General features: G+C 40.8%; 1 protein-coding gene across 4 annotated transcripts; it reads left to right on the top strand.

Annotated features, from left to right (window-relative positions):
- The first annotated feature begins 11,781 nt into the window (after positions 1 to 11,781).
- ACSM2B (acyl-CoA synthetase medium-chain family member 2B) lies at positions 11,782 to 60,608 on the top strand. Of its 4 annotated transcripts, none has more exons than XM_024984800.2 (14): positions 11,782 to 11,886; positions 13,302 to 13,486; positions 16,952 to 17,162; positions 19,791 to 19,998; positions 21,461 to 21,604; positions 24,284 to 24,440; positions 29,780 to 29,859; positions 30,074 to 30,197; positions 32,049 to 32,129; positions 33,289 to 33,390; positions 34,867 to 34,994; positions 35,117 to 35,216; positions 36,214 to 36,333; positions 59,567 to 60,608. In XM_024984800.2, exons 2-14 carry the CDS (start codon positions 13,310 to 13,312, stop codon positions 59,666 to 59,668), a joined length of 1,734 nt encoding a protein of 577 aa, XP_024840568.1. In that variant the 5' UTR covers positions 11,782 to 11,886; positions 13,302 to 13,309; the 3' UTR covers positions 59,669 to 60,608. The 4 variants fall into 4 exon arrangements, with proteins under 4 accessions (XP_024840568.1, XP_059737252.1, XP_059737253.1 ...); XM_059881269.1 differs by lacking the exon at positions 59,567 to 60,608 and adding an exon at positions 51,401 to 53,620; XM_059881270.1 differs by lacking the exons at positions 32,049 to 32,129; positions 59,567 to 60,608 and adding an exon at positions 51,401 to 53,620.
- Positions 60,609 to 70,796: the final 10,188 nt, after the last annotated feature.

The raw sequence follows: 70,796 nt of genomic DNA on the forward strand, positions 1-70,796 counted from the left end.
ATTCAAAAGCAGAGACATTACTTTGCCAACAAAGGTTCGTCTACTCAAGGCTATGGTTTTTCCTGTGGTCATGTATGGATGTGAGAGTTGGACTGTGAAGAAGGCTGAGTGCCAAAGAATTGATGCTTTTAAACTGTGGTGTTGGAGAAGACTCTTGAGAGTCCCTTGGACTGCAAGGAGATCCAACCAGTCCATTCTGAAGGAGATCAGCCCTGGGATTTCTTTAGAAGGAATGATGCTAAAGCTGAAACTCCAGTACTTTGGCCACCTCATGCGAAGAGTTGACTCATTGGAAAAGACTCTGAGGCTGGGAGGGATTGGGGGCAGGAGGAGAAAGGGACGACAGAGGATGAGATGGCTGGATGGCATCACTGACTCGATGGACATGAGTCTGAGTGAACTCTGGGAGTTGGTGATGGACAGGGAGGTCTGGCGTGCTGTGATTCATGGGGTCCTAAAGAGTCGGAGATGACTGAGCAGCTGAACTGAACTGATGCTTTAAAAACTCTAATCATTGCCCCTGAAAAAATTCAAACCTCTACACCTTACCATTACTTGGGGTTTGTTGTTAATAGGCAACGCATTACTTCCCAGCCAACTCAGATCTGTACTCAACCAGTCCTGTACAGGTTGTATTTATCAACTTTAAATGATTTTCAAAAGCTCTTAGGTGATATTAATTGGATTAGACCTTCTTTGCTGCTGCTGCTAAGTCGCTTCTGTCGTGTCCGACTCTGTCCGACGCCATAGACGGCAGCCCACCAGGCTCCCCTGTCCCTGAGATTCCAGGCAAGAACACTGGAGTGGGTTGCCATTTCCTTCTCCAATGCGTGAAAGTTAAAAGTGAAAGTGAAGTCGCTCAGTCGTGTCCAACTCCTAGCGACCCCATGGACTGCAGCGCAGCAGGCTCCTCTGTCCATGGAATTTTCCAGGCAAGAGTACTGGAGTGGGGTGCCATTGCCTTCTCCGAGACCTTCTTTAGGCATTGCTAATTATCAACTGAATAACCTATTTAATACTTTAAAAGGTGATCCTGATTTAAATAACCCTCGTTCACTTTCTCAAGAGGCACAAGAGGAACTCTCTTTGGTGCAAAATAAATTACAAAAACAATTTCTTACTCACATCAAACTAGATTTACCTCTAGAATTTTTTATACTCCCCTCTCCTCATTCTCCCACAGGACTTCTTGCCCAACAAAAACACCCAGTAGAATGGATCTATACCCATTTTAGGGAATTAAAGTCATTTACATCCTACCTTGATTTAATTGCTCTAATCATTATCAATAAAAGAAATAGGAATAAAACTCTAATTGGCTCTGATCCTCATAAAATTGTAATACCTATCAAAAAAATCTCAATTTGAGAATGCTTTACAAACTTCTCCTGATTTTCAAATAGCTTTTTTGAAATATTTTGGAAATTTTTCATTTCATTATCCAACTGGTAAGCTCTGAAATTTCTTCAAAAATACTGAATTTATTATTTCTCACATTATCAGCTCACAGCCTATACCACAGGCCAAGGATTTTTATATAGATGGGACTAAAAACACCAAAGCTTCATTCTGGTCTCTTAAAGAATATCAAGTCTTTTATACTAAATTTAATTCTGCTCAACAAAATAAATTATATGCTCTTATTCAAGTTATTTGCCTACATCCTTACCCCATTAATATAGTCTCTGACTCTATATATTCTGTTTTTGTATTAAAAAGTATAGACACCTCCACCATAAACTCCAATCAACCTATTATTCAACAACTCTTTTTCAAACTACAACCTGTTGTTAGCAACCGCAATTCTCCCATTTATATTACACATATTCGAGTACATTCTTGTCTTCCAGGCCCGATGGCTATGGTAATGAGCAAGCTGATAAACTGGTTTCCTTTGCTACTCCAGAGGAACAGCATGCTCTGTTGCATAACTATGCTGGCTCCCTACACCAGCTAGGGAAAATCCCATACCGCCAGGCTAAAGAAATTATTAGTAATTGCTCTACTTGTAGACCCCTACATCTTCAACCCATCGCACAAGGTATCAATCCTCACGGTTTACAACCTAATGAACGATGACAAATGGATGTAACTCATTGCCCTGAACTTTCTCCATTTTCTTTCCTACACATTTATATAGGCATAAATTCCTCTTTTATCTGGGCCACACCTCTTCCTGGTGAAGCCACACAACACGTTATACCCTGCCTATATTTCTAGACACTTTACACAAGACATAGTCAGACAAACACATCACACACTAAAGTTACAAATAAAAAGATTAAAAAAGGGGGAATACACAGGTACACTACTGTCTTTCTTATCTAAAGCAGACTTTACTAGATTCCAACGTATTTTCTAAACCTATAACTATTAATACAGCTTTATTTGTTTTAAATTTTTTAACCTCTTCTTAAGATTCAACCCAAGGGGGCCCCCAGCATTCAAAATGGAGATGAAACAAGAACCCCAGGAAGAAGAAATTCCAATACAGGCTATGTCTGCTCTAAAGATCTCCAGAAAGCACCGCCCTTGGCGGCATCACCCTGATGATCTCCCCACTTGGGGACAAATAAAAACCCTTACTAATCAAGCTGAAAATTTGGTCTCTCAACAGGGACCGCCTCCGAATCCTGAATACATTCTCCTGGCAATGCTCAGTCTTTTGGCCTGTACCTTCCCCCGCTCGAGCTCAGACTAATATCCAACCCCCTCTATTACAGGTGGTCGAATGGACAGAGAGAAGACCAATCGTTTCAACTAATGACTCTATACATATGCCTTCTCCCTAGTACACGAAAGGGCCCTCACACCCTGGGCAGGAAAGAAAACTAATTAACATTTCTTTAGGCTATGAAGTCCTTACCTTGTGCATGGGTCCAACAAAATTGTGTATAAACGTCAGCTGACAAACTTGGGCTTTCGTCCTGCCTCCAAAAGAAGACTTTCAGACATTGCTAGGATTATTTACTGCCCTTTCTTTGTCTGTAAACCATGTTTATACTACTGAGACTTTAGGGAAAGAGTTAGGGAAAGAACAAAAAAACATTATGCACAGGGTTTACTTATAAAAACTTTACTTATATTCCTGTTCGTTGGGACAAATGTCAAACCAAATCAAGAAAATCAATGTTTGTGGCTAATCATACAACTGTTGATTGGGGATCCCATGATATGTGGTTATCTGACTGCTCAGATGATATTAACAACACTGTGTGATATGGAAGGTAACTGACACTACGATGGAACATTACTATGACAAAGGACTTCTTGAGTGGCTTGATGGTGGGTTAGCCCCACCTCGTCCTGGGATCATCCTTGATAAACAGAGTGGGCCTGAACAATGGAACATTTGGAAGCTTGCTGCAAGCACCAGAGCACAGAAAATCTTGGGACTTGGACTGGACATTTCATAGGGACCAGTCGTGGTACCCCTCGTCCAAGGTAAGGAGCAGCAGCTGCACGTTGCTGGAGCAGCCGTGAAGAGATACCCCACGTCCAAGGTAAGAGAAACCCAAGTAAGATGGTAGGTGTTGCAAGAGGGCATCAGAGGGCAGACACACTGAAACCATACTCACAGAAAACTAGTCAATCTAATCACACTAGGACCACAGCCTTGTCTAACTCAATGAAACTAAACCATGCCTGTGGGGCAACCCAAGATGAGCGGGTCATGGTGGAGACATCTGACAGAATGTGGTCCAGTGGAGGAGGGAATGGCAAACCACTTCAGTATTCTTGCCTTGAGAAACCCATGAACACTATGAAAAGGCAAAATGATAGGATACTGAAATAGGAACTCCCCAGGTCAGTAAGTGCCCAATATGCTACTGGAGATCAGTGGAGAAATAACTCCAGAAAGAATGAAGGGATGGAGCCAAAGCAAAAACAATACCCAGCTGTGGATGTGACTGGTGATAGAAGCAAGATCCGATGCTGTAAGAGAAATATTGCATAGGAACCTGGAATGTCAGGTCCATGAATCAAGTCAAATTGGAAGTGGTCAAACAAGAGACGGCAAGAGTGAACATAGACATTCTAGGAATAAGCGAACTAAAATGGACGGGAATGGGTGAATTTAACTCAGATTACCATTATATCTATTACTGTGGGCAGGAATCCCTTAGAAGAAATGGAGTAGCCATCATGGTCAACAAAAGAGCCCAAAATGCAGTACTTGGATGCAATCTCAAAAACGACAGAATAATCTCTATTCGTTTCCAAGGCAAACCATTCAATATCACAGTAATCCAAGTCTATGCCCCAACCAGTAATGCTGAAAAAGCTGAAGTTGAACGGTTCTATGAAGACCTACAAGACCTTGTAGAACTAACACCCAAAAAAGATGTCCTTTTCATTATAGGGGACTGCAATGCAAAAGTAGGAAGTCAAGAAACACCTGGAGTAACAGGCAAATTTGGCCTTGGAATACGGAATGAAGCAGACAAAGACTAATAGAGTTTTGCCAAGAAAATGCACTGGTCATAGCAAACACCCTCTTCCAACAACACAAGAGAAGACTCTACACATGGACATCACCAGATGGTTAACACTGAAATCAGATTGATTATATTCCTTGCAGGCAAAGATGGAGAAGCTCTATACAGTCAGCAAAAACAAGACCAGGAGCTGACTGTGGCTCAGATCATGAACTCCTTACTGCCAAATACTTATATAAATACTCAGAAATATAATACTAGCCAGTATAAGTTTACAGTCAACCAGAACTAGGAGATATTCAACATTAAACTAATATCTGATGTTGAAGGTGGCTTAAGCTTACTGGTTTGGTTAATATGGATTCACTAATGTTAAGTTACTTCCACAGTACCTAGGTTTTCTAGAAGTCAAATAATACTTTATTATGTCCATTGAAAAACTGTTGGCAAGAAAAGTAATTTGAAATGAAAAAAATAAGCTCTTTAGAAAAGTGATGAAATTGGCATCTGAGTTCTTGTTTACAGAGCTGAAGAATAAACTTCACAAATACACAAACACTCATGGTAGCCAGCAAACAGAGTTTATTTCAGACAGAGAAATGTACAAAACTCTCAGCATAGACACTGAGAGAGGGTGAAGTGCCCCAAAAGGTGGGAGTTGCAGCAGTTTATATCCTTACTAGTAATGATTAGTATACTTTTGTTTTGTTCTTACTTTCAACATACGTCATTTGTAACCAATCAGCTTAAAAGTCACAGTATTTAACTAGACATTTTTACAGCTTCTTCTAATCCTTGGATTCTTAGTTTTCTTAGACATTAAGTGACCATCCCATGACCTTTTCTCATGACCGCCCCCCCGCTCCCCAGCCATTTTACAATGGACCAGATGTATGGGGTAAAGATTAAAGATCACTAGTTGTTTTTCCCTCAGGCGTATGGAACAGAGTTAATTACTACCCATTCCAGGATTTGAATGCTGTTGATTTATCAGATCATGGACACATTCCTCTGAGAGACAGAAAATTGGGACAAAGGGTATTGATTTTAGGTTAATGGAGTAGGATTTTTATTGAAACAGGCCGAGTTCCTACAGTAACTGCCTAATAAAGTCTACCTCAGTAAGATGTATGTTTTCAATAAATGAAGGTGGGAGGAATTCTAAAAAATACCAAAAAAAAAAAAAAGTTGTAAATGATCAGGATTTTCTAAGATTGGGTTAAATTTATTTGGGTAAAGGGATTTTGTTGGGACTGGGCTGAAATAAGACTAGATTTGCTTCCTTCCAGAGTTTTATTGAAAGATTGCTTTTAATAACAGATATGTATGGGAAATAAATGGGGAAACAGTGGAAACAGTGTCAGCCTTTATTTTTGGGGGCTCCAAAATCACTGCAGAGGGTGACTGCAGCCATGAAGTTAAAAGACGCTTACTCCTTGGAAGGAAAGTTATGACCAACCTAGATAGCATATTCAAAAGCAGAGACATTACTTTGCCAACAAAGGTCTAGTCAAGGATATGGTTTTCCCAGTGGTCATGTATGGATGTGAGAGTTGAACTATGAAGAAAGCTGAGTGCTGAAGAATTGATGCTTTTGAACTGTAGTGTTGGAGAAGACTCTTGAGAGTCCCTTGGACTGCAAGGAGATCCAACCAGTCCATTCTGAAGGAGATCAGCCCTGGGATTTCTTTGGAAGGAATGATGCTAAAGCTGAAACTCCAGTACTTTGGCCACCTCATGCAAAGAGTTGACCATTGGAAAAGACTCTGATGCTGGGAGGGATTGGGGGCAGGAGGAGAAGGGGACGACAGAGGATGAGATGGCTGGAATGCATCACTGACTCGATGGACATGAGTCTGAGTGAACTCTGGGAGTTGGTGATGGACAGGGAGGCCTTGCGTGCTGCAATTCATGGGATCATAGAGAGTCGGACATGATGGAGTGACTGAACTGAACTAGACTCAAGCTCAGTTGGAAGATCATGGGTTTTGGCTGGGTTCAAGACCAGCTACATGGGTTAGAGTCCCAAGCTGGATTTTGACCAGGTTTGCATCCTGGTACATGGGTTCAAGTACCAATCTGAGGTGAATGGTTTCATACCAACTATTCAGAAAGCTGGCTGACTGAGAAGATGGCAGACTAGTGTCTAAAAATAACCATTTCATTGGGGTCTGGATGTCAGTTTCTTTCATAGAATCAGAGAGGGAGAAGCAATGAGAAAATGGAAAGACCATTTATCTTGCAAAATATTTCATTGCTTAGTTAGCACTGGGAATGCGGATGTGTTAATTTCTTCTTTTCTGCATTCACAAGTGGGCAGGGTCAAATTGCCTCTTTGTGAGCTGAGCAAAAGCACTTTAGTTTAATCATCAGGCAGAGGGGGAGGGTTTCCTGATGGATGGTGTAGTAAATACTGACATGAATTTCTTCTGCATGAAATTGGAAATCACTGGCAAGTGCTGAGTAGACCTGTGGCTTATCTGACTTCTGACCTACCTTTAACACTATTTAAAATGAACCTAATCATTTTACATGTTGTTAGTTGTTTAACATCCACACTGGGAGGGATCTGTCTAGGTTACTCTGTGTCCATCTGAGAGCAGCAGTTAATAAATATTTGTTGATTAATTGACAGGGACAGATATTTCTGGGGAAGACAGGGTTTGAATGGCTTATCTTGGGTAATTTGGTTTCACAAATGTCTAAACCAAATGATCCTATAGGCCCTTTTGCCTCTATTTCTGGGAAGACAAATGACTTTTCTTACAGTTCCTGAGAAATCTGTATGCAGATCAAGAAGCAGCAGTTAGAACCAGGCATAGAACAATGGACTGATTCATAATAGGAAAAGGAGTACATCAAGGCTGTATATTATCACCCTGTTTATTTTAACTTGAGGCAGAGTACATCGTGTGAACTGCCAGGCTAGAGGAAGCTCAAGCTGGAATCAGGATTGCCAGCAGAAATATCAATAACATCAAACATGCCAATGATATCACTCTTATGGCAAAAAGTGAAGACGAAATAAAAAGCCTCTTGATGAAGGTGAAAGAAGAGAGTGAAAAAGCTGGCTTAAAACTCAACATTCAAAAAACTAAAATCATGGCATCCATTCCCATCATTTCATGGCAAATAAAAGGGGGAAAAGTGGAAATAGTGACAGATTTTATTTTCTTAGCCTCCAAAATCACTGCAGACTGTGACTACAGCCATGAAATTAAAAGAAGCTTGCTCCTTAGAAGAAAACCTATGACAAAACTAGACACCATATTAAAGAGCAGAGACATTACTTTACTGATAAAAGTTCATATAGTCAAAGCAATGGTTTTTCCAGTCGTCATGTACAGATATGAGAGTTGTACCATAAAAGAAGGCTGAGCATCAAAAAATTGATACTTTTGAACTGTGGTGCTGGAGAAGACTCTTGAGAGTCCCTTGGACTTCAGGGAGATCAAACCAGTCAATTCTAAAGGAGATCAACCCCAAATATACATTGGAAGGACTGGTGCTGAAGCTGAAGCTCCAATACTTTGGCCACCTGATGTGAAGAGCTGATTCATTGGAAAAGACCCTGATTATGGGAAAGATTGAAGGCAAGAAGAGAAGGGGATGACAGAGGACGAGATGGTTGGATGGCATCACCAATTCAATGGGCATGAGTTTGAACAAACTTTAGGAGATAGGGAAGGACAGAGAAGCCTGGCATGCTGCAATCCATGAGATCACAAAAAGGCAGATATGACTCAGGGACTGAACAAAAACAATCATTGTTCCCAGGATCACAACTCTCATTCTTCAATTGTGCTGCATCCATGTGTTCAGCAGGAAAGTTAAGGCACCCAGGTCCCCTGCCCAGGCTGCTGTGTGAATTTAAAGACCTCTTCAAATTACTCCCATTGTGATTTACTAAGTGCATACTATGTGCTATGCATTTGGTTCATTTTTTAGCTGTTGGAACATTTTAATAAAAACTCAAATTTGAATAATTTTTTTAAAGGCCCTCTTAGACCTGTTTCAAATCAGACTAGCTCTCCTCTCCAGAAGCAGCTCAGGCTAGCAGTTTCTGGTACTAGAAGTTTTGTAAACATGGTCATGTGCTAGGTGCTTGATGTGTATTATCAAGTTCAATCCTTAAAGGTACTTTAGCCTTATCCCCAGTTTTCAGATGAGAAGACTGAGTCTTGTGGTGAGGCAAGGGTAACATAACTTCTTCAAGAGCACACAGTTCAGGAATTGGGCCTAATCTAGACATACTTTAGGCCCCTGATCCCTAATCTTGAATCTTACTGTATAGTCATGAATGAAAAGATTACCAACCACTGGAGATAAAGAGCCAGAGAGTATTTGCACACAGAAGAAAGTTTGACTGGTACAGAAGAAAGCACGAATCTGGTCTCAGGAAGAGAGGAATTTAAGGCACTGAAAGCAGCAGTGAGCAGGAATGGACTGGGACTACAGTGAAGTCTGCCTCCCCTTCCCAATCCTTGGAAGTAAATGAGGCAGAGGTGAGAGGCCTCGATGTCTCTGATAGACACTTAAGACAGAGTGGGGAGCCTTTAAAAAGAGAGAAGACAACAGGAGAAATAGCTGATAATTTTGAGACTCTGGGTGGCTAGAGAGAGCCTGACATTCTCAGAAGACTTCCAGCACTGATGACAAGGTAATTTGTATGTCTTGCCATCAAATTCCTTCAGAAAGCCTTATCTCCCTTTCTAAGCAGATTCACTTATTGCTTTACAGAGCCTAAGCAGGGACAGCAACTCAGGTGTCTTACTCTGCAAGACCTAGGTCTCCACTCCAAGTATTTTCCTACTCTTTATAGCAAATAAGTCAAAATAAAGGGAGTGACTGGAAAGAAGGGAAGGACATGCACAGCTGTCCTCATAGTCTTGGTGCTGTGAAACTTCTCTGTTGGTAGGTAGTGAGAGGACACAGAACAGTGACAGTAAGAGGGATTTAGGGCATACAGTGATGAGAATTCCTGGAAGAGAACTGAGTCTCATGACTGTGATGCTGAGACATTCAGAAATACGTTTTGCAGGGTATTTAAGAAAGGGTTGACACTTTCAGGACTGGGTTTGGGGGCTAGGTGGTGCAATTCTATGAATTTTTCCAAAAAATGTATCTCTTCCCAGGACACAGCTGCTTCTCTACATTAGAAGGTTTTTCTATGTGAATTATTTCTAGGCTTTCCCAGAGAAAAGCAAAGTGCTTTGGGTATCCTCTCAAGGTATATCTCCTCTTCTCTCCCTGTTTTGCTAAAAGTTTTCACATTCATCATCACATTCATCACATTTCACATTCATAAAAAAATTTGTTAACAAAATAAGCCATTTGTTATAGACAAATAATACCAATATTTATTAGAGACTTATCTAGCTTACTTTCAATATTACTAGCATTAAAAGAAAAGAGAAACAGAAACAGCAGAGGACACATCACCAAATTGGGTTTTGACAACATTCAGACTCAAACAGCACCGGGAAATCCCGTGTCACAGCACATCTGGAATCCCAGTTGAGCAAAGGTCCTAGGCAGCGTGTCTGCTCCCTGGGTGAGATCTCAAAGATTGTAGTTCTGGCTTCCCACGTATAATCCCAGGATGCCAACTGGTATCATCATCAATCTGTGAGCAAATTGCAGCTCTATTTTCATGTTAATGTTGTTTGTTTTGTTCTGTAAATCTTGGAATGTTGCTAAATCCAAGGAATGGTTGTCCAGACCTCCAGCAGGAACTAAACAAATTGCATGATCCGCTTCCTATCTCTCTATTGTGCCTCTCTTCTGACACTCACAGCAGGTGTGGCTGACACCCACAGCAGTAGTCAGGGCCGTGGCCAGGTTAGTCAGAAGCAAGGTCAGAGGCCTGCTCTGCTGTTTTGCCTCTGAAGCCTGAATAAGACTACTTCAATTTGATTTCCTTAACACTCCCCTGGTGGCTCAGAGAGTAAAGAATCTGCCTTCAATGTGGGAGACCTGGGTTCGATCCCTATGTTGGGAAGATCCCCTGGAGGAGGGCATGACAACCCACTCCAGCATTCTTGCCTGGAGAATCCCCATGGACAGAGGAGCCTGGTGGGCTATAGTCTGTAAAGTGGTAAAGAGTTGGACATGACTAAGCAACTAAGCACAGCACACAAGGCTCCCCAGATCCTATACCCTAGCTTCAAGGGTATTTAAGCCCCTCTGGCTCCCCTAGTTGTCCCCTGATTTGGGTCTCTGTCACTTGTGCCCTCACCATTGCCAGGTAACTGGCACCCTAGTCTTGCCCCTGGCCTGTTAGCCTCCAACAGAGACATCTATGTTCAGGGAACTCCCATCCCTGCCTATCATGGGGCTCTTTTAGTAGATGGGTGGCGGGTGGCCAGCACATTGGAGAAATAACTCAGAGTGGGCATAGGATACAGGGGAGCAGATGAGAAAGCTCTGTGGCATCAGGGAAGATCCGAGAAGATACAGAAGCCAAGGTGGCTGGAGATATTTTCCTTCGGAGGGTATTCCTGGAAAACAGACTGTCTCAGCATCTCAGAGCCCCCCATTTTCCAGGTCTAATCTCGGGCCCTGAGGATTCACTGGGAGTCAGCAGCCTGGGTGTGTTTGAGTTTAGGGTTCTACCTGTGCCCGAGACTGATTTTCTGCATAGCTTTAAGCAAGTTACTGTTCCATTCCGAGTTTTTATATTATCTACTCAATGATGTGGAAAGGTCTTTGTTTTTCTGACCCTCTGACTCGAACACAGCTGCATAAGCACTAACATTCACTGAGATGGACAAGGTGGCAGGCAGAGTGGGATACTTCACTGAAACAGAGAAGATGAGGTGCTCAGCTCTGAACAAAGCATGTTTGACAGGCCTGTTAGACATCTGGGGAGAGAGGTCAAGCTGATTAGTGTGCAGGAGAGAGATCTAGGCTGGAGACACATGAATGGTCATCAGCGAGGCAATTGGGTTTCAAGCTATGATAGTGGATAGAATCATGCACCAAGTGTGAATAAAGGAGATGAGGAGGAATTATTAATAGACACCAAGAATAAGAGGAAAATCAGGTGAAGGAAAGGGCTGAAGGAAATGAGAGGACAGGATGTACATCAACTCTGTGTGAGTTCTGTTCCTGCCTTCCTGTCAGGAGCTCCTGTTCATGTTGGATGAACCTGCTGTCAGTCTTGTGCATAAATCTCCTTTTGATCTCCTGGATTGAAAGACTAGTTCCTGGCTGGATCCAAGGCTCTAGGACTGTGAAATCCATAAACATAACTAGGAGGACTGGTGTTATCCTGAGTTAGCCTCAGTTAATGATTAGCTGTGCCCTCTTTGAATGCTGTAGGGATTCTCGAGCTATCTGCCTGATTAGCTGTGCCATCCTCCAAGGCGACAGGGGTTCTGGTGCTGTCTGTTCAGGACGGAGACCAAGAGATCTCCAGAGAGACTTCCTTGAAAGGACTTGGCAGGTAAGCACGTTGTGAGGAATGAACAGATGGAGTCATGCTTCATGATGGCACTATCCAATCTTTAGAAGTCATGACTGGTGAGGAGAATGACAATCCACAGGGAAAAGTAGTCTGCAATCTCTAGGGACCAAGAAAGGTCTGCCAGGTCTTAGTGAGGAGGCAGCAGTGGGCAAAGGAAAAGGGAGTGTTTAGCACAGCAAAAGGGAAGGACTGGGGTGACTGAGAGAAAGGTGGTCAAATTGGGATGGAAGTTGGGTGGTAGTCAGGGAAGGAGGGCTCTAAGAGAAGGTGAGGCCAGAAGAATGAGAATGAGCCAGGTATGGAAAGAGAGAGGAATCAGCATGTAGAAAGGCAAAAGAATTTCCTGCCTGGGAGCTGGTAAGGAAATCTTCACTTTTTGTTCATTTAGAAAAGACAGGAAGGTCTTTAAGAGACCTTAAGCATTCTGACCGCTACTGCCCAAACAACAGGAAGTGGGAATCTGACCAGCTGGAGGAACTACTGGCTGGATTCCTTGCGTCAAAGGTCATTACACTTAAATTCTGCAATCCTCATCAAGGTGCACATGTTGGAAATCAGAGACCAGTAGATTTTGAACTACTTTGCCTGAAGCCAATGCAGAGACAGAAATGAAAATCCCAACAGTTATAATTTCTAAAGTAATGCTATTTGTCAGGTCCTGTGTGCTGAATACATAGTACTCAAGATATCTCAGTCAAGTATCAGTTAAAGAAAACAAATGCTGCTTGTATTAGTCAGTTTTTGCCATGATAGCAATCATCCTGAACATCTCAGATGCTTATATCCAAAAATATTTTCCTGTGAGTCTGGAAATTATCTGTGGCTCTACTAGGCTCAGCTCAAGTCAACATGCGTTCTGGGACCCAGGCTGGAGGTCGGCTCACTTGGGATATGCTGTTCTCACGGCATTGGCAGGAGGATTCTTTACCATCTGAGCCACCAGGGAGGCCATTTTCATGGCAGAGGGCATAAATGCAAGAGTCTCTGACCAAGTACACAAGCACATCCACTCATATCTCATTCTCCAAAGCATGTCCTATGGACAAGCCAAAGTCAACGAGAGGTGCATACACACTCTTCTCCAGAATGCACACGGAGTTTTTGGTAATCACAATTCAATCTACCACACTACTGTGTTTTAAGCACAAAAGGATTTATTGTGTGGAATTGGGTGTTCACAAAACTGTCAGAGGTGCTGGAAAAATAGGATTTAGAGCAGGTGCTGTGTTTTCAGAGAATGGTACATCAGAAGGTGACTAAGATAGATGCTGACTTCCAGTTCACTCATAATCACAGCAAATTAATTTCTGGAAGAATCCTGTAAGGTTGGAATGGGGCTCCTTAAGCAACTGCTGACTCTACAGACTCACCTCTGTCTTTTCTTTCCTTCATAGGTTTGAACATGCATTGGGGGCGGCAACTCCAGGCACTTTGCATCCTATGGAGGTCTCAGATGTCCAATCACACTATCCGCATTCATACTAGGCAACTGGCATCGCTGCAGTGGGGACACCAGGAAGTTCCTGCCAAATTTAACTTTGCTACTGATGTGATAGATCACTGGGCTGGCATGGAGAAGGTAATGGGGTGGAAAAGAGGCACACAGTTGGAAAATTTGGCTGAGTTCACTAGTTCATCCATTCATTCAATAAGTATTTGTTGAGTACTTATTATGTGTCAGGCACTATAATGAGCTGTGAACAAGATGTCCATCTTCCATTAAGGTGCATAGGGTAGGAACAAGAGAACATGAGCTTGGCTGAAAGAAGGGTTCAGGAAACTGATGCAGGGTGGAGCAATCTGGGAACTGCCACACCTCAGACAGCTGAAACGCACAGCTGACCTGAACATACTCCTCCACATTCTCTCTTGTGACCTCCCAGGGTGAAACAAGGACTAGCGAGTTGGAGTCATAGAGGAAGTAAATTTGTATTTAATAAAAGAAAAATCAGCATTCTCTTGTTAAACCAGCATCAACGAAAGACTGAGTCAGTTTTCTCAGAAAGCTATGTGTCCTTGTCATTAGGGATACACAAGTAGAATGATTTTTAGGCAGGGAGTGTCAAAAGGATTCCAACATGAGGCATCAGAGAAGAGAGTGATACAAAAATTCCTAAATTTTCTTTCCTAGCCTGGACTTCCAGAATTCTGCTCCATTCATTGCTGACACAATGATTGACTTTACCTGAGTTCAGTGGACCTTTATGGAAGATGAAAGGATTCATTCTGGCTAGGGTAGCAGAAGAGGTGGTTCTATTAGCATGGGCTTAAAAGAATGATGATCAGAAGGAATCATAGTTGTGATGTCTCAACACCATGACATAACTTTAGTACAGAAATGGCAAATGCCAGGCCTCTAGGCTAAACATAGCCCATGGTGCAGGGCTCTCTAAAAAAAAAAAAAAAAAATTGGTAAACATTTTAAAGTTGAAACTTTTCAAATAAAAATTTAGATTTCTGGCTTTTATTTTGAAGTTATACTTCTTTAGAATAATGAAGGAGGTCTTTACTACCATGACTCAAAATCCTGAATTCATAAAATAAGTGATTTACTAAATATATGTACATTTCAAAAAAACAAATTTCCATTGACAAACACTGTCAGCAAAATTTAAAATAATGACAATCAGAGTAAAGATATGCATCTCATAAAAGAGCCAAAAGTTAATATCTCTAATGCAAAAAGAGCTCCTAGAAATCAAGAATAAAAAGATGCAATCAAAAATAGATATGGGCAAATATATAAACAGTTCACAGAAAAGTGAACTCACAAGGCCCTTAAATATAAGAAAAAATGCTCAACTTCACTCATAGTAATAGTTACACAAATGAAAACTTCACTGAAATAATATATCTTACCTACTAGTTACATAAAAATTTTGTCAACATACTCTGTTGACAAAACTATGAGGAAATAGACACAGGTACTGATCAAAGTGCAAAATGAGTCAACCCTTATAAAGAGGAATTTTGAAATATCTAATACAATTACAAATAAATTTTTTCTCTTTGACTTGACATTAGTGCTTTCAAACTATGATATGGAGACCCTGAGGATTCCTGAGACTTTTCCCCGGGGAATATGTAAAATGAAAACAATTCAAAACAAAACTAAGAAGAATTGGAACTCTTTTGCAACACTGGTGGGAATGTAAAATGGTCCAGCCATTGTGGAAAACAATATATTTCCTCAAAAAATTAAAAATAGTTACTGTATAATCCAGTTTTTCCATTGTTGTGTATGTACCCCAAAGAATCAGAAGCAGGGTTTTGAAGAGATATTTATACACCATGTTTATGGTAGTATTAGTCACAGTAGCCAAAATGTAGGAACAATCCAATGTCTATCAATGGACTAGTGGATAAATAAAATTGGCATATCTACACAACATTTTTTAAAAAGAACGAAATTCTGATATATGATACACCATAGATGAACATTATAGACAAGTGAAATAAGCCAGATACAGAAGGAAAAATAATGTGTGAGTCCATTTATATAAGTTACCTAGAGTAGTCAATGGAGAAGGCAATGGCACCCCACTCCAGTACTCTTGACTGGAAAATCCCATGGATGGAGGAGCCTGGTAGACTGCAGTCCATGGGGTCGCTAAGAGTCGGACACGACTGAGGGACTTCACTTTCACTTTTCACTTTCATGCATTGGAGAAGGAAATGGCAACCCACTCCAGTGTTCTTGCCTGGAGAATCCCAGGGACGGGGGAGCCTGGTGGGCTGCCGTCTATGGGGTCGCACAGAGTCGGACACGACTGAAGTGATTTAGCAGCAGCAGCAGCAGAGTAGTCAAATTCAGAGACAAAAAGTAGAATAGTAGCTACCAGGGACTTGGGAGATGAGGGACTGGGGAGTCATTGTATAATGAATACACAGATTCAGTTTTAGACAATGAAAAAGTTCTGGAGACAAATGATGGTTGTGATTACACAGCAGTATAAATGCATGCCACCAAACCGTGTACTTTATAAATGGCTACAATGGTAAATTTTATGTGATGTATATTTTACCATGGGCTTCCCTGGTAGCTTGGTTGGTAAAGAATCCACCTGCAATGTAGAAGACCCTGGTTGGATCCCTGGGTCAGGAAGATCCCCTGGAGAAGGGCATGGCAACTCACTCTAGTATTCTTGCCTGGAGAATCCCCATGGACAGAAGATCCTGGCAGGCTACAATCTATGGGGTTGCAAGAGTTGGACATGACTGAGCAACTAAGCACAGCATATTTTACCACAATAAAAAATAAATACATAGAGATAGATAGATAAATCTAAGGTAATATTTGCCTTTTTAATTCTTATTCTCTCGGAAGTATACTGTGTCATTTTCCAGAGGCTACAACGAAGTAAATACAGAAAAATAAAGGAATCCAAATGTCTTCTATTAAGGAAGATATTAATAAGATTTGCAAAAATATAAAATAATGCCACTCTTCTCATTATATTTTGTTTGTTTCAGAAAGTATACTTACTTCTTCAATAAAACATATCTTATTTGTGTTAATATATGATGGACTTATTACTGTTATATTTAAAAGCTGAAGTTTCAATATTTTGGCCACCAAATGTGAAGAGCCAATTCATTGGAAAAAATCTTGATACAGGGAAAGATTGAGGGCAGAAGGAGAAGGGGATGACAGCGGGTGAGATGGTTGGATGGCATCACCAACTCTGGACATGACTTTGAGCAAACTTCAGGAGATATGAAGGACAGGGAAGCCTGGCGTGCTGCAGTCCATGGGGTCGCCAAGAGTTGGACATGACTTAGCGACTGAGCAAAAACAACAACAATAATGGATTTATTCACACATGTATATAATTTCTCAGTTTAATTTCTAACAAACATTGAGAGATATTAATAAAAGGCTTATAAATAAAGCTTTTTAGGATTGTAATACTTCTTAAGAGTGTATAGGAGTCCTGGGATCAAAACGCTTATTAAGCACCACTGCGGCAGTTCCAAGATGGGAATTTATTTCACATGCTTGTGTACCAGCCCACCTTAATCATTAGGCCTTTTCTTTCTTCAGGCTGGCAAGCGACCCCCTGGCCCAGCCCTGTGGTGGGTGAATGGCAACGGAGATGAGGTAATGTGGAACTTCAGCCAACTGAGTGAACTCAGTCAACAAACAGCCAACGTCTTCGCAGGGCCATGTGGTCTGCAGCGTGGGGACCGTGTGACAGTGGTGCTGCCCCGAGTGCCTGAGTGGTGGCTGGTGATCCTTGGCTGCATGCGGGCAGGTTGGTGATTGACCATCTGAGCGGGGCACCATCTCCCTTGTGAAGGAAAGTGGTGGCAGAGAAATGCAATCATTCCTCCCAAAAGATGCCCCCTCCACCTATCATGTGGTCCCTCATCATATAGAGACACCACTGTTCTCCCATTTATTTAAGCAAACTATGCCCTAAGCAGTATACTAATTGGTTGCTAATACAGAGTAAACAAAACAGAGTCTATGGGACTCACAGATCTCTGGAGAAAGACAGCTGCTTTAAATTATTAATTGCATATACAACTATTGAATCACAGTTTTGATAAGTGGCATGAGGTTCTATAAGAACCTATACAAAATATTTGTCAAACTATTACCTATAGGGCAAATCCAGCCCACAGCTTGTTTTCATAAATAAGAAGTTTTATTAGAACCCAGTCATGCCCTTTTTGTATATTATCTGTGATTGCTTTTGAACTATAATAACAGACTAACATAATTTGGACAGAGAGCCTCTGGCACATAAAGCCTAAGATATTTGACATTTGCTTGGCCTTTTGTAGAAAAAAATTGCTGATCTTTGCTATAAAAGGAGACCCAAACAGACTAATCTGAGAGGTTTACAAAAGTCTTAGTAGAAGTAGTATTTAGTCTGAGAGCTGAAGGACAAGTTGGATTGAACCAGGAAAGGAGGAAGAGAGGAGGAGTGCTCCAAGCAGAGGGAACAGTAGAGGGGAGGGAAGCCTGAAAATCATGAAAGAACCTGGAGTGATGATTTGTGTGCCTACAGCCCAGGCAGCAAAGAGAAAGTAATGGCAAATGGGTCTGGAAAGATGGACAGGTGCTAAACTGGCAGAATCTTGTAAGCCATGGCAAGGGAAGGGTACTGGGTCCTTATGCAGTGAGGAATGGAAACCATAAACTGATTACATGTCATGATTGTTTTCTATGTATAGATGGTGACTCTGGATGGTGCATGGAGAATGGGATGGAGGAGGGAAAGAATGGGGTTGAGGAATTCAAATAGGAGACAAAGAATGATAGTGATTTCAATTTGGATGGGGAAGTAGAAATGAAGTTAAGTGGTTGGATTTGAGAAAACTAATCGCAAGATTTTTTTTGATGAATGACATTAGGTAGAGGAAGAAATCGTGTGAGATGGAGAAGTCAGAGTCACTCAGGCAACTGGGTGGATGCAGTAGTCTTTTTCACAGTGAGAAGCAGCTATGGGAAATCAGGGAAAGATGACAATTTCAATTTGGAAGCTGTTGAGTTAGGCGCACCCAAGTAACGTTCAAGAAGCGGGGAGACGGTCTAGTTATAAGATGAACATGTCCTAGGTGTATAATATAAAACATGATCACTATAGTTAACAATATGTATTGTAGAGAGTAAATTCTAAACATTCTCATCACAAGATAAAAAATAAGTGTAGTCATGTATAGTGATAGATGACATAAGGTAGTATTTATTAATTATCTATTTTTATTTAATATTTATTTATTTATTGTGGTATTCATTTCTAGTATATAGGTATATCAAATAATTAATCTGTATACTTCAAATAAATAAATTATTGTATGTCAGTTATATCTCAATTTTTTAAATATATGGATAAAAAGGAAGGGATGAGAAGTGAATAGCTGGGATTTAAGGGCATAACATCTGAGATGCAGACAAAAATTTAAAAATTATCAATTTTTAGATATAAGAGATGAGAAGTGAAAGAGCCTCAAGAAACACCAGTATCCCTCATTTACAACTTATCTTTCCTGGTCTTCTTCACACACAACAAGCATTCTCATCAATAAGGAGGAAAATGTGAGTGTGGTAAAAAAAAAAAAAAGAAAGTAAGAGTTATCAGAGGAATCTGAACACAGCTAGAGAAGCAGGTAGCCCATGGGAGGAGTGAGCAGGCCATGAGAGAAAAGTCACCCAAAGTGACACACTGAGAGATAATGGTCTGAAGGGAAGGAGAACTCAGAGCAGGAGATGGAGGGACAGTTGAGGTGGTAATGGGTCTGCAGTGTGGATCCTGAAGTGTTGAGAGCGGGAGAGAGCAAGCCAGAGGTGGAGACTAATAACCAGGAAGAGCATGTGAAAGCAGCTTTATGACAGGTGAGAAACAGTCTAATTATTATCCAGAAGAATAAAGCAAAGTCACAAAAGTCTCATCAAGATAGAAAACAAAAACCTAGGAGTGCTCTTCCCAAAGAAAATTCAGTGTCCCATGCTTGAGATAGTCAGGACCTTGAGCACCGCGGAATCGCATGGACAATTGCAAGTTCTTTTAAGGCTCTAATATTTTAGTTACTATATATGATTGTTTGGATATAGCAAACTTCTATAGGGCAGTGTGTGTGTGTGTGTGTATGTGTGTGTTAGTGGCCTTAGACTACCAATGTTATAACAGCAGGCAATTCGGTTTCTCTCAGTCTCAGTAGACTCCTTACAGCTCTGACAACCCCAGGGACATCTGTGTTTAAATCACTCTCTGGTCCCCAGTTCCTTTATTATTGATACTCCCCATTGGTTATCACCACCCCAACCTCCCCTAACCCAGCTGCTCCCCACTGGCTGTTCATATTAGGATTCTCTAGGGGAGAAATTAACCATCCCTTCCAGTTCTGTCTTTAAGCCATTTGACTTTTTCCAGGCCTTGTCTTCATGCCTGGGACCATCCAGATGAAAGCCAAAGACATTCTCTATAGGCTGCAGGTGTCTAAGGCCAAGGCCATTGTGGCTGGGGATGAGGTGGCTGAGATAGTGGACACTGTGGCACCTGAGTGCCCTTCTCTGAAAACGAAACTATTGGTGTCTGAGAAAAAACGGGATGGGTGGCTGGACTTCAAGACACTACTGTGGTGAGTATCTATGTGTCTTGTTGTTTAGTCACTGTTTTGTCCAATTCTTTTGTGACCCCATGGACTATAGCCCATCAGGTTCCTCTGTCCATTGGATTTCCCAGGCAAAAACACAGCAGTGGGTTGCCATTTCCTTCTCCAGGGGATCTTCCCAGGCCAGGGATCGAACCCACGTCTCCTGCATTGGCAGGTGGATTCTTTACCACTGAGGCACCAGGGAAGCCCATCAACATGTCTTAGCCTGAGCTTTTACCAAAGATGGAAACCTGCACTTATGTGCAGGTTCTTTATTTGGGAAGTCTGAGGAGCAGTGTGTATGATGGGGGAGAGTTAAGCAGGAAAGAAGTAAGAGTTAATACAGAGTTTATTATCTTTATTATTGAGTCACTGCACAGCATAAGTGGGCCTTGATCTGCAGGGACCTTTTGAGGAGCACACAGAATGCCTCTCAGGATTATCTACTGAAGGACTGACAAACACTGACCCATCAGCCCTTAACCTGCATTCATAGAGGGCTGCCCAGAGATGTTATTTACCCCACACTCCGGGCTGCACATACATGCGTGCAGGATAGGCTCAGAGTCCCATGCCATGGTGGTGACAGAGAATGAAGGCCGGAGGCACAGAGTGCCTCACCTCACTGTGGCTCGCAGTAGAAGCAACAGCAAGTTGGAACTCACCCAGAGCTTTTGACTGTGTTGAATAAGAGGTAAAGCTGAGAGGGTATGTGGTAAAACACAGGAGATGGCTGGTACACAGGGTTTCTAGACTCCTTTTCCCATCTTCTGCATCCCTAAATGAGGCTGCCAGCCGTCTATAACATGATTGGCCAGAAAAGTCTCCCTTTCATATGTCTGAAATCTCCACACTAGAGTCAATACCTTAGGAAATTCCTAGGGAGGGTGTAAGCTTTTTCTTTCTAGTGTTACAGTCTTTAATATAACTGTCAGGGAAATAGACAACATAACAGCAGCTTTGAGAGACTCCAAAGAGGAGTAAATGCTTCTAGGGACTACAAAAGGGTAGATTGGGAAAATTTACACTAATTGAGCATCTCCTGTGCACCTGCTGTCATGCTGTGGCTTCCAACAACAAGCAAATTAACATTCACTGAGTTCTCAAAGCAAGTTGCCATTTCCTTTGTGTTAAAGTTAACTTTCTCAATAGCTCTGAGATGTGTGTTATATTGATCCCATATTTCAGATATGGAAAATGAGACTCCGAGAAGTTAAATAAATAATCTAGAGTGACATGGTTAACAAAGTATCAAACTTGAGTGGTGTTCAAACCCAAGTCTGACTGACTCAAAGTCTCAAAATCTTATCCACTCATAAGCCTCCCTTCTAGAGTGTGTCAGCTGACTTGCCTCTCCAGTATGAGGGAAGATGGGAAGGCATGAGTCACCAAGACATCTGGGGTCCAGGGCAGATCTTACTAGGTGACAATCTGTCACTGTTGTCAGGAAAGCATCTACTACCCATTGCTTTGTGGAGACTGGGAGCCAAGAAGCAGCTGCCATCTACTTCACCAGTGGAACAAGTGGCCTTCCTAAGATGGCAGAACACTCCCACTCAAGCCTAGGAATAAAGGCCAAGATGGATGCTGGGTAAGAAGAGTCCTTTCTCTCTGGAAACTATGTGACTAGACCTTGAGATGTTTCTGAACTCAAATTCAATTCTCTTGAAATAAATAGGTTACCATGTGGCACTTCTGAGAAACAGAGTTGGGAAGGAGGGCAAGGGGGAACATGGCTTAGCAAGCTGGGTATCCAGTGACCCGTGGTAGAACATTTCTGTCATCGATAACAAGAGATCACAAAACCTCTTCAGTGCTTTGAGCAGTGTATCTATTAGCTTGAGTGCTTAGCACAAGGTTGATATGCATTTTTTCCCAAGACTGACCTGTAGCTTGTCCTTTGGAATGTTAGTAATTTTCTTTGATGCTGTCCACATTCCAAGAGGCTGTTTTTGTCAGTAGCAAATTACTTTTCAAATTCATTAAATAGGGATCTGTAATTGGATTAATAATATGAACTGAGATCTCAGAATTTCTGTATCTTGGATCTCATAATTTAGTCTTTTCTTTCACTCTACATCAACCTCATCAGTGGAGTCAGAAAATAGTGTGTTAAGATTGTCATGCAATGATAACAAGAGATCTTGATTTTTTCAGTTGATCCTGCTTGCCATGCTAATTTTATTAGAACTAGAAAATGCTTTAATGCAAAAGACCTCAAAAACTTAAATGTCCTATCTATGAGCCTATGGCATCAGAAAATTAAATTTCATAGAAATTATTTAATAGAAGAGCTACAGTAAGAAAAACAGTTTCAAAAGATGGAAAGATAAATAAATGTAGCTAATATATTAAATTCCCACTCACCCTCGAAAATTTGATTCCATTTGGCTATGACCTAATTTCTCTACAGAGCTGGCTGTGGGTGAAAGTAGCAATCATCTTTAGGACGGGACATATTCTATGGTAATTCCCAGCCACAAGGAAGTTCTTTCTATGCAGCTTAAATTATTTTTGCTTTCAGTTCAGTTCAGTTCAGTTGCTCAGTCGTGTCCAACTATTTGTGACCCCATGAATCGCAGCACACCAGGCCTCCCTGTCCATCACCAACTCCCAGAGTCTACTCAAACTCATGTCCATTGAGTCGGTGATGCCATCCAACCATCTCATCCTCTGTCATCCCCTTCTCCTCCTGCCCCCAATCCCTCCCATCATCAGAGTCTTTTCCAGTGAGTCAACCCTTCGCATGAAGTTGCCAAAGTATTGGAGTTTCAGCTTTAGCATAAATCCTTCCAAAGAACACCCAGGACTGATCTCCTTTAGAGTGGACTGGTTAGATCTCCTTGCAGTCCAAAGGACTCTCAAGAGTCTTCTCCAACACCACAGTTCAAAAGCATCAATTTTTCGGCGCTCAGCTTTCTTCGCAGTCCAACTCTCACATCCATACATGACCACTGGAAAAATCATAGCCTCGACTAGATGGACCTTTGTTGTCAAGTAATATCTCTGCTTTTGAATATGCTATCTAGGTTGGTCATAACTTTCCTTCCAAGGAGTAAGCATCTTTTAATTTCATGGCTGCAGTCACCATCTGCAGTGATTTTGGAGCCCAGAAAAATAAAGTCTGTTTCCACTGTTTCCCCATCTATTTCCCATGAAGTGATGGGACCAGATGCCATGATCTTAGTTTTCTGAACATTGAGCTTTAAGCCAACTTTTTCACTCTCCACTTTCACTTTCATCAAGAGGCTTTTGAGTTCCTCTTCACTTTCTGCCATAAGGGTGGTGTCATCTGCATATCTGAGGTTATTGATATTTCTCCCAGCAGTCTTCATTCCAGCTTGTGCTTCTTCCAGCCCAGTGTTTCTCATGATGTACTCTGCATATAAGTTAAATAAGCAGGGTGACAATATACAGCCTTGACATACTCCTTTTCCTATTTTGAACCAGTGTGTTGTTCCACGTACAGTTCTAACTGTTGCTTCCGGACCTGCATATAGGTTTCTCAAGAGGCAGGTCAGATGGTCTGGTATGCCCATCTCTTTCAGAATTTTCCACAGTTTATTGTGATCCACACAGTCAAAGGCTTTGGAATAGTCAATAAAGCAGAAATAGATGTTTTTCTGGAACTCTCTTGCTTTTTCAATGATCCAGTGGATGTTGGCAATTTGATATCTGGTTCCTCTGCCTTTTCTAAATCCAGCTTGAGCATCTGGAAGTTCATGGTTCATGTATTTTTGCTTTAAGACAAGCTTAATACTTTAAATTCTGGCCTAAAAAGAGAAAGGTTACAAGTGTCACTCTGCATGAGACCCTCAGTTGTGCTCAGGAAATTCATGATGCTCAAAAAAAAAAAAAAAGAGAACCAACCAAGGTCTATGCAGCCAAAGTTCAACTTGCAGGCAAGGCCACTTTTTAGAATATCCACTTAGGTGTCTTTTTTAAGTAAACATTTCCTAAGTGGTTATCACAGGCCACAAGCTGTACTCAGTACTGGAGTTAAAGTGGAAATGAGACCCAGTTAGCTGTTGAGTCATGGGAGCTGGAGTCACACCTTCTGAACAGGCACCTGCTCTTGAGATAGGACATGTGGATAGAACAACTCTCCTTCCCCCTGCTTGCTTATACCTTAATATACCTATACACATATGCAAACATTCAGGTACACACACTCCTCTGCACACATACCTACCTCTACCCACGTATACACATACTCATGCTCCATCCACACCCACATGCACTCATATATGTTTTTCCTCTGTGTTCTCAGAAAATGGACAGACCTGCAAGCCTCTGACATAATATGGCCTATATCAGACACAGCTTGGATAGTGAACATTTTGGGCTCACTTCTGGAACCCTGGACGTCAGGAGCATGCACATTTATCCATCTCTTGCCAAAGTTTGATCCAGTGATCATTCTAAAGGTAAGAGAAGATCCAGTTTGCACCGGATGGTCAGAGGGAGCCCATCTTGAAGTTTCTTTCAATTCATCTAATTTTTACTAAGCTTAGCCATGCGGATAGAAAGTGTTCAGTAAGCAAGATGGAAATGGTTCCTGCCCTCATGCAATTCATGGTCTGGGAAAGGAGACAGACACATACACAATTAAAAGGACTATATTCAGGAGACAAGCATCATGGGTCATTCCTTCATTTAACATTCCTTCATTTAATGGGCCCTTGCTCTGGTATCAAGTATCAGATAGATGACAGTGAACTGAGTGTAATACAGAGGAATGGACTACTAGAGATGATGCTGTCTTGTGCATGTGTGTGTATGTGTGTGTCTATAGTGTAACCATTTTAAGTGTGTAGCTTGAAAATGATTTACCTGCATTAGACCTTTTATTAATCGCTCATCTGCTATACAGAATTCCATAGAATGGGTGGCTTAAACAACAAACAATTATTTCCTCATTATCCTGGCAATCTGAGCTCAAGCTGCCGGTATAGTTGGGTTCTTGGTAAGAACTCTCTTCTGGGCTGCCTTCTTGCTATATCCTCATACAGTAAAGAGAGTGAGCCCTGGTATTCCTTCTTTATCTTATAAGGACAATAATCTCACAATGAGGGACCCGCCCTCATGACTGCATCTAAACCCAATTGTCTTCTGAAGGACTTACTTCTAAATACCATCACACTGGGGCTTAGGGCTTCAGTGTATGGATTGTGGGGGGACACAACATTCAGTCCACAACACATAGCCATGTAATCACCATCAGATCAAGATATAAAATGTTACTTGCATTGCAGAAACAGGCCATACCCCTCATGTCATTGTTCACACTCCATAGATTATTCATTGTTAACCTCTATCACCATAGATTTACTTTGCCTCTTCTTGAACGTCATGTAATCTTTTGTGTCAGGCTTCTTTCATTCAATATATTCTCTGTGAATACTGTCCATATTACTGCACATATTAGAAGTCTGTATAGTGTTCCATTCTGTGGGTCTATCACAGTTTCTCTTACCATCCTATTGTTGGTGGACATTAGGGTCATTTTCAGTCTGAGATTATCATCTATGAGGAATTTTGAAGAACAAATAAGAGTTCTTCCTGTGGAACTTGATGGAGTAACCATTAAATAAAATCTACAAACTGCAGGATCCTGGAGCAACAAAGCAATGGAAATAGGCTCATTTTGCTTGCAAAGGCACACCCAATTTGTACTTCATTTGTGATAGAGAGTGGGCAATTAACGCCCTGGGGCCTCCAGATCTCTGTAGCAGTTAATGACTCAGATTTCTGTTTGGCTGGCAGTAGAGATACCAGGAGCAAACTGAAGCATAGATGACATCTTCCAAGGGCAAGTTCTGCAGTCTCTCAAGAGATTCTCTTTATATGATTCTGTCATTTTCTGTTTTAAACAAATTCTTATTCTGTCTCCTTCCACAAAAAGATTTGAAGTGGCTTTTGTAAAGAGTCACAAATAGAAAAAAAGTATGGAACAAATGTAAAATTATAAAGCCTATTAGGGAAATATAGGCTGAAGATTTGGGTGAGTGAGTGGGAAGACTAAGGAAAGGAAGCAAATAAGTAGGTAATTGCAAATAAGTGGGTAAAGCAAATAAGTAGATAATTGCATGTTGAGCTTCCTGTAAGGCAAGGCAATAAGGGAAGTGAGATAATTTTCATCTCTTATACCAATATGTCAAAAGCACTCAGAGGAAATAATTACATGGTGTGTTAACATTAGTAATTTTTTTAGATGTTCTGTCTAAACCATTCTTTGTAGTAAATTCTGTACAAAGCAAAGCATGGAATGAAGGTGATATTATTGCTGTTGTTTAGTCTCTCCGTTGTGTCTAACTCTTTTCCAACCCCACGGACTCTAGCCTACCAGGGTCCTCTGTCCATGGGATTTCCCAGACAAGTATTCTGGAGTGGGTTGACACTTCCTTCTTCAGGGTATCTTCCAGACCCAGGGATCAAACCTGTGTCTCCTACATTGGCAGGTAGATTTTTTACCATTAAGCCACCAGGGAAGTCCATGAAGGTGGTATTACTAAAAAGTATAGGCTGCAAATGACAGTGCTGCTATTTGCTGATTGTGTGACTTCGGGCAAGTTGCTCAACCCTCTGTAAAATGGGGATGATAATACAAACTCCATCAGGTTATAGTGGGAATTAAATGAGAGAGCACAGAGCCTGGCAAGTACTCAGTAGTACCTTATTTTTTGTAGCACTTCTGTAAAGTCTTTTAACTTTTAAAAGCACTTTCTACCTGAATTATGTCCCAAAAATATTTTGGGGAAAATACGGTTGGGATTCAGTGCAGTTTAGTTGTTCAGTCGTGTCCGACTCTTTGCGACTACACTGACTGCAGCAAGCCAGGCTTCCCTGTCCGTTACCAACTCCCAGAGATTACTTAAACTCATGTCCATTGAGTCGGTGATGCCATCCAACCATCTCATCCTCTATCGTCCCCTTCTCCTCCTGCCCTCAATCTTTCCCAGCATCAGGGTATTTTCAAATGAGTCAGCTCTTCACATCAGGTGTCCAAAGTATTGGAGTTTCAGCTTTAGCATCAGTCCTTCCAATGAATACCCTGGACTGATCTCCTTTAGGATGGACTGGTTATACCTCCCTGCAGTTCAAGGAACTCTCAAGAGTCTTCTCCAACACCACAGTTCAAAAGCATCAATTCCTCACGCTCAGCTTTCTTTATTGTCCAACTCTCACATCCAAACATGACTACTGGAGAAACCATAGCTTTGACTAGATGGACCTTTGTTGACAAAGTAATGTCTCTGCTTTTTAATGTGCTGTCTAGGTTGGTCATAACTTTTCTTCCAAGGAGTAAGCATCTTTTAATTTCATGGCTGCAGTCACCATCTGCAGTGATTTTGGGGCCCAGAAAAATAAAGTCTGGGACTGTCTACTATTTTTCCATCTATTTGCCATGAAGTGATGGGACCAGATGCCATGATTTTACTTTTCTGAATGTTGAGCTTTAAGCCAACTTTTTCACTCTTATTTCACTTTCATCAAGAGGCTCTTTAATTCTTCACTTTCTGCCATAAGGGTGGTGTCATCTGCATATCTGAGGTTATTGATATTTCTCCCGGCAATCTTGATTCCACCTTGTGCTTCTTCCAGCCCAGGCTTTCTCATGATGTACTCTGCATATAAGCTAAATAAGCAGGGTGACAATATATAGCCTCGACGTACTCCTTTTCCTATTTGGAACCAGTCTGTTGTTCCATGTCCAGTTCTAACTGTTGCTTCCTGACCTGCATATAGGTTTCTCAAGAGGCAGGTCATGTGGTCTGGTATTCCCATCTGTTTCAGAATTTTCCACAGTTTATTGTGATCCACTCAGTCAAAGGCTTTGGCATAATCAGTAAAGCAGAAGTAGATCAATAAATCTACTTTGGCATAATCAATAAAGCAGAAGTTTCTGAACTCTCTTGCTTTTTTGACGATCCAGCGGATGTTAGCAATTTCATCTCTGGTTCCTCTGCCTTTTCTAAAACCACTTTGAGCATCTGGAAGTTCATGGTTCACATATTGTTGAAGCCTGGCTTGAAGAATTTTGAGCATTACTTTACTAGTGTGTGAGATGAATGAAATTGTGCAGTAGCTTGTGTATTCTTTGGCATTGCCTTTCTTTGGGATTAGTATGAAAACTGACTTTTTCAGTCCTGTGGCCACTGCTGAGTTTTCCAAATTTGCTGGCATATTGAGTGCAGCACTTTCACAGCATCATCTTTCAGGATTTGAAATAGCTCAACTGGTATTCCATTACATCCACTAGCTTTGTTAATAGTGATGCTTCCTAAGGCCCACTTGACTTCACATTCCAGGATATCTGGCTCCAGGTGAGTGATCACACCATCATGATTGTCTGGGTTTTGAAGACCTTTTTTGTACAGTTCTTCTGTGTATTCTTGCCACCTCTTCTTAATATCTTCTGCTTCTGTTAGGTCCATACCATTTCTGTCCTTTATTGATCCCATTTTTGCATGAAATGTTCCCTTGGTATCTCCAATTTTCTTGAAGAGATCTCTAGTCTTTCCCATTCTATTGTTTTCTTCTATTTCTTTGCACTGATCACTGAGGAAGGCTTTCTTATCTCTCCTTGCTGTTCTTTGGAACTCTGTATTCAAATGGGTATATCTTTCCTTTTCTTCTTTGCTTTTGGCTTCTTTTCTATTCACAGCTATTTGTAAGGCCTCCTCAGACAGCCATTTTGCTTTTTTTACATTTCTTTTTCCTGGGGATGGTCTTGATCCCTGTCTCTATACAATGTCACGAACCTCAGTCCATAGTTCATCAGGCACTCTGTCTATCACATCTAGTCACTTAAATCTATTTCTCACTTCCACTGTATAATGGATTTGATTTAGGCCATACCTGAATGGTCTAGTGGTTTTCCATACTTTCTTCATTTTAATTCTGAATTTGACAATAAGGAGTTCATAATCTGAGCCACAGTCAGCTCCCTGTCTTGTTTTTGCTGACTGTATAGAGCTTCTCCATCTTTGGCTGCAAAGAATATAATCAATCTGATTTCAGTGTTGACCATCTGGTGATGTCCATGTGTAGAGTCTTCTCTTGTGTTGTTGGAAAAGGGTGTTTGCTATGACCAGTGCGTTCTCTTGGCAGCACTCTATTAGCCTTTGCCTTGCTTCATTCTATACTCCAAAGCCAAATTTGCCTGTTACTCCAGGTGTTTCTTGACTTCCTACTTTTGCATTCCAGTCCCCTATAATGAAAAAGACATCTTTTGGGGTTGTTAATTCTGGACGGTCTTGTAGGTCTTCATAGAAATGTTCAATTTCAGCTTCTTCAGCATTACTGATCAGGGCATAGACATGGATTACTGTGATATTGAATGGTTTGCCTTGGAAACAAACAGAGATCATTAACCTATTGTAAAACTGGTCTAAGGAGGTTAAAGACTTAACCTCCACCTGTTAAGACCACACGGTTGGTTTGCAATAGCAGCTGATCTCCCATTGGTGACTGGAAGTTTATGTAATTCTAGAGGTGAGTTCATAGGGACAAGTCAGTCAATTGGCAGGAAGAAGCAGCCTGATTTGACCAAAAAGAAAAAAAAAACAAAACTGTCCTCGACGTTTTTCTGTAATAAAAACTGCAATCATTCATCTGTCATTTTTGGTTTGAAGGTTCATGAAAATTGGGCTCATTTGGCCTGAAGTAGACCCAGTAAAGAAGCCAAGGTTTAAGTCTACAGCTTCATAGCCCATACCCATAACCACTGTGCTACTGATTAAGTTCAACTCTCTTCTTCCAGGTTCTGTCCAGCTATCCAATTAACTACATGGTAGGCGCACCCATTGTTTACCGGATGTTGCTACTACAGGACCTTTCCAGGTGATGGGGATTTGGGGGTTAAAAGCCTCTGGTCTATTGGCCATACCTTGCCTCTGTGACATACACATGTGCTTATTTATGTGGCCCTCTGAGCATGCATAGCCCCCATAAAGTCAACCTCATTGTCAAAGCACCTAGAATCCAGCTCTAGGCTTAAGCAGAGTCTGGTTCAAGAGAGGCCCAGGAGAACACTGATTTCTCTTCTCTTCCTCAGTTACAAGTTCCCACATCTAAAGTGTTGCTTCAGTGGTGGGGAGACCCTCCTTCCAGACACTCTGGAAAAATGGAAGGCCCAAACGGGACTGGACATCCTAGAATTCTATGGCCAGACAGAAACGGTAGGAAACTTGCTCTAGGAAAGCATGGGCTGGTGAAACACGTGGGTTTCAAAGGCTCTTTGATAATAAAGATATGAGTTACCATTTATCATATACTTATTCAATAAATATAAATATTTATTAAGCACCTACTATGGGGGAGATATTGGCAATTCAGCAGAACTAAAACAGACAAAGATCCTGCTCTCATGGAGATTACATTCTAGCCGTCATGGGGGAGAAACATATAAACAAATAAATGACATGCCAGATGGTGAAAAGTTCTACAAAGACAAGTGAAGCAGATAAGGTGAAGATAGGTGGGATAATGGCCTAGTATTTCAGGTGGTGTCATCAGGAGAGTCCTCTGTAGTGGGGGAATGTTTTGCCAGAGATCTGAGTTTATTACATGTGTTGGGCACATGTCAAGCTGCTCAGATTGAAGTAAGGGATGGAGAAGAGAAACCACTAAGACCCCCCCCCCCCACAACCACCACCACCACCACTTCATCTGCTGAGATATCTTCTTGGAACTTTTGGGGTCCCTTGAAACTAAGATCATGGCATCTGGTCCCATCACTTCATGGGAAATAGATGGGGATACAGGGGAAACAGTGTCAGACTTTATTTTTCTGGGCTTCAAAATCACTGCAGAGGGTGACTGCAGCCATGAAATTAAAAGATGTTTACTCCTTGGAAGGAAAGCTATGACCAACCTAGATAGCATATTGAAGAGCAGAGACATTACTTTGCCAACAAAGGTCCATCTAGTCAAGGCTATGGTTTTTCCAGTAGTCATGTATGCATGTGAGAGTTGGACTGTGAAGAAAGCTGAGTGCCGAAGAATTGATGCTTTTGAACTGTGGTGTTGGAGAAGACTCCTGAGAGTCCCTTGGACTGCAAGAAGATCCAACCAGTCCATTCTAAAGATCAGTCCTGGGTGTTCTTTGGAAGGAATGATGCTAAAGCTGAAACTCCAGTACTTTGGCCACCTCATGTGAAGAGTTGACTCATTGGAAAAGACTCTGATGCTGGGAGGGATTGGGGGCAGGCGGAGAAGGGGACGACAGAGGATGAGATGGCTAGAGTCCATCACGACTCGATGGACGTGAGTCTGAGTGAACTCTGGGAGTTGGTGACGGACAGGGAAGCCTGGCGTGCTGCAATTCATGGGGTCGCAAAGAGCCAGACACGACTGAGCAACTGAACTGAACTGAACTGAGCACAATGTGGACTCATGTTATCAAAACAACCTGGGGAATACTCCCCCCAACTCTTTTCCCCAGCGTTCTTACTTTGACTCTCAGTACTTATTGCCTCCTCCTCTATACTCTTCTATCCACATCCTTTTATACTTAATTGGTCCCCTGACCCATTAGAGCTCCTGAGAGGGCTCATGGCAGCACTGTGATGTGGAAGAACATTGCAAGTGTGGGTGAGGACAATGGAATTACGGCTGGGCTTCTAGCCATTCACAGGAGACCATGTCTAGGGATGCTCCTTTGGACACCAAGATCTCCATAGGAGAATTCATCTCAGGATTCAAACAGCGCTCTCCTTCTTATGGGAGAGAATTTAATCCCACACTGTATTAAAGGACTTTTGGTATCCATAGTCCCTTATTAAAGTTTGGCCCCTCTAAAGCGATTGCAATGCTTTAATTATGAGTTGTTAGTTCCTCTTCCTTGGGGCAAGGTCAATCAGAAGCTTTTCAAATACTTTAGTGAAACCTCTAGGATGGAGGTTCCAGGAAAAGGGAACAAGCCAGGCAAAAAGGAGAGAGGGAGCTACCAAACATGAACCAACTACAGGACTGTGTCAGGACCTGCTCTGTTGAATCTTTTTTACCAATCTGTCTACTACTTTCCACAGGGACTCACTTGCAGAGTTTCCAAGACAATGAAAATCAAACCTGGGTACCTGGGAACTGCAATTCCCCATTATGATGTGCAGGTTTGTTAGGGGTATTAAGGAGTGAGGGTACATATATATATATATATTTTTTTTCAGCAATTTACTTATTACATTGTACAAAAATAATAAAGATATTAAAATAATATTTAAAAAGGAGGGTAGGAGGAGGGACAGATGGGGGAGAAAGGAAGTTATTCATATTCTAATCATCCAGGAAAAACCACTTTGAATAGGTGGAAAATTGGTTAGCTAGTTAATGGAAAATTGGTTAGCTAGTTAATTATATAAATATACACATTTTAAAACAAAAATGGGGTGAATTTTGACATACAATTCTGTAACTTAATTTTATCACTGTGTAATCTTGGGTGGCCATCTTTTCAGGTCAATTAATACCTATCTACAGCAGAATTTTTAATTACTACATAGCAATAGATAGTATGGTTCCACCACTCTTTATGCCTTTTGTTAGTTAATAGATGATTTCTAAAATTTTCACCAGTAAAATCAACACTACAATGAATATGCCATAGCTAAAATTTTGCTCCTATTCCTTATTATTTCTTTGGGCTAAATTCCAAGATATAGAACTTATCTATATGTGTCTATGTTTATATATATATATATATATATATATATATATATATATATAAGCATATGTATTTAAAGTATAACAATTTACATTCTAGTCAGTGTTATGTGTAATTACCTGATCCCTTATATCTATGATAATCATTTATGAAGACTGATTTTTAGTATATTAATTAATTCTCACATAATTTGGTGAAATAAGCTATTATTATCTCTGTTTCACAGATGAAGACACTGAGACATAGAACTTAGGTAACACAAAGTCAACTAATAAAGTATCAGAGTCATAATTTGAACTTTAATCTATCTGATGTCCAAGTCTGTGAGCCTCAAAAATAATAGGGTGCTATTATACTTCATGAATTCCTAAAACTACAAGTATCTTCCCAAGATCATCTGGTCCAGTCTCACTAAGGGGTTGCACCTAAACCATTTCAGACAAATGGATTAAAAATTTGGACTTAAAGCTCTTGGCTTCTCTTGGTTTCCAACTCTTTTCAGTCACCACTAGAGTAAGATGATCTTCTATTTGATCAGCTCTTTCATGTTGCCATTCAAGCTGTCTACTGTTACGCAGACCATTCTTCCAATCTGCTTCTTTCTGCAGGTAATAGATGACAAGGGCAATGTCCTGCCACCTGGCACAGAAGGAGATGTGGGCATTCGAGTCAAACCCATCAGACCTATAGGCATCTTTTCTGGCTATGTGGTGAGGAAAGCTTACTCATCCCCCTCTGTATCCTAGTGGAAATAGTGGGTTCTGAGAGGCATGAGGGGAGTTCCCACCTCCCAAGAAGCATTGGTAAGAAATAGGGACAAAGGGACAAAGGAAAAAAGTGTCTAGGAACGGGCACTTTGCCTTGCAAAAAGCCTGGTTATTCACTCCTGCTTTTCTTAGCCTATGGTTAAGATTCCAGTTGATTAATTGTCTTTCTCACAGTAACCCTTTTCCACTTCCAAGAGCTGTTTTACGACAGAAAGTTTATTGCCCCTGAATTATATAGAGCAGCATTCTTCCAAGGGCAGTACTGCCCCCTCTCTCAAGTACCATGCCGCTGCTCTATGCCACTGATCTCCTCTAGAGCCATGCAAGATGCTTTACACTAAGACTTCACCATAAGTTAAAAGCATTCCTATCTTCAGATCTTGGAATATTAAAAATAGGTGACCCTCAGATCCAACTGCCCCACTCTATGGGTGAGAATGGTGAAGTCAGAGTTTACAAGACTCATTCAAGTCCACCACAGTGAACAATGGGCTGGGACCTCTGACACCAAGATGATTAAAGAATAAAGTAAATAATCCAATAGTTACAGTTGCTGCCATTTATTGTAAGCTTACCACATGGTAAGCACTCTCCTAAAGCAGTTTATATGCTTTAAACTTGTTTAATCCTTTCAATTACCCCTTGAGTCCTTGGGCCCAAATTACTTGAGTTTAAAATCCTGCTCTACTAATTGCTGTGTGATCTTGGGCAAGTTACTGATCTCTCATACCTCCGTTTCCTCTCTCACACCTCAGTTTCCTCAGATTCCTCTTGCTTTTTCAGATCTTCAATACCCCTAACTTCCAAATGAAGGAGCTAGGGTATGAATTCCCTATGCCACCTTTTAACCCAGAGATGGAGCATCTACTCTAAAGCTCACACCCCTACCCTTGAACAAAATATAGAGATAGAGATCCTCTGACAAGGGGCAAACCTCAATCATTCTGCTTATAAACAGGCACTTCAGTTGAACAGAGGGGTTCAGCCATTACAGAAATATGCACATTGACCCAAGCCCCAGACAGCTTGCTGGTGTATCTCTAGAACTTTCATATCTAACAATCTGGACCCAAGAAAAATGTCTCATAAATCATGATGCCCTTGAACAGTGTCATGGGGTGGAGCAGGGGTTAGGCTGACCAGTAAAGGAAAGGTTGAATCCAATGGGGGAAAGGCCCGAGAGCATGGGCGAATGGATTCATTAATATTATCCATCAAACTGGACCCCAGAGGAGTAAGTGAGAGACTCTGGGTGGAATAAATAAAAGGGGAAGTGCCAATTCCACCTATTCAGGGAAGTTCTACCATGTGTAGTAATTCAAGTTGTAAAGTAAACAATCTGCACATCTGGTGATGGCAGGCCTAGGGCAGAGGATTTAGGCTTTGCAGGTATAATGACTTTCTTTCTGTGGTCACCAGGACAATCTTGAGAAGACAGAAGCCAACATCAGAGGGGATTTTTGGGTCCTGGGAGACCGGGCAATCAAGGATCAAGAAGGATATTTCCGATTCATGGGAAGAACAGATGATATCATTAACTCCAGTGGGTAAGCTTGGTTTCTGGGCAGGAAAAGGGTAATCCAGTTCTTTATTCTGTCTAATTCTAGACTTCTGAGCTGAGCTAGAGGTTGAGTGTCCAGTCTTCTCTGAAAGACAGGTTTTTCTACAGGTACCGGATTGGGCCCTCAGAAGTGGAGAACGCACTAATGGAGCACCCTGCTGTGGTTGAGACAGCTGTAGTAAGCAGCCCGGATCCCATTCGAGGAGAGGTGATGGGGGAACTGTGGCCTGGGGGGTGTACAGATGGTAGTTAAGAGTATGAACTCTGGGGCTAGACAGTCTGGGCCCAAACCTTAGTCCTGCTGCTTACTAGCTGTGTGTCCCTGGACAAGTTATTTAGCCTTTCTGTCTCAGTTTAACCATATGCAAGATGCAAAGCTGTTGTGAGGATTAAATGTGTTAATATTTGTAATGTGCTTGAAACAAAGTCTGACCTGTAATAAGTACTACACAAAGTCTGTCTTTTGGGGCTGCAGATATTCTATCCTGTTTGGCATTTGAATCAGAATCTATTCCCTGACTAGAACAGAGGAGGAATTTAAGCCAAGATAGAGTCTTTGAGGCATGTGGTTTTTAGTGAGAGGAAGAGAGGAAGAAAGGCCCCTGTAATGCCAAGGTTAATGAAATAAGCCCAGATGAAATCTAGAAGAGCTTGTGTATGTGAAGGAAAATTTAAGGTGGAAAGACGTGGGTTGATGTCCAGGGTGAAAATTGATAATATCATACACCTGGCAGGTGTGGGAAATATCATAGGCTCAAAACCCTGGGTGCCAAGCACTGAGCTAAGCCATACTGTATATGATTTCCTTTTATTTCCCATGAATTAAATATGGAAGTTGGATCTCTATTTTATAGGTTGGCAAACTAGCTTGGAGAGGTTAAACAAATCTTTTAGGTTTATTGTTCCCAGCCTTTATTTTCCTCTCTTCTAACTAACTTTTTCCCATCACACTCTATTGTCCCTGGGATATGAGGTAATCCTGGTCTCAATCTACAGTCCTACCTGCTCATCAATAAACAACTTGAGAGAAAGTTGGAATCTTGGCCATGATTGTCCCCAGGTCCTACTTTTCCCTAGCCCCAGATATCTGGAGGTGCAAATGAGGGGATATAAAGGTGGTGGCTGTGGTGGAAGTCTTGACACTGATTATCCCAGGGCATGACAATGCACTCTGATCTTTCTCTGGGCCCTCATCCTTGCTGCAGGTAGTGAAGGCATTTGTGGTCTTGGCCCCACACTTTCTGTCCCGTGACCCTGACGAGCTCACCAAGGAGCTGCAGCAGCATGTGAAGCTGGTGACAGCACCATACAAGTACCCGAGGAAGGTAAGGCCTCTGGATTCCCATGTCCTTCCCCCTTTACTCAGGGATGGAGATATGGTTTTTCTCTTGTAGTTCTCTTTTTCAGGGTGAGGACCAAGCCTTTACTCTAAAGTTCTGCCTGATTATGACCAAGAAAATCCAAAAGGACAATCCAGTAACTGCCTAGATGCCTGAAAATTGGCCTTTAATTCACTCTGAACTGAAACTCAGATTCTCCCATGGAAACAAGTTCTAGCCAATATCTGGCCCATATCCCCCCTCTTGGCATTGAGGTCTTGCTATATTATTCAAGATTCTCTCATTTGCAAGTGACAGAAATTCAATCTGAAGTGTATTGCTCACACAGTTGTAAAGTCCAAGGTTGGGGAAGCTTTGTTGTGGCTGATACCAAACATTCAGATGGTGTGGTCAGGGATGTCTTTTTTCATCCCTTAACTCTCCTTCTTTCTGTATTGGCTTCATTTCTTGAATTGTGCTCCCTGTGAGATAGTCCCCAGGAGCTCCAAAAAAAACAGTTTTAGCAGCTTAGATAATCTCAGTAAAAAAAAAAAAAAAATCATCTTTCCCCTCAAAGGCACCAGCAAAAGTCTTCAAGTTCATTCTCATTGGACCAGTTTAGGTTATGTACCCATGATTAAACCAATCTTTGTAACCAGAGGAACGGGCACTCTGATTTGCCAGTTCTGAGTTATGTAATCAGACCTGAGCAAGTACAAGAAGGATGGGAGAGAGGGCTGCCCTACACCCCTGACACGGACTCAGTGAGCTCACCACAATAAAAAGGAACTGCTCTTACCAGAAAAGGTAAATAACATAGAACAATAACAAATAACATAAAAACACTCTCCCTGTTTTCAGCTATTTTTACACTGGGGCAAGAAACTAAGGCTTGGAGATTGATGTAGAAATGGATATCCCAGGTTTTGGAGGTGGGTACAAGATAGAAGCTTGCTGGAGGAAATGAAAAACACATTTTTGTGTCTGGGGTAGACACACACACACACACACACTATACTTTTTAAGTGGTAAGCTTTACACATGTCAGATACTTAGGTAACCCAGATTTTTAATGATGCTTTGTCAACACAGGCTAATTATCATGGGTGGGTTTTCTGAGAGGCAAACTCTGGGAAGGAACTTAACATGCCGAGGTTTATTAGGGAGTGCTTTGGGATCAACACAAGGGGAAGGAAACAGAAGGGAAGAGAGAGGTGTTTGCTGTTGTTGTTCATTTGCTCAGCCATGTCCGACTCTTTATGATCCCATGGACTGCAGCACACCAGGCTTCCCTGTCCTTCACCATCTCCCAGAGTTTGCTCGAACTCATGTCCATCGAGTCAGTGATGCCATCCAACCACCTCATCCTCTGATATCCCCTTCTCCATTGCCTTCAATCTTTCCCAGAATCAGGGTCTTTTCCAATGAGTCCAATGAGTCTTCACATCAAGTGGGCAAAGTATTGGAACTTTAGCTTCAGCATCAATCCTTCCAATGGATATTCAGTATTTATTTCCTTTAGGATTGACTGGTTTGATCTCCTTGCTGTCCAAGGGACTCTCAAGAGTCTTCTCTAGCACCACGATTCAAAAGCCTCAATTTTTACTCACTCAGCCTTCTTTATGGTCCAACTCTCACATCCATACATGACTACTGGAAAAATCATAGCTTTGACTATATGGACCTTTGTCGGCAAAGTGATGTCTCTGCTTTTTAAGACACTGGCTAAGTTTGTTATAGCTTTTCTTCCAAGGAGCAAGTGTTTTTTTAATTTCATGGCTGCGGTCCCCACCTGCAGTGATTTTGGAGCCCAAGTAAATAAAGTCTCTTACTGTTTCCATTTTACCTCCATCTATTTGCCCTGAAGTGATGGGACCAGATACCATGATCTTTGCTTTTTGAATGTTGAGTTTTAAGCCAGCTTTTTCACTCTCCTCTTCCACCTTCATCAAGAGGCTCTTAGTTCCTCTTTGCTTTCTGCCATTATGGTGGTGTCATCTGCATATCTGAGATTATTGATATTTCTCCTGGCAATCTTGATTCCAGCTTGAGCTTCATCCAGCTCAGCATTTCACATGATGTACTTTGCATATAAGTGAAATAAACAGGGTGACAATACACAGCCTTGTCATACTCCTTTCCCAATTTTGAACCAGTCCATTGTTCCATGTCCAGTTCTAACTGTTGCTTCTTGACCCACATTCAGGTTTCTCAGGAGGCAGGTTGGGTGGTCTGGTATTCCTGTTTCTTTAAGGATTTTCGAGTTTGTTGTGATCTACACAGTCGAAGTCTTTAGTGTAGTTAATGAAGCAGAAGTAGATTTTTTCCAGAATTCTCTTGCTTTTTCTATGATCCAACAGATGTTGCCAATTTGACCTCTGGTTCTTCTGCCCTTACTAAACTTAACTTATACGTCTGGAACATCTCAGCTCACGTACTGCTGAAGCCTAGCTTGAAGGCTTTTGAGCATTACCCTCCTGGCATGAGAAATAAGAGCAATCATGTGATAGTTTGACCATTTCTTGGCATTGCCCTTCTTTGGGATTGAAATGAAAACTGATCTTTTCCAGTCCTGTGGCTACTGCTGAGGTGTTGATTTGCTGGAATATTGAGTGCAGCCTTTTCACAGCATCATCTTTTAAGATTTGAAATAGCTCGGCTAGAATTCCATCACCTCGACTAGCTTTGTTTGTACTAATGCTTCCTAAGGCCACTTGACTTCACACTCCAGGATTTCTGGCTCTAGGTGAGTGATCACACCATCATGGCTATCTGGGTCATGAAGATCTTTATTGTATAGTTCTTCTGTGTATTCTTGCCACCTCTTCTTAATATCTTCTGCTTCTGTTAGGTCCATATTGTTTCTGTCCTTTATTTTGTCAACCCTGGCAAGAAATGTTCCCTTGGCATCTCTGGTTTTCTTGAAGAGATCTCTACTTTTTCCCATTTTTTACCCCAGACTGTCCAGCAAAAATGGGTTTATTTGACAGCAGCAAAGATTGAAATTCAGAGTCTTGAACTATGGCAAGCCATGTGTAAGGAAAGGAGATCTCTTTTGAAGAGAAGAAAGGGAAGTTGGCAAGGCTATAGTAAACAGAGTATCTAGGGGAGAAACTGAAAGTTCAAAGTATAGTGTCTTTTCATTGGCTGAGTTGTGACAATCTGATAAGAAAGCTTTCCCAAGATATTTGGACCAGGTCTGGTAGAAGATTGTCACCAAATATTTGATGATGACATATCATTTCAAATGAGCCTCAGTTTCTATGAACTTGATAACATATGGATTTATTTATTTTTATAAATTTATTCATTTCAATTGGAGGCTAATTACTTTACAATATTGTAGTGGTTTTGCCATATGTTGCCATGAATCAGCCATGGGTGTACATGTGTTCCCCATCCTGAAACCCTCTCCCACCTCCCTCCCCATCCCATCCCTCTGGGTCATCCCAGTGCACCAGCCCCGAGCACCCTGTCCCATGCATTGAACCTGAACTGGCGATCCATTACACATATGATAATATACATGTTTCAATGCCATTCTCCCAAATCATCCCACCCTCTCCCTCTCTCACAGAGTTTAAAAGACTGTTCTATACATCTGTGTCTCTTTTGCTGTCTCACATATAGGGTTATTCTTACCATCTTTCTAAACTCCATATATATGTGTTAGTATACTGTATTGATGTTTTTCTTTCTGACTTACTTCACTCTGTATAATAGGCTCCAGTTTCATCTACCTCATTAGAACTGATTCAAATGTATTCTTTTTAATGGCTGAGTAATACTCCATTGTGTATATGTACCACAGCTTTCTTATCCATTGTCTGCTGATGGACATCTAGGTTGCTTCCATGTCCTGGCTATTATAAACAGTGCTGCGATGAGCATTGGGGTACATGTTCTCTTTCAATTCTGGTTTCCTCTGTGTGTATGTCCAGCAGTGGGATTGCTAGGTCGTATGACAGTTCCATTTCCAGTTTTTTAAGGAATCTCCACACTGTTCTCCATAGTGGCTGTACTAGTTTGCATTCCCACCAACAGTGTAAGAAGATCTCCACACCCTATCCAGCATTTATTGTTTGTATACTTTTAGATAGCAGCCATTCTGACTGGCATGAAATGGTACCTCACTGTGGTTTTGATTTGCATTTCTCTGATAATAAGTGAGGTTGAGCATCTTTTCATGTGTTGTTAGCCATCTGTATGTCTTCTTTGGAGAAATGTCTGTTTAGTTCTTTGGCCCATTTTTTGATTGGGTCGTTTATTTTTCTAGAATTGAGCTGCAGGAATTGCTTGTATATTTTTGAGATTAATTCTTTGTCAGTTGCTTCATTTGCTATTATTTTCTCCCATTCTGAAGTCTGTCTTTTCACCTGGCTTATAGTTTCCTTTGTTGTGCAAAAGCTTTTAAGTTTAATTAGGTCCCACTTGTTTATTTTTGCTTTTACTTCCAATATTCTGGGAGGTGGGTCAGAGAGGATCCTGCTGTGGTGTATGTCGGAGAGTGTTTTGCCTATGTTTTCCTCTAGGAGTTTTATAGTTTCTGGTCTTATGTTTATATCTTTAATCCATTTTGAGTTTATTTTTGTGTATGGTGTTAGAAAGTGTTTTAGTTTCATTCTTTTACAAGTGCTTGACCAGTTTTCCCAGCACCACTTGTTAAAGAGATAGTCTTTTCTCCATTGTATATTCTTGCCTCCTTTGTCGTAGATAAGGTGTCCATAGGTGCGTGGATTTATCTCTGGGCTTTCTACTTTGTTCCATTGATCTATATTTCTGTCTTTGTGCCAGTACCATACTGTCTTGATGATTGTAACTTTGTAGTAGAGCCTGAAGTCAGGCAGGTTGATTTCTCCAGTTCCATTCTTCTTTCTCAAGATTGCTTTGGCTATTCAAGGTTTTTTGTATTTCCATACAAATTTTGAAATTATTTTTCTAGTTCTGTGAAAAATACTGCTGGTAGCTTGATAGGGATTGTATTGAATCTATAGATTTCTTTGGGTAGTATACTCATTTTCATTATATTGATTCTTCCAATCCATGAACATGATATATTTCTCCATCTATTTGTGTCCTGTTTTCTTTCACCAGTGTTTTATAGTTTCTATATATAGGTCTTTTGTTTCTTTAGGTAGATATATTCCTAAGTATTTTATTCTTTTCATTGCAATGGTGAATGGGATTGTTTCCTTAACTTCTCTTTCTGTTTTCTCATTGTTAGTGTATAAATGGAAGGGATTTCTGTGTGTTAATTTTATATCCTGCAACTTTACTATATTCATTGATTAGCTCTAGTAATTTTCTGGTGGAGTCTTTAGGGTTTTCTATGTAGAGGATCATGTCATCTGCAAACAGTGAAAGTTTTACTTCTTCTTTTCCAATCTGGATTCCTTTTATTTCTTTTTCTGCTCTGATTGCTGTGGCCAAAACTTCCAAAACTATGTTGAATAGTAGTAGTGAGAGTGGGCACCCTTGTCTTATTCCTGGCTTTAGGGGAAATGCTTTCAATTTTTCACCATTGAGGATAATGTTTGCTGTGGTTTTGTCATATATAGCTTTTATTATGTTGAGGTAAGTTCCTTCTATTCCTGCTTTCCGGGTTGTTGTTGTTGTTGTTTTTTAATCATAAATGGATATTGAATTTTGTCAAAGGCTTTCTCTGCATCAATTGAGATAATCATATGGTTTTTATCTTTCAATTTGTTAGTGTGGTGTACTGTGTTGATTGATTTGTGGATATTGAAGAATCCTTGCATCCCTGGGATAAAGCCCACTTGGACATGATGTATGATCTTTTTAAAATGTTGTTGGATTCTGTTTGCTAGAATTTTGTTAAGGATTTTTGCATCTATGTTCATCAGTGATATTGGCCTGTAGTTTTCTATTTTTGTAGCATCTTTGTCTGGTTTTGGTATTAGGGTGATGGTGGCCTCATAGACTGAGTTTGGAAGTTTATCTTCCTCTGCAATTTCCTGGAAGAGTTTGAGTAGGATAGGTGTTAGCCCTTCTCTAAATTTTTGGTGGAATTCAGCTGTGAAGCTGTTTGGTCCTGGGCTTTTGTTTGCTGGAAGATTTCTGATTACAGTTTCAATTTCTGTGCTTGTGATGTGTCTGTTATGATTTTCTATTTCTTCTTCATTCAGTTTTGGAAAGTTGTACTTTTCTAAGAATTTGTCCATTTCTTCCAAGTTGTGCATTTTATTGGCATATAGTCGCTGATAGTAGTCTCTTATGATCCTATGCATTTCTGTGTTGTCTGTTGTGATCTCCCAATTTTCATTTCTAATTTTGTTGATTTCATTCTTCTCTGTTTCTTGATGAGTCTGGCTAATGGTTTGTCAATTTTATTTATCTTCTCAAGGAACCAGCTTTTAGCTTTGTTGATTTTTGCTATGGTCTCTTTTGTTTCTTTTGCATTTATTTCTGCCCTAATTTTAAGATTTCTTTCCTTCTACTAATCCAACCAGTCCATCCAAAAGGAAATCATTCTTGGGTGTTCATTGGAGGGACTGATGTTGAAGCTGAAACTCCAATACTTTGGCCACTTGATGCAGAGAGCTGACTCATTTTAAAAGACCCCGATGATGGGAAAGATTGAGGGCAGGAGGAGAAAGGGACGACAGAGGATGAGATGGTTGGATGGCATCACTGATACAATGGACATGGGTTTGGGTGGACTCTGGGAGTTGGTGATGGACAGGGATGCCTTGAGTATTGTGGTTCGTGAAGTTGCAAAGAGTTGGACACGACTGAGCGAATGAACTGAACTGAACTAACCCTGGGGTTCTTCATTTCTTCCTTTTCTAATTGCTTTAGGTGTAGAGTTAGGTTATTTATTTGACTTGTTTCTTGAGGTAAGCCTGTATTGCTATGAACCTTTCCTTTAGCGTCACTTTTACAGTGTCCCATAGGTTTTGGGTTGTTGTGTTTTCATTTTCATTCATTTCTATGCATATTTTGATTTCTTTTTTGATTTCTTCTGTGATTTGTTGGTTATTCAGCAGCTTGTTGTTCAGCCTCCACATGTTGAAATTTTTAATAGTTTTTCTCCTGTAATTGACATCTATTCTTACTGCACTGTGGTCAGAAAAGATGCTTGGAATGATTTCAATGTTTTTGAATTTACCAAGGCTAGATTTATGGCCCAGGATGTGATCTATCCTGGAAAAGGTTTCATGTGCACTTGAGAAAGAGGTGAAATTTATTGTTTTGGAGTGAAATGTCCTATGCTGCTGCTGCTGCTAAGTCACTTTAGTCGTGTCTGACTGTGTGACCACATAGGCAGCAGCCCACCAAGTTCCACCATCCCTGGGATTCTCCAAGCAAGAATACTGGACTGGGTTGCCATTTGCTTCTCCAATGCATGCTTGCACGCTAAGTCGCTTCAGTTGTGTCCAACTCTATGCGACCCTATGGACAGCAGCCTACCAGGCTCCTCTGTCCACAGGATTCTCTAGGCAAGAATACGGGAGTGGGTTGCTATTTCCTTCTCTGAAATGTCCTATAGATATCAGTTAGGTCTAACTGGTCTATTGTATCATTTAAAGTTTGTGTTTCCTTGTTAATTTTCTGTTTAGTTGATATATCCAAAGGTGTGAGTGGGGTATGAAAGTCTCCCACTATTATTGTGTTGTTGTTAATTTCCCCTTTCATACTTGTAAGCATTTGCCTTACATATCATGGTGCTCCTATGTTGGGTGTATATATATTTATAATTGTTATATCTTTTTCTTGGATTGATCCTTTGATCATTAGGTAGTGTCCTTCTTTGTCTCTTTTCACAGCCTTTATTTTAAAGTCTATTTTATCTGATATGAATATTGCTGCTCCTGCTTTTTTTTTGGTCTCTATTTGCGTGGAATATCTTTTTCCAGTCCTTCACTTTCAGTCTGTATGTGCCCTTTGTTTTGAGGTGGGTCTCTTGTAGGCAACATATGTAGGGGTCTTGTTTTTGTATCCATTCAGCCAGTCTTTGTCTTTTAGTTGGGGCATTCAACCCATTTACATTTAAGGTAATTACTGATAAGTATGATCCCGTTGCCGTTTGCTTTTTTGTTTTGGGTTTGAGTTTGTATACCCTTTCCTGTCTAGAGAAGATCCTTTAGCATTTGTTGGAGAGCTGGTTTGATGGTGTTGAATTCTCTCAGCTTTTGCTTGTCTGTAAAGCTTTTGATTTCTCCTTCATATTTGAATGAAATCCTTGATGGGTACAATAATCTGGGTTGTAGGTTTTTATCTTTCATCACTTTAAGTATGTCCTGCCATTCCCTTCTGTCCTGAAGAGATTCTATTGAAAGATCAGCTGTTATCCTTATGGGAATCCCTTTGTGTGTTATTTGTTGTTTTTCTCTTGCTGCTTTTAATATTTGTTATTTGTGTTTGATCTTTGTTAATTTAATTAATATGTGTTTTGGGGTGTTTTGCCTTGGGTTTATCCTGTTTGGGAGTCTCTGGGTTTCTTGGACTTGGGTGATTGTTTCCTTCCCCATTTGAGGGAAGTTTTCAACTATTATCTCCTCAAGTATTTTCTCATGGTCTTTCTTTGTGTCTTCTTCTTCTGGAGCCCCTATGATTTGAATGTTGAGGCATTTAACATTGTCCCAGAGGCCTCTGAGGTGATCCTCATTTCTTTTAATTCTTTTTTATTTTTTCCTCTCTGCTCATTTATTTCTACCATTCTATCTTCTACCTCACTTATCCTATCTGCCTCCGTTATTCTACTGTTGGTTCCCTCCAGAGTGTTTTTTATCTCATTTATTGCATTATTCATTATATATTGACTCTTTTTTATTCCTTCTAGGTCCTTGTTAAACATTTCTTGCATCTTCTCAATCCTTGTCTCCAGGCTATTTATCTGTAACTCCATTTTTGTTTTCAAGATTTTGGATCATTTTCACTACCATTATTCTGAATTCTTTTTCAGGTAGATTCCCTATCTCTTCCTCTTTTGTTTGGTTTGGTGGGCATTTATCCTGTTCCTTTACCTGCTGAGTATTTCTCTGCCTTTTCATCTTGTTTATATTGCTGTGTTTGGGGGTGGGGGGCTTTCCATATTCTGGCACTTTGTGGTTCCTCTTTATTGTGGAGGTTCCTCATTGTGGGTGGGGTTGAACAGGTGGCTTGTCAAGGTTTCCTGGTTAGGGAAGCTTGTGTCGGTGTTCTGGTGGGTGGAGCTGGATTTCTTCTCTCTGGAGTGCAATGAAGTGTCCAGTAGTGAGTTTTGACATGTCAGTGGGTTTGGTGTGACTTTGGGCAGCCTGTATATTGAAGCTCAGGTCTATGCTCCTGGGTTGCTGGAGAATTTGTGTGGTATGTCTTGCTCTGGAACTTGTTGGCTGTTGGGTAGTGCTTGGTTTCAGTGTAAGTATGGAGGCTTTTGGATGAGCTCTTATCAATTAATGTTCCCTGGAGTCAGAAGTTCTCTGGTGGTCTCAGGTTTTGAACTTAAGCCTCCTGCCTCTGGATTTCAGTCTTATTCTTACAGTAGCCTCAAGACTTCTCCATCTATACAGCACCGATGATAAAACATCTAGGTTAATGATGAAAAGTTTCTCCACAGTGAGGGACACTGGAGAGATTCAGAGTTACATGGAGAAGAGAAGAGGGAGAAGGGAGATAGAGGTGACCAGGAGGAGAAAAAGGGGGAATCAAAAGGAGAGAGACAGATCCAGCCAGTAATCAGTTCCCTAAGTGTTCTCCATATTCTGGAACACACAAAGAGATTCACAGAGTTAGGTAGAGAAGAGAAGGGGGAGGAAGGAGGTGGAGGCGACCCATGGAGAGAGCAATCAAGCCAGTAATCACACTCCCAAGTAAAAATTGGTACTGAAGACTGGGTTCTTAAAGGTACAAAATTGATAACAAATGCCAAAAGGCAAAGATTAAAAATCTGGAGTAGAGGTTAGACTCTCAAAAATACAATATTAAAAAAACAAAACAAAGTCACAAACATTATAAAATATATATATATATATATATATATATATATATATATATATATGAAGTTTTTTTTTTAAATTAGGGTCTTTTTTTTGCAAGGTAATGGTAGATTATAAAAATGAAAATTAAAGGAGTAATAGAGGACTTAAAAATTTAAAAAAATTTTTAATTTAAAAAATGACAGTAGCAAAAATATATATAGGAATTTCTCTGGAGCTGTTGTGGACATTGTGGGGTCAGTTCAGTTTCAGATAGTTCCTTGATCTGGCTTATACTTCTCAAGATTTATGCTGCTGCTGCTGCTGCTGCTGCTGCTGCTGCTGCTGCTGCTAAGTCACTTCAGTCATGTTCAACTCTGTGCAACCCCATAGATGGCAGCCCACCAGGCTCCTCCGTCCCTGGGATTCTCCAGGCAAGAACACCTGAGTGGGTTGCCATTTCCTTCTCCAATGCATGAAAATGAAAAGTGAAAGTGAAGACGCTCAGTCGTGTCCAACTCTTAGCAACCCCATGGACTGCAGCCTACCAGGCTCCTCCGTCCATGGGATTTTCCAGGCAAGAGTACTGGAGTGGGGTGCCATTGCCTTCTCCATCTCAAGGTCTATAGGCCCCTTCTAATGTAGTCAGTGCTAACTACAGGGTTTTAATCTGTTGCACCTGTCACTTCCAAAGTGGTTCCCTCTTTATTTTAGATTCTTCTATTTGCTGGTCTCTTCAGTGTTTAATTTCCACCCTGACACAAGGGGGTGAAGGTGGTCACTTATTTAGGCTCACTTTTTCAGTCACGCTGTGGGGAGGGAGGAACACTGCAAACAAATATCATTGGCGTGTGTGGGGAGTGCTTCCAGTGTTTCAGCTGCACTGTTGCCCCCACTCACAGCATGTGTGCTTTCCCAGTCTACACTGCTCAGGCTCCAGGTTGCTCTGCCAGAAACTGTCTGAGGCAGGCCCTGGGTTGTGTGCATTTCCCAGGTCTAAGCCACTCAGGTTCAGGTTCTCGAGTACTCCCCAAAGGCTTAGATTCAGTTGGGCCTGCGTTTTGTATCCTTCCCAGGTCCGAGCAGCTCAGGTGACCAGGTGCTTGCTGAGCACAGTCACCCCCAGGTGGGCAGTGAGTCTTATCACCTCCCCCATCCCAGCCGCTCTGTTTTCTGGGTGTACAATGGGCGTGCCTTCTCAGGTGTGCCGTGTGTCTCTTCTGGGGAGCTGATCTCTGGCTGTGACCCTCTGGGCAGATGTCAACCATTCAGAATCCCAAGAACTCTTGGTTAGCAATGGAGCCTGTTTGCAGTTTGGTAAAGTATGCCTCTCTGGGGTCGTGATTGCCCTTTTCCAGCTCTGGCTGCCCCACCACCACCCGCCTGCTTGTCTCCAGCAGGGATGGGCTGGTCCACAATCTGCTAGCTCTCCTCTGGTATTTGCTCAGTCCTTTGTTCTGTGAGCGGGCCTGGCAGTGCCTCAGGTTAGGGCTTTTCACAGGATAGTTCTCTCTCTCTTTTTTTATTTTTTTCTCTCTCTGGCTATCCCACAGTTTGAGTTGCTATCTCACGTTAGTTCCCTCAGATTGCCCTCAGGGCATTCCAGTCCGGTCCTCACCCTAAGCAATGCAGCCCTCGCCTCCCTGTTCAGCCCCCTCTTGCTGGTGGCAGCTGCAACTGCTGGAAGTTGCCGTTAGGCATGTAATCTGTGGGTTTAAATTATTTATTTATCTATTTTTCCTTCTGGTTATGTTGCCCTCTGAGATTCCAAGATTCCCCACCGAGCCACCATTAAGAGTGTTTCCTGGTGTTTGGAAACATCTCTTTTAAGACTCCTTTCCCTGGACGGATCTCCATCCCTACCCCTTCTGTCTCTCTTTTTATCTTTTATATGTTGTCCTACCTCCTTTTGATGACAATGGGCTGCCTTTCTGGGTGCCTGATGTCCTCTGCCAGCATTCAGAAGTTGTTTTGTGGAATTTGCTCAGCGTTCAAATGCTCTTTTGATGAATTTGTCAGGAAGAAAATGGTCTCCCCATCCTATTCCTCTGCCATCTCAGGACCGCCTCCCAACATATGAATTTAATAAACAGAAACCTCAATTAAAATAGAATTGAAGGACCAGAAAGGGAAGCTATTATGAGAGCTTTAGAGGCTCTGGTAGGACTGAGTTGTTATTTAGTTCAAATCAGAGCTATCACTATTTATCAAACCAATAATTCTTGAATTGTCTATCTTATTTTCCTTTTATGAGGCCAATTATTTGGCTTCTCTAGCAAGTTTTTCTAAATTATCGTTTGGGGAAATACTCTTTGGACCATGACAGCCATGTCATGGTGAAGGGGCTTATGTAACTCAATGAAGCTATGAGCCATGTGGGGACACCAAGATGGGCGGGTCATAATGAAGTGTTCTAACAAAACATGGCCCACTGGAAGAGGAAATGGCAACTCACTCCAATATTCTTGCCTGGAGAACCCCATGAACAGTATGAAAAGGCAGAAAGATATGACACCAGAAGATGAGCACCCCCCAGATTGGAAGGTGTCCAATGTGCTACTGGGGAAGAGCAGAGGGCAATTACTAGTAGCTCCAGTAAGAAAGAAATGACTGGTCCAAAAAAAAGAAATGATGCTCAGCTCTGGATGTGTCTGGTGGTGAAAGTTAAGTCTGATGCTTTAAAGGATAATATTGCATAAGAAACTGGAATGTTATGTCCATGAATCAAGGTAAATTGGATATGGTCAATCAGGAGTCAGTAAGATTGAACACTGACATTTTATGAATGAGTGAAATAAAATAGATGGGAATGAATGAATTTAAATCAGATGAACATTATATCTATCACTGTGGGCAAAAATCCCTTAGAAGAAATGGGGTAGCACTCATAGTCAACAGAAGAGCCTGAAATGCAGCACTTGGGTGCAGTCTCAAAAAACAACAGAATGATCTTCTTTCATTTCCAAAGCAAACCATTCAACGTCACATTAACCAAGTTTATGTCCCAACCTCTATGCCAAAGAAGCTGAAGTTGAACAGTTCTATAAATACCTACAACACCTTCTAGAAATGATACCAAAAAAGATGTCCTTTTCATCATAGGGTGTTGGAATGCAAAAGTAGGAAGTTGTGAGATACCTGGAGTAACAGCCAAGTATGGCCTTGGAGAACAAAATGAAGCAGGGAAAAGGTTAACAGGGTTTTAGCATGAAAACATGTTGGTCATGGAAAATACCAATTTCCAACACATGAGCCAAATCTGCACAAAGATATCACCTAATGGCCAATACTGAAATCAGATTAATAATATTCTTTGCATCCAAAAGTGGAGAAGCTCTATACAATAAAAAAAAAGACCTGAAGCTGACTGTGACTCAGATCATGAGCTCCTTATTGCAAAATTCAGGCTTAAATTGAAGAAAGTAGGGAACATTTAGGCCATTCAGGTGTGACCTAAATCAAATCCCTTATGATTCTAAGTGGAGGTGATGAATAGATTCGGGGGACTAGATCTCATACACAGAATGCCTGAAGAACTATGGACAGAGGCTTGTTACATTGTACAGGAGGCAGTGACCAAAAGCATCCCAAAGCAATTGAAATGCAGGAAGGCACAGTGGTTGTCTGAGGAGGCTTTACAAATAGCTGAGGAAAGAAGAGAAGTGAAAGGCAAGGGAGAAGGGAAAGACAAATGTAGATTGAATGCAGACTTTGGGAGAATAACAAGGAGAGATAAGAAAGCCTTCTTAAGTGAACAATGCAAAGAAACAGAGGAAAACAGAATGGGAAAGACCAGAGATCTCTTCAAGAAAATTGGAGAGATCAAGGGAACATTTCACGCAAGGATGTCCATGATAAAGGACAGAAATGGTAGGGACTTAACAGAAGCAGCAGAGGAGATTAAGAAAAGGTGACAAGAATACACAGAACTATACTAAAAAGGTCATAATGACCCAGATAACCACAATGGTGGTCACTCACCTAGAGCCAGTCACCCTCGAATGTGAAGTCGGGTGGGCCTTAGGAAGCATCACTACAAACAAAGCTAGTGGAGGTGATGGAACTTCAGCTGAACTATTTAAAATTCTAAAAGATGATGCTGCAAAAGTGCTGCACTCAATATGCCAACAAATTTGGAAAACTCAGCAGTGGCCACAGGACTGGAAAAGTTCAGTTTTCATTCCAGTCCCAAAGAAGCGCAATGCCAAAGAATGTTTAAACTACTGTACGATTGCTCTCATTTCACATCCTAGCAAGTTTATGCTCAAAAACCTTCAGACAAGGCTTCAACAGTACGTGAACCAAGAACTTTCAAATGTACAATCTGGGTTTAGAAAAAGCAGAAGAACCAGAGATTAAATTGACAACATTTGTTGGAACATGGAGAAAACAAGGGAGTTCCAGAAAAACACTACTTCTGCTTCATTGACTATGCTAAAGACTTTGTGTGGATCACAACAAACTGTGAAAAATTCTTAAAGAGATGGGAGTACCAGACCACCTCACCTGTCTCCTGAGAAACTTGTTTGCTAGTCAAGCAGAAACGGTTAGTACTGGACATGGAACAATAGACTGGTTCAAAACTGGGGAAGGAGTATGCCAAGGCTGTATATTGTCACCCAGCTTATTTAACTTATATGCAAAATACATCATGTGAAATCCTGGGCTGGATGAATCACAAGCTGGAATAAAGGTTGCTAGGAACAATAGCAACAAATTAAGATATGCAGAAGATACCCCTCTAATGGTGGAAAGGGAAGAGGAACTAAAGAGTCTCTTGAGGAGTGTGAAAAAGCTGGCTTAAAACTCAACAGTCAAAAAAGTAAGATCATGGCATCCAGTCCCATCACCTAATGGCAAATAGATAGGGGATAGTGGAAATAGTGACAGATTTAATTTTCTTAGGCTCCAAAATCACTGCAGACAGTGACTGCAGCCATGAAATTAAAAGATGATTGCTCCTTGGAAGAAAAATTGTGACAAACCTGTGCTGTGCTTAGTCACTCAGTTGTGTTCAACTCTTTGAGACCTCATGGACTGTAGCCTGCCAGGCTCCTCTGTCCACCAGGCAAGAATACTAGAATGGGTGGTTATGCCCTCCCCCAGGGGATCTTCCCAATCCAGAAATTGAACCAGGGTCTCCTTTATTGCAGGTGGATTCTTCACCAGCTGAGCCACCAGGGAAGCCCAAGAATACTGAAGTGGGTAGCCTATCCATTCTCCAGGGGAACTTCCAAACCCAGGAATTGAACCAAGGTCTCCTGTATTGCAGGCAAATTCTTTATCAGCTGAGCTACCCAGGAAGCCCATGACAAACCTAGATAGCATATTAATAAGCAGAGACATCACTTTACTGACAAAGGTCCATATAGTCCAAGCTATGGTTTTTCCCTTAGTCATGTATGGATGTGAGAGTTGGACCATAAAGAAGGCTATGTGTGTGCAAGTTGCTCAATCGTGTCTGACTCTTTGCAACCCCATGGACTATAACCAGTCAGGCTCCTCTGTGGAATTCTCCAGGCAAGAATACTGGAGTGGGTTACCTTTCTCTTCTCCAGAGGATCTTCTTAACCCAGGAATCAAACCCAGGTTTCCTGCATGACAGGAAGATTCTTTACCATCTGTGCCACAAGGGAAGCCCAAGGAAGGTTGCATGGTGAAGAACTGATGCTTTCAAATTGTGATTCTGGAGAAGACTTGAGACTCCCTTGGACTTCAAGGAGATCAAACCAGTCAATCCTAAATGATATCATTGGAGGGACTGAATGTTCATTGGAAGGACTGCTCCAGTACTTTGGCCATTTGACATGAAGAGCCAACTCATTGGAAAAGATCTTGATTCTGGAAAAGATTGAAGGCGAGAGGAGAAGGGGATGGCAGAGGATGAAATGGTTAGATAGCATCACCAACTCAAGGGACATGAATTTGTGCAAACTCTGGGAGATACTGCAGGACAGAGGAGCCTGGCATGCTGCAGTCCATGGGGTCACAAAAAGTTGGACAAGACTGTTAAACCACAACAGCAGAACATCTAGAGAACTTGATATCATCCACATCAGCCTTCAGGATTTGTGACAAATCCTAAGTAAAACCCTGCGTCATTATGGTCCAGGTAAATTGCTTTTATTCCCAGGTAAGGCAAAAGGTGTTGGCTGGCTTCATCAACTAGAATACTGAAGAATGGACTGCATAAATATTGAAGAAATATTGAAGAATTTGCTTCCAGTGGGAATGGATATTAGTAGTGATGAGGGTTAAGGACAATAAAGTATTGGGATAATGATTGTTTATTATTCAGAGGTCCTGGACAAGTCTCTGCCCTCCACTTTCAGGTTTTTCCACTGGTAAAATAGAAATATGCAAGGGTTGGTCCAAGTATATGGAGAAGGAAATGGCAACCCACTCTAGTGTTCTTGCCTGGAGAATCTCAGGGAATCCCCTGAGAATCCCAGGGGAGCCTGGTGGGCTGCCATCTATGGGGTGGTGCAGAGTCGGACACGACTGAAGTGACTTAGCAGCAGCAGCAGTCCAAGGATAATGTGACTTTGAACCTTTTAATCTTCTATTCAGACGTTATGTCTTGCAGACGTTATGTCTTCTTTACTTTTAGATATTGATTACTTCTGAGAAGAGGATTTGAAGGATCTATGAGAATCTTGATGGGAGGTGCACTGTGAATTTTGCCAATATCAGGTGGAGATCTTGCTCATTAGGAAGTTGGGAACCAATGCAACAGGGAGAGATGATCTGTGTTTCTAGAATTAGCTGTAGTACCATCAGACACAGAGCAAATAAATCATTCACATAGTTGGCTGCTTTGATGACTACTGTTAAATTCTAGAATTATTGGTTCCCTTTTTTGAGAAAGAAATTCTGACATGATAGTTTTCTAACAAGTATCAGCCTAATAAATGGGTAGGGGCAGAGGCACTAAGGGGAAAAGTGTATGTTATTTCTCAACCAGCCTGAACAAAAGGAAATGGATTCAGAGAGAATAATCTCTTGACATTCATTAGAGATCCCTTTTAATACTCCAAGACAGGGGACGCTTTATAGTAGTGTGATTGAGCACTGAGAGTATGGCTCCTGTGTCAGTTAGGGCTGGAAGTGTTAGTCGCTCAGTCATGTCCAACTCTTTGCAACCCCATGGATTTTAGCCTGCCAGGCTCCACTGTCTATGGAATTCTCCAGGCCAGAATACTGGAGTGAGTAGCAGCTCCCTTCTCCAGGGGATCTTCCCAACCCAGAGATCATTCAAGCTTTTCCCTATTAACAGTTTTCATCCAATACTGAGCTTGGCATTTAGTGATGAGCTGATATAAGTTGGAGAAACCAGATTAAGTTTGAGTGACTATATTAAATTACTCAGCGAATTTGTGAGGATCTTTGGTTATTTTGGGAAAATCTTTGACTATGGCTTATAGTTCTGCTTTAGTTCAAGGAATATAAAAAATTAAGGGTTTAGCTTCTGGATCCTCAGAAGGCTTAATTTTGAAGGAGCAGATATTGATTTATTCAGAGGAAAATAGGGTGGGAAGAATTTTAGGGGAAAAGGAAAGTTTGGTGAGAGAATTAGCAAGGAGGAACTGAGGATATGGAGAAGGTGTGGGAGGCATAGAAGGGAAAGAGGAAGATGGTGCTGTACGTGGGGCCAGAGGAGGAGGGACTGTGTTAGAGCAATAAGACAGTCCCAGAGACTGAGACAAAAAAGCCAAGGAAGAAGAGCCTTAGGCTTCAAAGGGGACTTTGTCTTTCTTTGTTTACTTGCTTCAGATAATTTTAAAATCAGATTTTGCCAAGAGGCAATTTGAGACTCCTGATAACATTTGAAAGTCTTAAAACACCAGTTGAAAGAGATGTTCCATTCAGTTTTGGAAATTTTAAAGCTGTATTTGTCCAATTTGGTTTAAAGAAAAATAAGTTTGGGGTTTTCAAAAGTTCCCCATAATAACCATTGATATTCTAAATTGTCTTTGATTAAGTCAATTTATATAGTTAGAAATTGGCATGAATGAAGACTGTGGTTTTCAAACATAAACTAGACCAGGGTCCTTGATGTGTGGGAGGGGCAAGGTGGAAATACTTAGATAACTGGGAATTCTATTGCCCAGAGGTTTTTCTCTAAGAAAGAATAATTTTCAAACAGTTGGAACAACCCAAGCAATCTTAATTGCCCGGAGGCCTAATGCCAGCCAGTTTTGAGGAACAGTTTGGTCCCTGAACTGAATTATCTGGTCCCAGAGGAGGTACATCAAAAGCAGCTCAGTGCAATTCCAATAGAACAATCTCTATTCCAAAAGGATTGGGTCAAAGGCTGAGTCTGCACAATTCTGATTAACTAACCCCTGTTCCCAAAGACCTAGGCTCAAGTCCAGTCAGTTCTAGGAGAAACAGTCCTGGTTTCAAAGAGAATCATGCCAAAGGTTAGCACGGTTCCAACTGGGACAGCCTGATTTTAGTATCAGGCTAAAGTTTCAATGCAGCACCCACACACAGAACAAGGCCTTAACTAGCAAGGATGAAACCTTTAAGTAGAACCTGAATAAAACCTGAGGAGCTTCAAAACACAAAGAGGGTAGAAGCTCAAACCTGAGAGAAAGACTTATCCTCAAACTCCAGGGCAGAATGTGGAGATGCACTGTTGCTGCTGCAGCTGCTAAGTCGCTTCAGTCGTGTCCGACTCTGTGTGACCCATAGACGGCAGCCCACCAGGCTCCCCCATCCCTGGGATTCTCCAGGCAAGAACACTGGAGTGGGTTGCCATTTCCTTCTCCAATGCATGAAAGTGAAAAATGAAAGTGAATTCGCTCAGTCGTGTCTGACTCGTAGCAACCCCATGAACTGCAGCCTACCAGGCTCCTCCATCTATGGGATTTTTCAGGCAAGAGTACTAGAGTGGGGTGCCATCGCCTTCTCCGCGAGATGCACTGTTATGTAGTCTTAATAAGGGCTTCAGCCAACCCCATGAGGAGTTCTGAAGCTAGGACAACTTTTCCCAGGGGAAGACAGGGAGAAGGGTCTCTATGCTCATGTAGGTTGGGTTTGGATACAGGCTGCCCTGGAAAGAGATAACTCTCCTTTACTGCTGCACTCCCCAAGGTGGTTTGGCAGTGGGGGAGTAAGTCTTTCATTCCGGCAAAGGGATCTGAGTAGCACATCAAAGAATCCACAACACAGAATTTCAACCTCAAACTGATAGTGAGGCATTACGCCGAGTCTCTGAAATCAGACTGTTCCATTCAAAATTCATCTCCATTACATTTCTGAACAATTACTCTGTGCCTCAAATTCCTTATCTGTAAAGTGGGCTAGTGGCGTTACACCTTCACAGTTGTTAATATGAGTTAACATTAATATTTGTAAGGCATAATGCATTTGGAAGAGTGACCAGCACATTAGTAAACATTTCATAAGTATTTTTAAAAGGAGACTAGAAATCCAATCATAATATAAATTTTGAATTGTAACAGTATCTTGGAGGATCAGGTGGGGTGGTACTATCCCACAGTATAACACTATATTATTCAATAGATATGTCTCCTTTTTCGAGTTTCACATCTAGAATGCCCTGGGCAGCAGATTTTTTCCACTTCTTCCCTCCTTCCAGTAACTATATCTTTCTGCTTCCTTCTTCATGATATGCAGAGTGGTTTTCCTCTTACCGTTAAACCCTGATCTCCCCTGAGACTTCGTTCTACCCCATCTACATCCAAGTGGCCAAACATTAAATATTTTAGGTCATACTGTCTTTATTGCAACTCTGCCCTGATACTATGAAAGCAGCCAGAGACGATTGTCAATGAATGGGTGGGGATGTGTTTAAACAAAACTTCATTTACAAAAACAGAGGAAGGTTGAATTTTGCCCAAAGACTATTGTTTGCCAGCTCCTGCTCTATTCCATTGTGATTTTAACAAACTCCTTCAACAAAGTCAGTCTTACTTTATGGAAGATTCCCATACCAGCTTCTATGATACTTTTTCTTTATCTGTATCCCTGCTGTTGGGGCTTCTCTGGTGGCTCAGTGGTAAAGAATCCACCCGCCAATGCAAGAGATGGGTTCATCCCTGGGTCAGAAAGAGCACGTGGAGAAGAAAACGGCAAGTGACTCCAGTATCCTTGCCTGGGAAATTCCATGGACAGAGGAGACTGGTGGGCTACAGTCCATGGGGTTGCAAAACAGTTAGACACAACTTAGAGACTAAACACCAATCCCTTTTGTTATTCTTTGCATTAAACCCAAGACCATTCAACTCCTAGACCAAAGCCCTGGCAAGCTGATCCATATAGTGGGAGGTCAGTTCAGTTCAGTTCAGTCTCTCAGTCGTGTCCAACCCTTTGAGACCCCATGAACTGCAGCACGCCAGGCTTCCTGTCCATCATCAGCTCCTGGAACTTGCTCAAACTCATGTCCATAGAGTTGGTGATGCCATCCAATGATCTCATCCTCTGTCATCCCCTTCTCCTCCAGCTTTCAATCTTTCCCAGAATCAGGGTCTTTTCCAGTGAGTCAGTTCTTCGCATCAGGTGGCCAAAGTGTTGGAGTTTCAGCTTCAGCACCAGTCCTTCCAATGAATATTCAGGGATGATCTATTTTAGGGTTGAATAGTTTGATCTTTTTGCAGTCCAAGGGACTCTCAAGAGTCTTCTCCAACACCACAGTTCAAAAGCATCAATTCTTCGTTGCTCAGTTTTCTTTATAGTCCAACTCTCACATCCATACATGACTACTGGAAAAACCATAGCTTTGACTAGATGGACCTTTGTTGGCAAAGTAATGTCTCTGCTTTTGAATATGCTGTATAGGTTGGTCATAACTTTTCTTCTAAGGATCAAGCACCTTTTAATTTCATGGCTGCAGTCACCATCTCCAGTGATTTTGGAGCCCAAGAAAATAAAGTCTCTCACAGTTTCCATTGTTTCCCCATCTATTTACCATGAAGGGATGGGATTGGATGCCATGATCTTTGTTTTTTGAATGTTGAGTTTTAAGCCAACTTTTTCACTCGCCTCTTTCACTTTCTTCAAGAGGCTCTTTAGTTCTTATTTTCTTTCTGCCATTATCGTGATGTCGCCTACATATCTAAGGTTATTGATATTTTTCCCGGCAATCCTGATTCCAGCTTTTTGTTCACCCAGCCTGGCATTTCTCATGATGTGCTCTGCATATAAGTTAAATAAGCAGGGTGACAATATACAGCCTTGATGTACTCCTTTTCCTATTTGGAACCAGTCTGTTGTTCCATGTCCGGGTCTACTGTTGCCTCCTGACCTGCATACAGATTTCTCAGGAGGCAAGTCAGGTGGTCTTGTATTCCTATCTCTTTCAGAATTTTCCACAGTTTATTGTAATCCACACAGTCAACGGCTTTGGCATAATCAATAAAGCAGAAGTAGATGTTTTTCTGGAACTCTCTTGCTTTTTTGATGATCCAACAGATGTTGGCAATTTGATCTCTGGCTCCTCTGCCTTTTCTAAATCCAGCTTGAACATCTGGAAGTTCACGGTTCATGTACTGTTGAAGCCTGGCTTGGAGAATTTTGAGCATTACTTTACTAGCCTGTAAGATGAGTGCAATTGTGCAGTAGCTTGAGCATTCTTTGGCATTGCCATTGGGATGAAAACTGACCTTTTCCAGTCCTGTGGCCACTGCTGAGTTTTTCAAATTTGCTGGCATATTGAGTGCAGCACCTTCACAGCATCATCTTTTAGGATTTGAAATAGCTCAACTGGTGTTCTATCACCTCCACTAGCTTTATTAATAGTGATGCTTCAAAGGCCCACTTGACTTCACATTCCAGGAGGTGAGTGATCATACAATCGTGATTATCTGGATTGCGAAGAACATTTTTGTACAGTCCTGTGTAGTCTTGCCACCTCTTCTTAATATCTTCTGCTTCTGTTAGCTCCATATCATTTCTGTCCTTTTTTGTGCCCATCTTTGCATGAAATATTCCCTTGGTATCTCTAATTTTCTTGAAGAGATCTCTCGACTTTCCCATTCTATTGTTTTCCTCTATTCTTTGCATTGATCACTGAGGAAGGCTTTCTTATCTCCTATCTCTTATCTTCATCTTATCTCATATGGCCTTATCTCTTATGTCTTTCCTTTTCTCCTTTGCCTTCTCTTCTATTCACAGCTATTTGTAAGCCCTCCTCAGACAACCATTTTGCTTTTTCAAGGACAGACAAATAGGAAATGATTGAGATGGAATTCAAAACCAGACCTTGTAACTCTTAGATATCTATCTATCTGTTCTACATTAATAGCCATACCTAATATTTTTGAGTGTTTACCCTGTTGGAGAGGAAGAAATTTTCCTCTACCTTTCTAGGTTCTTCCTGCTGGTCTAAGTATTAAATCAGTATGAGACAGATTAATAGGAGAAATCAAACACAAATTTAGTCATGTATTCTTGGGAGAGACTCAGGAAAACTCAATAACTCACCAAAACAGTCAGAACCCTCACCTTAAATACCACATTCAGCTGAAGACAAAACATGATGTTGGGAGTAGTGGTTTAGGGAACCTCAAAAGGGTGTTAGACAATTCTAATGGAAATGGAAAAGCAAATATTTGGTAAATAAATGTTTTCTGAGCTGTACAGATACAGTGGGTCACAGATGGACATTGATGTCTAGGCCCTGTTGAATCTTCCCCACACCCTAGACCATATTCTTTGCAGAGATATCTCAGGAACAAACTATTTAAACATTTTAAGCAGTTATGGGGTAAGGAACAAGAAAAGCATCCTGAGTCTTCTATTTCTTAAAAATAATAAGCCTAAATTAATCCTCACGCCCAAGAGGCACATTTTGAGCTGGCAAATTTTCTTCCCCTATAACCTCATGCAAGAATTTAGTCTATGTAATTGCACTTTTTTATCACAACAACTCAACAAAGTTGTTATCCTTCAGTCTGCTCAGTGGGAATACTGAGTCTCAGAAAAACTAAGTGACCTGACCAAAGCCAGGCACATGGTAAAGGAAAGGCTGGAGCCCAGAGAATCTGAGGTAAAAACTCAGATGGCTGTTTACTGTGTCGTGTTGCATTCATCATGCTGCATCTTCACTCTTCTAGAGAATGTCAGAGACCAGCTAACTAATCTTTATGTTTAATCTCTTGTCCTCATCCCAGAACATTTTCTGAAGATTTGTATCACACAAGGGGTTTCCCAAGGGACTTACCAGGATCTGTCCTCACTCACCTGGAGCCTTTGGCCTCAAGAGTTTCCTCTCACTCTATAGCAATTCCTCTGAAAAATCCAACCCATTGGGGTCACAAATAACCCACTTTGGACTGATCTTTTCTCAACAGATAGAGTTCGTCTTAGATCTGCCCAAGACCAACACAGGGAAAATTCAGCGGTCAAAGCTTCGAGACAAGGAGTGGAAAAAGTCTGAGCAGGTCGGGGTCTAGTGATACCTGCAAGGTGCTTTACCTTAGATCCTGCCCTTCTTCCCCTTTAAATCCATTTGAGTCATCTGCCTTCCTCTGGGGATATGAGATTCTTTATGACAAAACATGATCTGATTTTTGTCTTTCCTTGGTTATTATTTCAAAATCTTACCATGTTAGATATTGAAAAAAGAAAAAGAAAGGAGGAATGAGAAAGAGAGGAAAGGAAAGGAAACAGAAAAAACGGTGGGGAAAGAAGAAAGAGAAATTAAAATAGCAATAAAAAGAAATTGAGAAATAAGAAAAGGAGGGAGGGATCATAAGATGGAGGCCAGGAGGAAAGATGGAAATAATTAGAGGGAAGAAGAAAAAAAGAAAGAGGAGAAAGGAAGAAATGAAGGAAAGAAAGAAGGTGGGAAGGTAGAAAGGGGAAAAAAGAAAAGACAGAACTCAATAAAATATCAATAGTAAGAGAAAATGATAAAGAAAAATGATGGGAGACAGGAAGAAGGGGAGAAAGGAAGGAGAGAAGGAAATTTTTAGTTTTCTCCCACAAATAGATAGTGACAAGAATCATGAAGAAAACTGAATCTTATCTAGGAAACAAAAGGCTATAACACCCCATCACACCCCTAGAACAAAATCTCCATACAGAGAGGCTTGTGAGTGTGGTTGGAAAATTAGAATCACCCTCAAGTAACTTCAGATTTGGGGGAAATCATGACCAGAGGAGGGGAAACACCATTTATTGAGCATTTGCCACATGCAAAGCACTGTCCATGCAAGCCATTTCACAAATACTATTATGTCTTATCTCAACGTGGCATCTACAGATTTCAGATCATGGCTATGAGAATAGTGCAGGCACCTCAAAAGGGTGGCCCTTCTCCCATGGCTTTTGTTTCTATTTTTTTGTTATCTACTCTTCCTAGTATCAATAATAAAATAATTTTAAAGTTAAGACCCTAAGGGTTATCTTTGGGGAAAACAAAGATGTTTTGTTGAAGAATAAACCACAGAGTCAGTTCCTAAGACTTCTGGATCCCAGAACCAGGGATCCAGGAGAGGGGTAAGGACTATGAGGGCTTTACCTATAACTAAGAGATGGAAGGTGAATCTTCCTAGCAGATTAAAGTTTAAAGTGAGTTGAAGAAAAAAGCAAAGGGTCTCTGAGAGTCTATGACTCTTCTTCTTAAGAATGCTTAGTAATAATAACAACAGCTTTAATAAGAATATCAATTATTTATAAAGTACTTGCTAAGTGTCAGGCCCTATGGCAAGATACACATATATTAATCTCACTTTTCAATTCAAGTTCTATTATTTTTTCCCATTTTATGTGGAAAAAACCTAAGATTTGGAGAGATTCAGTGATATTCTGCAAAGTCAAGTAGCTGGTAAATGACAGCATCAGGTTCAAACACAGACCTGTCTGCTTACAATGTCTATGCATCCCTTTGCTTGCCTTCTTCTCTAACCCTTACTACTCTTAAAGTAATGTTTTAAATATTCCCTAGAGAGAGGGGGTAGCAGTGTAGGAAGATCTTGAGCTCACATCCTCCCAGGGACACACCAAATATATACCTACATATATAACAATTCCTCTTGAAGAATACTTCAGGACGGATTGAATAACTACTGCACATAGGCAGACCACATAGATATAGATAAGAGAGATGGAGACATGGCATACACGAGAATCCCACCCCTATCACAGCAATCTTCAGTAGGAAGCAATATTGCTGAAGGGTCCGAGTGCAAACTTATCCTCCCTGGGACACAGTGAAAATAGTTTAAAGGCTTCCTAGACCATACAAGAAGGAAACCCATTTGCTAACCCTAGTGAAAAGTCAAAGTGTTAATATCTCAATCATGTCTGACTCTTAGTGACCCCATGGAATGTAGCCCACCAGGCTCCTCTGTTCATGGAATTCTCCAGGCAAGAATACTGGAGTGGGTAGCCATTCCCTTCTCCAGGGGATCTTCCTGATCCAGGGATTGAACCTGAGTCTCCTTTATTGCAGGTGGATTCTTTACCATCTGAGCCACCAGCCAAAATGACAGGAAATAGCTGGAGCCCTCTCCAGGGTTAGAGGTGCTGATAAGCACCACTGCTCCTATGACTCCCTGTAACCCATGCTTGTTCCAGCTCCAGCCACTTGCCAAGGCAGCCTTGACCCAGGAACTATACCTAACCATGCTCTGCGGCAGCTCTAGTCACCTTACCAAGGTGCCCTTGGGTTTAGCATTCCCCAGTGACTTTTCTGACCTAGGTCAAATATAGCTCCAGCTGACTTGTGAAAGGGGCCAGGTGAAAGTAGTCTACACAAGAGATGTTCCCACATGAGGCCACTCCTTAAAGAAAAAGAGAGGTATGTCTTTTGATTAATTCACAGAAACAAAAGTCAAACAAAATGAGGAGACAGGAATATGTCCCAGATGAAAGAACAAAATAAAACCCTAGAAAAACTTAAATAAAACAGAGATGAGTTATTCACCTGATAAAGTGTTCAAAGAAATCATCATGAGGATGTTTACTGAACTTAGGAAAGATTGCAGAACCTCAGTGAGAACTTCAACAAAGACTTAGAAAATATAAGAAAGAACCAATCAGAAACAAAGAATACAATAACTGAAATTTAAAATATACTAAAGATCATCAATAGCAAAGTAGATAATACAAAAGAATGAATGAAAAATCAGGAAGATGGAATAGTAGAAATCCCTCAATTCGAACATGAAAAAGGAGAAATAAAATTTTTAAATGATGAGAGTTTAAGGGATCTCTGAGATAGCTTCAAGCATTCTAACATTTGTATTATAGGGGTCCCAGAAGAAGAGAAAGAGAAAGGGACAGAAAACTTATGTGAAGAGATAATGACTGAAAGTTTTCATAACCTGGGGAAGGAAATAGACATCCAGATACAGGAAGAGCAGAGTGTCCCAAACAAAATGAATCCAAAGAGATCCATAGCAAGACATATTAAAATGGCAAAAATCAAACATAAAGAGAGAATCTAAAAGGCAGTAAAAGAAAAACAACTAATCACATACAAGGAAACCTCATGACTATCAGTGGATTCTTCAGAAGAAACTTTATAGGCAAGATATATTTAAAGTACTGAAAGGGAAAAACTCAACCTAGCATACTCTATCTGGCAAGGTTGGCACTAAAAATTAAAGGAGAGATAAAGAGTTTTCCAGAGAAGCAAAAACTAAAGGAGTTTATTACCACTAAACTGGCCTTATAAAAGTGTTAAAAGGTTTTCTATAAACAGAAAAGAAAGATCACAACTAGAAATAAGAAAATATATAAAAGGAAAAAATTCGCTGGTAAAGGCAAATATATAGTAAAAGCAATGTATCAGCCACTTAAAAATCTAGTACGAAGTTTAAAAGACAAAAATGTGGTACAATCAACTATAACTACAGTAAGTAATTCAGGGATATACAAAATAAAAAGATATAAAATATGACATCAAAAACATAAAGTATGCGAGGGGGATAAAAATGTAGTGCTTTTAGAATGCTTTTGAGTTTAACCAACTGTCAGCTTAAAACAGAAGGTTAAATATGCAGGTTGATCCAGATGAATCTCATGGTAACCACAAACAAAAAAACCTACAATTGATATACAAAAATAAAGAGAAAGGAATCCAAACAGAAGACTAAAGGAATCCATCAAACCACAAGGAAGAGACCAAGAGAAGGAAACAGAAATTACTAAACAACTGAGAGACAATTAGCAAAATTGCAATAAGTACATATCTATCAATAATTACTTTAAATGTAAATAGACTAAATGCTCTAATCAAAAGACATAGAGTAGCTGGAAGGATATTAAAAACAAAACAAAAACAAAAGACAAGAGCCATGTATATACTGCCTATGAGAACCTCACCTCTCAGATATAAAGATACACATAGACTGAAAGTGAAGGTATGGAAAAAGATATTCTATGTATATGGAAAATAAAAGGAAACTTGGATAACAATACTCAGGTTAAGTGAAATAGACTTTAAAACAAGACTGTAATAGGAACAAGAAAGGACATTAATGATGATAAAGAGGTCAGTCCAACAAAAGGATGTAACCTTTATAAATCTTCATGCATCTAACATGGGAACACTGAGACATAATAAACAGACTTTTGGACTCAGTGGGACAAGGAGAGGGTGGGATGATTTGAGAGAATAGCACTGAAGCATATACACTTCCGTATGTAAAATAGATAGCCAGTGGGAGTTTGGTATATGACACAGGGTGCCCAAAACCGGTGCCCTGTGACAATCTAGAGGAATGAGGTGGGGGGAGGAAGGGGGAGGGACGTTCAGAAGGGAAGGGATGCATGTATGCCTAGGGCCAACTCATGTTGATGTATGGCAAAAACCATCACAATATTGTAACTAATAAATAAAAAAAATTAATAGCAATAAGGGAGAAACAGACAACAATGCAATAATAGTGGGGATTTTAATATCCAACATACATCAATGGGTAGATCATTCATACAGAAAATAAGTAAGTAAATACTGGTTTTAAATGACACATTAGACCTTGTTGTGTGTGTGTGTGTGTGTGTGTGTGTGTATACACACACACATATATTTATATAAAACATTCCTTCTAAAACCAGAAAAATACATATTCAAGTGCACATGGAACATTCTCAAGGACATGATAGACCACACACACACACACACACACACACTATTTTTAAGAAAATTGAAATCATATCAAGCATATTTGTTGGCTATAAATGTATGAAACTAGATATCAACTACAGAAAATATTGGGGGGAAAAAACATAACCATAATAAATGACATGCTTATAAACAATCAATGTGTTATTGAAGAGATCTAAATGAACCAAAAAAACCTGGAGATAAATGAAAATAGAAACAGTAAAAGAAGTTCATAGTGATACTGGACTTCTTCAAGAAATAAAAATGCTGAATAAGGAATGTAAATATACATTTGAAGGAATAGAAAAATAAGAAACAAAGACCAAAGTCAGTAGAAGGAAGGAATTAAGAAAGACTGCTGCTGCTGCTAAGTTGCTTCAGTCGTGTCCGACTCTGTGCGACCCCATAGACAGCAGCCCACCAGGCTCCTCTGTCCATGGGATTCTCTAGGCAAGAACACTGGAGTGGGTTGCCATTTCCTCCTCCAATGCATGAAAGTGAAAAGTCAAAGTGAAGTCGCTCAGTCGTGTCCAACTCCTAGCGACCCCATGGACTGCAGCCCACCAGGCTCCTCTGTCCATGGGATTCTCCAGGCAAGAACACTGGAGTGGGTTGCCATTTCCTCGTCCAATGCATGAAAGTGAAAAGTCAAAGTGAAGTCGCTCAGTCGTGTCCGACTCCTAGCGACCCCATGGACTGCAGCCCACCAGGCTCCTCCACCCATGGGATTTTCCAGGCAAGAGTACTGGAGTGGGGTGCCATTGCCTTCTCCTAAGAAAGATTAGAATAGTAATAAATGCAATAGAGACTAAAAACACAATAGAAATGGTCAATGAAACTACAAGTTGATTCTTGGAAAAGATAAACAAACTCAAAAAATCTTTAGCCAGACTTATTAAGAAAAAAAGAAAGAGAGCCCAAATAAATAATATTAGAAATGAAAGAGGAGGAATTACGTCAGTTGTACCACAGAAATACAAACCACAGAAATACAAAGGATCATAAAAGAATGCTAAAATAATCATATGCCAACAGATTAGACAGTCTAGAAGAAATGTATAAATTCCTAGAAACATTCAATTTTCCAAGATTAAATCATGATGAAATAGAAAAACTGATTAGGCTGATTATTAATAACAAAATTGAGTCAGCAATTTTATAAAAATCCAAAAACAAAAGTTCAGGTGTAGATGACATCAAGGGGAATTTTATAAGCTCTTTAAAGAAGGGTTAAAGCCTACCTTTCTCATATTATTACAAAAAATTGAAGAGGAAGGCATAATTCCAAGCTCATTTTATGAGGCCAACATTACCCTAAAACAAAAACCTCTCAAAGAGGATTTCGCCGGTGGCTCAGTGGTAAAGAATCCATCTGCCAATGCAGGAAACACAGGTTCAATCCCTGGTCTGGGAAGATGCCACATGCTGGAGCAACTAAGTCTGCATGCAACTGTACAACTATTGAACCTGTGCTCTAAGAGCCTGGGAGCTGCAACTACTGAACCACCATGCCACAACTACGGAAGCCTATGAGCATTGCAGCCCATGCTGTACAAGAGACACCATCGCAGCAAGAAACCCATGCACTGTAACTACGGGTAGCCCCCACTCTCGCCCCAACTAGAAAAAAAGCCCATGCAACAATGAAGCCCCAGCACAGCCAAAAAATAAACAAGTGAAATTCTTTTGAAATATACATATATATATATCAGAAAGAAAAAGAAAATTACAGGCCCAAATCCCTGATAAACAGAGACACAAAATCCTCAACAAAATATTAGTGGGCAGAATTCAACAGCCCATTATAAGGATCATATGCCACGATCAAGGGAGATTCATTCCTCAATGCAAAGGTAGTTTAACATGCATAAGTCCATCCATGTGATAAAACATGTTAATGAATTGAGAATAAAAATTATATAATTATCTCAAAAGATGTAAAAAAGGCATCCAGCAAAATTCAACATTCATTTATAATAAAAAATTTTTTCAGAAAATGGGTATAGAAATCTCAGGTTGGTTTATTTCTCTTCCTCAGTTCTTGCCTCATCACAATAAAAAATTGGAGTGATGGAATAAAGGGTTTAAAACAACGGACAAGATACAGCTCAGCTCAGCTCAACTCAGCTCAAGCAGACAGATCTTTTATTAGACTGATACCGCCAAGACATGGGAGCAAGCTGACCCCAAAGAAGTCCTCCCTCTCTCTCTTACCTTCCACGTTTATATATTTCCAGTCTCCTCCTTTTGGTTGTGTCCTGTGCAAAATAGGCCTTGTACCCACCACCAATCAATGAAAAAGAATGCAAATGGGCGTAGGCTCAAGGCTGATTGACAAGTTATATAACAGCTGCTGCTGCTGCTGCTGCTGCTAAGTTGCTTCAGTCGTTTCTGACTCTGTGCGACCCCATAGACAGCAGCCTACCAGGCTCCCCCGTCCCTGGGATTCTCCAGGCAAGAACACTGGAGTGGGTTGCCATTTCCTTCTCCAATGCATGAAAGTGAAAAGTGAAAATGAAGTTGCTCAGTCGTGACCCCATGGACTGCAGCCCACAAGGCTCCTCTGTCCATGGGATTTTCCAGGCAAGAGTACTGGAGTGGGGTGCCATTGCCTTCTCTGTATATAACAGCAGGCTGTGTTGTTTATGTCTTCCCATAATTCAGTCTGTTATAATCAGATCTAGAATATTTGTGAACCCCTAATGGGCTCCTGTGATTGTGGTTTTTCAGTCTGTCTATCCTCTGATAGCGGAGAAGGCGATGGCACCCCACTCCAGTACTCTTTCCTAGAAAATCCCATGGACCAAGGAGCCTGCTATGCTGCAGTCCAGGGGGTCGCGAAGAGTCGGACACGACTGAGCAACTTCACTTTCACTTTTCACTTTCATGCATTGGAGAAGGAAATGGCAACCCACTTCGGTGTTCTTGCCTGGAGAATCCCAGGGACAGGGGAGCCTGGTGGGCTGCTGTCTATGGGGTCGCACAGAGTCGGACATGACTGAAGCGACTTAGCAGCAGCAGCAGCATCCTCTGATGGAAAAGGATAAGAGGTTTATGGAAGCTTCCAGATGGGAGAGACTGACTGAGGGGAAAACTGGGTCTTGTTCTAATGGGTGGGGCTATGCTCAGTAAATCTCTAATTCAATTTTCTGTTGATGGGTGGGGCTGGTGTAGCCTACCAGGCTCCTGTGTCCATGGGATTTTCCAGGCAATAGTACTGGAGTGAATTGCTATTTCCTTCTCCAGGGGATCTTCCTGACCCAGGGATCTACCCAGGGTCTCCCGCATTGTAGACAGACGCTTTACCCTCTGAGCCACCAGGGAAGTCCTAATCCCTAAGAAAGGCAATGCCAAAGAATACTCAAACTACCACACAATTGCACACATCTCATAGGCTAGCAAAGTAATGCTCAAAATTCTCCAAGCCAGGCTTCAACAGTATGTGAATCGTGAACTTCCAGATGTTTGAGCTAGATTTAGAAAAGGCAGAGGAGCCAGAGATCAAATTGCCAACATCTGTTGGATCATCAAAAAAGCAAGAGAGTTCCAGAAAAACATCTGCTTTTGCTTTATTGACTATGCCAAAGCCTTTGACTGTGTGGATCTCAACAAACTGTGAAAAATTCTGAAAGACATGGGAATACCAGACCACCTGACCTGCCTCCTGAGAAATCTGTATGCAGGTCAGGAAGCAACAGATAGAACTGGACATGGAACAACAGACTGGTTTCAAATAAGGAAAGGAGTACTTAGGCTGTATATTGTCACCCTGCTTATTTAACTTATATGCAGAGTACATCATGAGAAATGCTGAGCTGGATGAAGCACAAACTGGAATCTAGATTGCCAGGAGAAATTATATCAATAATCTCAGATATGTAGGTGACACCACCCTTATGGCAGAAAGTGAAGAACTAAAGAGCCTCTTGATGAAAGTGAAAGAGGAGAGTGAAAAAGTTGGCTTAAAGCTCAACGTTCAGAAAACTAAGATTATGGCATCTGGTCCCATTACTTCATGGCAAATAGATGGGGAAACAGTGGAAACAATGACAGACTTTATTTTGGGGGGCTCCAAAATCACTGTGAATGGTGAATGCAGCCATGAAATTAAAAGGTCCTTGCTCCTTGGGAAAAAGATATGACCAACCTAGACAGCATCTTAAAAAGCAGAGACATTAAAATAAAGGTCCATCTAGTCAAAGCTATGGTTTTTCCAGTAGGCATGTATGGATATGAGAGTTGGATTGTAAAGAAAGCTGAGTGCTGAAAAACTGATGCCTTTGAACTGTGGTGTTGGAGAAGACTCTTGAGAGTCCCTCAGACAGCAAGGAGATCCAATCAGTCCACCCTAAAGGAAATCAGTCCTGAATATTCATTGGAAGGGCTGATACTAAAGTTGAAACTCCAATACTTTGGCCACCTGATGTGAAGAACTGACTCACTGGAAAAGACCCTGATGCTGGGAAAGATTGAAGGCGGGAGAAGGGGACAACAGGAGATGAGATGGTTGGATGGCATCACCGACTCAACGGACATGAGTTTGAGTAAACCGGGAGCTGGTGATGGATAAGGAGGCCTGGCATGCTGCAGTCCATGGGGTCACAGAGTCGGACACAGCTGAGGGACTGAACTGAACTGAACTGAAACGGGCTCCTAGATGCCTAAAGTTACTTGAAGAAGGCCCTGTGGTTATTTTGTATCCACTGTGTGCCAAGGGCACATGTGCAGGATTTGGAAAAGTCTCTGTGGTTATTTTGTAGCATATCTGTGATCTCTCCCAGGTGTGTCTGGAATGGGTTTTAGAGATCCGTTTGCATTCTTTTCAGCTAGGGTACCCTTCATTGCTCATGCCTAACTTCCTAACTAACAGAAGGAGCATACCTTAACATAATAAAGGCCATATGTGGTTCACAGCTATATAGGATGCAATGGTGAAAATCTGAAAGTGTTTCCTTTAAAGGAAAAGCTTAAGATCAGGAACAAGACAAACATACATATACCCACCATTTGTATTCAACATAGTATTGAAAGTCCTAGCTGCAACAATTAGGAAAATAAAAGGAATAAAAATATCCAAACTGGAAAGGGAGAAATAAAACTTAACCACTTGTGGATGATGAAACTGAATGTAGAAAACTTCAAAGATGCCATCAAAAAACTATTAGAACTAATAAATGAATTCAGTGGTTGCAACATACAAACAATACACCAAAATCTCTTGATTTTCTATACACTAATAACAAAGTCTCAGCCAAAAAAAAAGCAATCTTGCTTATAATTTCATGAATTTATATTATAATATAATATTATATATTTATAAATATAATAAATTCATTAAATTATATTAAATTTATTTAATAAATTTCATAAAGTAGGTGAAAGACCTGTTTTCTGAAAACTATTATGTTTTACAAAGAAATTAAAGATGTCTGAAAAAATAGAAAGATATGCTGTGCTCATTGATTGAAAGTATCATTGTTGTTAAAAAGTCTATGCTATCCAGAGCAATCAACAGATTCAATATAATCCTTACCAAAATACCAATGGCATTTTTCACAGATCTAGAATAAATAAGTTAAAATGTTTATGGAAACACAAAAGACCCCAACTAGCCAGAGCAATCTTGAGGAAAAAAAGTTGCTACAGACATTATACTCCAAGACTTGAAGTTTTATTGCAGAGCTACAGTAATCAAGACAGTATGATACTGGCACAAAAAGAGAGGTCAATGGAAGAGACATAGAGTCAAGAAATAAAGCCACCATCATGTGATCAATTAATTTATGACAAAGGAGGCAAGAATATACAATATAGGAAAAGACAATCTTCAATAAATGACATTGGGAAAGCTGGACTGAACAAAAGAATAAACTCAATAGCTTTCCTACACCGTAATAGAAAAATATACTCAAAATATATTGAAGTCTCAAATGTAAGATCAGAAACCATAAAAGTCTTAGAAGAAAACATAGGAAATAGCCTCTTTGACTTTGGCCTTAGCAATATTTTTAGCACCTGTCTCCTCAGGCAAGTGCAATAGAAGGAAAAACAAATAACTGGGACTACATCAAACTATAAAACTTCTGCACAGAAAAGGAAACCACCAGGAAAATTAGAAAGGTAATTTACTGAATGGGAGAAAATATTTGCAAATGATATATGCAGTAAAGGGTTAACAAACAAAATATATAAAGAATTCATAAAACTCAATATAAAAAAACTTTAAACCTGAATTTTAAATGGGATGAAGACTTTAATATACATCTTTTCAAAGAAGACTTAAAGATGTTCAACAGTCACATGAATAGGTACTCAGTATCACTAATCATGAGGGAAATGAAAATCAGTTCTCCAATGAAATATCACCTAACACCTGTCACAATGGCTATTTTCAAATAAACAAGAAACAGGCAAAAATGTGGAGAAAAGCGTACGTTCAGGAACTGCTGGTGGGAATGTAAATT

This window comes from Bos taurus, chromosome 25 (assembly GCF_002263795.3).
Source record: "Bos taurus isolate L1 Dominette 01449 registration number 42190680 breed Hereford chromosome 25, ARS-UCD2.0, whole genome shotgun sequence".
Taxonomy (NCBI): Eukaryota; Metazoa; Chordata; class Mammalia; order Artiodactyla; family Bovidae; genus Bos; species Bos taurus.

What these genes read in the sequence shown, in the direction of transcription:
- ACSM2B (XM_059881269.1), top strand. Translation starts at nt 13,310, where the DNA reads ATGCATTGGGGGCGGCAACTCCAGGCACTTTGCATCCTATGGAGGTCT. An exon ending in ATCCAGTGATCATTCTAAAG is followed by an intron (nt 24,441 to 29,779) that starts GTAAGAGAAGAT and finishes CTCTTCTTCCAG; the next exon opens with GTTCTGTCCAGCTATCCAAT. An exon ending in CATACAAGTACCCGAGGAAG is followed by an intron (nt 36,334 to 51,400) that starts GTAAGGCCTCTG and finishes CCTTTATTGCAG; the next exon opens with GTGGATTCTTCACCAGCTGA.